Genomic DNA, 50,809 nt, shown 5'->3' on the forward strand with positions numbered 1-50,809 from the left:
GTCACTCCATTGCAGGACTCAGTCCATCTACTCCTTGCAGCTGAGAACCCTGCTGACTGGGATGTTAAAGGAAAGATGTCTTACCCCTTGCTTGGAGACAGGTTTACTTCTTGCTGAACGGTTTGGACATATTTCTTCTTCCTATCTTACAGTGGCAAAGGTTTTTGTGTTTTCCCCTTTAAACCCACTGGCATCCACATTAACAGAGAGGTTTCTTTACCATTCAGGAAGTAGGAACAGCATTATTTTCTCAGCACAACTCCATCCTGGCTGAATTTATGTCTCTGACCTTTTACCCAAAGGCTCTTTACACTTGACTGAAACATAAGGTAAAAGTAAATGTAACTGAAAGAGCTCATTGTGTGTGTAAGTATAAAGGCTTTTGTGTGCAGGATGTGGCTGCTTGTGCAACCAGTAGCCAAAGAGCACCTTGGGTTGTGCTGTTAGTTCTGACACCCATGGAGAAAGTGGAGCAAGAACCTGGATGGATGAAAACCCCGTGTCCAGTTCAAGCGCAGGCTCCAGACAGCTCCAAATCAGCACTTTTTTGCCAGGACCCTCACAGCTGGCAACTTCCAGCCAGGTTTCCTCCAGGAGAGATGCACTGCTGTCTTTGGGGCTTTTTCTCCAGATGCTTGTGACCAAGAAAGCCCCTTCTTGGAGCTGGGGCTCCAGTCTGTTCTCTGGGGAGCCATGAAAGCAGGGACAGATTAATAAAACACCAAGACTTCTTCAACGGGATTATTATAAGTGGTTTTCCTGAGTATTGGTTGGAGTAATGATCAGAGAAGACAGGGAGATCCGTAATCCTATTTATCTTAAACCATATAATCTTCCTGAAGCCCTTAAATGGTGCCCAACTCTTTAATTACAGAGTAGCCACATGTGCTGCTGCAGACAGGCCTACCTGAAAGCCCGCTGCGGGGAGTGGGGGCAAGGAGGCCTCCCTACCGGCTGCCCTTCAGGCTCCCACCCCGCGGAATGCCCATCTTTCCCGGCGCTGCTCCCCGAGGGATGCAGAGGAGCCACCAAAGCCGGGCGGCCGGCTGCTGGAAGGAGGATTTGTTCAGTTCGTCAAACTGACACGGCTCTGCCGGGGACCAGCAGCGCCCTCGGGTCCCTCCGCAGCGCCGGGAAGAGCGAGGGAGCCCCGGGCAGCCCCGAGCAGCCGCCGACCTCGGCCCCCCCCCCCCCCCGCCCTGCGAGGGCTGCCCGGGAGGCGGGGGCGCTGCCTCGAAGGGGTGTCTGCGCGGGAAGTCCCGCCCCGGCGGCTCCCGGAGAGCGGCGGGGGCGTGCCGCGGCCGCCCGCCGGCCCCTCGGCAGCGGGGCACTGACAGCCGCCCCGAGCGGCACCGGCGCGGCGCTCCGCTCCCGTGCCCGCCCGGCGGTCGCTGCCGCCCCGCCGCCCATGGACCGCCGCCGCCGGGGGGCGGGCGGGAGCGTGCGGCCGCAGTGAGCCCGGCCGGCCGAGCGCGGGGGGCGGCCGAGCCCCGGCGCCGCGGGCACCATGGACAGTATCCTGGAGCCCTTCCCCGCCGAGCGGCTCTTCCCCGCCGCCGGCACCGGCTTCCTCGACTTCGGCGACTTCAGCGAGGCGGACTTCCTCAGCAATGTGGTAAGGGACCGCCGGCAGCACCCCAGCTCCGGCGGGCCGGCGCCTGCAGCGGGGACGGGACACGGCGGCGGGCTCTCCTCGGTCCCCGCCCCGCCCCGCCTGCCCCGGGGTGCCCCGGAGATGCTGGTGGCCGGGTGCCCGCCGTCGCACACGGCCAGCGCCCCCCTGAACCGGCCCTCCGCTGTTGCCCCGAGGAGACCCCGCCGGGGAATCTCAGGGCTGTTCTGCACTACGGTTTTATGAGCCTGATGGCTGGGGAGACGTGTGCGGTGCCAGGCGGGGACTGTAGACCTGCCGTGTGTGAGCTCGGGAAGCACCGGAGGCACGGCCGGTTGCCGTCGGGAGAGCCTTGGGCTCACTGCCTCCACTCTCCTTTGCCTGTAACTTTTCCTCTGAGTGGTATTTGGGAGATGAAGCATCTGCCGCTTGGCGCTTAGGCTGGGCTGATTTACTTTGGAGAGAAGGGTGAGGGGGAAGAGTGACTTGGGAGGAAAATGTGTTGCCAGTCTCAAGAAACCAAAGGGGCATTGTTCACCTCTAGGGAAACTGCCCAGCCTCTCCCGGGAGTCAGGCGAGTCCTCAGTCCAGCAGCTCTCCCTGAGAGCAAGCACAGACTCTTTGCTCTACGAGCCCGAGCTTTCTATGGGAGTTTGTGCTGCGGATCCTGCAGCCCCTCTGCCAGGCAGGACCCAGCCCTGAAGCTGAAGTGGGAAGGGCCCTACCCCAGAGGTGGTTTGGAGCGAGGGTATCCGGCGCTGGGCAGCGGGGCACTGCCCGAACGCGAGGCTCTGCCGGCCTCTGAGCGGCTGCAGCCGTGGGACAGTGTGCCTGCCCCGGACAGAGATCTGAACAATGGCTTGTTACTCCCCTTTCACAGTACTGGCACCTCCCGCGTTCCCGGTGTAGCATTGTGAGCGTCTCTGAGGACTACCCTTGCAGTGGGAGCATGGAACAGGGAGAGGGTGAATCCACTTACGCTTTGCTACGCAAAAGATATCTAAAGCCTTTTATGCTGCCTCCTTTGTGAGGAAGACAGTAGAGATGCAAAATTTGCATAAATATTAAGTGCACGGCACCAAGCAGAGGCACACATAGTCTGGAAAAGAGATTATGCAGGCAGCCCCATCTCTCAGAGATCTTGCCAGCTCCTAATTTCTGAGATACCACTGTGCCTCAAGGACTGATTCCACTGGGCTCTACCAGAGGCAACAGAGTCCTGCAGTGTTCAGGCAGACCTTCCAATGGCACATCACCCCAAGACTGAGCGCTCGCCTTGCCTGCCCATATCTGAGAGACCTGTTGCTAGGAGTTTTGTGCTTTCCCTAATTCTGTACACATCCAGTGTGGATGAAGCTATGCTGGTAGGAAGTGCTTTATGCCAAGATCATTTATTCCTTTATCAAAATGAAAATAGTATGTATTGGCACCAGCCCCTTTACCCAGATGCAACATGGGCTGCAGTCAGAAGTCAGGGAACCCCTAACCAATATAGGTGATACCTTTTAATAGTTAAACACAACTTCTGCCTGCAAGCAGACCCTGTGAAAAAGAAGCTTTTGTGTAAGAGTGCCATCTGGTGCCACCTGCCAGGACAGTGTGTTTAAAGTGTGTGGTGGCCATGGGCAGGCTGGCTCTGTCCTGCCTCGTTTAAATGGCTTTTCTGCTTGGAGAGCTGCTTCTGGAGGCAGCTTGCCCTTGTCTTCTCATTAACTACGTTGCAGTGACTCAGGCATCGTTGTGCTTAGCTGAGAGCAGAAAGGCTCTTTTTTAAAGGCTTTTTTTTTTTTCCCTGTGGATTTTTTCCCCAACTGCCAGCACCACAAACTTCTGCTGGAGTGAGAGAGTCAAGCTGAAACCTTCTTTTCCTGCAGATGATACATATAAGAGATTCTGTAGTCACTTCTCACCTACCAAACCTGTTGCTGGTACAAGAGCCAGAACATAATACATCAACCCTCTTTGTTCTCGCTCTGCATGACAATGGGAGGATGGAAGAAATGCACTTGGATTTTCTTATAAAATCCAGCAAGTCTCCTGGGATCTTGAAATGCGTGGAGAAGTTCTTTTTACATAGAACTGTGCAAAGCATCACCGTGCACAATAGCTCACAAAGTTGCCAGTGCCTTTGCTTCAAAGATTGGCAAACTTTTCCAGATATTGTTCAGCAGGCATTTTTCTTAAAACAGGCCAGGAATTTTGGCCATAAAATGTCAGTATGGAACTTTTCCTGAGTATGATTTCCTCTTTTCAGAAAGGAAGCAGAAAGAAGAGATGGATGAACCTTACTGCAGGGTCTGTGCTCCTTTGGGGCAAGAATTGCCTGTGTCTACTCTCTTTTCCTCAACCTTGACAGTCCTAATGAGTCATCTTGGTCTTTAAAAAATGGTTCTCTGTATTGTTCATCTGAAGCTGTGACAAAGAATTAATTAAAGCGCATCTGTAGATGCATCTTTGTAAAGGTCTGTGTGCTTGCAACAGAAAAAAAATTGAAGGGTGGGGGCTGCCATTCAGAGACATTTGCCCAGGTTGTAGGAATAGGTTGACAGAAACCTCATGAAATTCGGCAAAAACAAATCCTGACTCCTGCCCTGGGATGGATGGATGGATGGATGTACTGAGCCACCAGGGGTCATGGGCCACTGGTGCGCCCTTCTAGCAAAGGCAGCTAGGAGCAGGAATGAGGTGGTGGATAGACACAGGGAAGTGATTATCCCCTTTTTCTTGAGAATCATAAAACTGTGTCTGAGATACAGTGTCCAGTTATGGGCTGCCTGATACCAGAAAGACATGATAAATCTGAGTGCATCAAGGGGATTGTCACCAAGGTAACTGGGAGATGGATAATTTCTCCTGTGAGGAGTAGCTGAGGGAGTTGGACTTCCTCAGCTGGAGAAGAGGCAGCTCCAGGAGGACCTAGGAGAAGCCTACCTGCACAGCTGAGGAAGTTACTGAGAAGATGGAGCCAGGGTCTTTCATAAGTGCATGGCAGGAGGGTGAGTGGTCATAAATTGGAACGGGAGAGGTTTAGACTGGGTATAAGGAACTAATGTATCACTGTGAGGATTTGGGGGGTTTTTTGAAAATCTTACAGGAGTGGTATCTGCTTGTTGATTGGAGGGAAAATCTCCAAAGGACACAAAATGCCTCTCTTCACTTAGCTTCTGCTAACCAGGTTTACATAGGATGGCTGCTAACAGCACTGTCAGTCTCCTTTTGCTCAAGAGGCCACATACTGCTCTTGAACTTAGGCAACTTTGCTCATCTTTTTTTCCCAGAAGGACCTACCATACATGAAGCTAATCCTTCATGCAGTGCCTGTTTATCAATTTCACCCATTTGAGTCCTGCCCAGTCCACCATTTCTGATCATTTCTGCAAGCAGCCATCTACTTGCTTACGGTCTCTTACAACTACACTCAGAGAGCTCTTACTTTCTCGTTCAGCTCTTATCAGTGCTGTGAAACTCTTCAAAAGACTTATCTTTTGAGTCAGATTCACCACTGTGCTTCACTGGGTTTGTGACACTGGTGTCAGAATGAAGCCAGAATAAACCAACCAAACAGGAGTCATATGTTTCTTTTTAACCCAGTAGCCCAGTGGGTTTGTTTCTTCCCTCTGTTTCTGTGTTTTATAGTGCAAAAAAGACCTTCAAAGATGACTTTTGATATTTACATAAACACAGCTTTATTTTGACTCTGTGCTTTTCAAAGCATATACTTCACCTCCTTCAAGAGACATCAAGGCAAGAAAATAACCCGCATGCTTGCTCAGGTCTCCACTGTTAGAAGCTGCAGAATGGCTGTTCAGGCTGCCTCAGGAGAGCTAACCCAGCTCCTCTGGGGAATGCACAGTAACACACTCTTTTACTGTGTGATCCTGTATGCCCAGGCAATATGACAGTTGGCATTTTCTGGAGCCTACAAAGGGACAGCAGAAGGGGAGAAGAACTGCTTGTCTCTGAGGTTTGCTCCTTGAGTGCAAACTGGATGTTGGGCTTACTGTGTGCTCTTTCCTTCAATATGTCCTGGCCTGCAGGAGAAAGAGAGTGGCAGAACTGTATGTAGAGAGCTGGCTGAGAGTGGTGCTGATGAAACTCATAGGGGAAGCTTCCCCTGAAGATGAAGAGAGGCTATTTACCATGGATGACTGTCACACTCACAGGAAGCCTGTACACACTTTTATTCCTCTTATGCCTACTACAGGGACATAAATAGCACTTAAGTGGTGCTTAGGTGTTGGACTGACCTTTGGTTTGAGTGAGTTTCATGCTCTGTAAACTCCCTCTCACCATCTCAGTGCACAGTGAGGATGGAGAGCTCAGGCAGATTTGGTCACCCACTTCATATCCCTTGCAGTTGCTAGACAGGGGAGCTCTGCTGTAACGGGAGGCTGGGTCTCCAGGACTGATGGTAAATCTCTCATTGGGACACATGCAGCAAGCATTTTGGCCCTCTATTCCCATGCCTGGTAAAATTTGGTCAGTAACACATTTATGGTTAGTCTGCCAAGTACTGGATATGGAGAAGCTATTTTCTTTAAATTTTAGTTGGAACTTGCCAGCCAGATTCCTGTAGGGTCTGGAGCAGAGACCTGATAGGGCCATCAGACCTGTCCTGATGGAAATGAATCCTAAGATAGTAGTTCCCATGTCTTTCTATCTCATTAGTCTCTTTGGATCCATCTCATGGTTTCTCCACTTCATGTCCCTGCTGCTCCTTACTGTCTCATGGTGGGACTTACACTTGCAGAAGTGCTAGCAGCAGGATGAAACCAGAGCTGAACATGGGTCCATGGGTCTCTGAGTCTGGGTCTCTGAGCATCATTGCCACCAGGAAAAATGTTTCCCTTTTGGTAACGAAGAGGGAAAGAGACTTGAACTTCATTTAGAAGACTCTAGGTCAATACTTTGTCCAGAGACTGTGGATCATTTGTGTGTCTTACCTGCCAGGAAATTTATAAACATTTGGGATACTCTTCCTAAATAAACACATTCATCTGTTGGACAACTGCCTGCATGTGCTGGGAACCCATTGTCCTAAGTTATCATCTCAGCCAAAGTGGTAGAACCCGTTAACTGTGCTCTTGGGCCAGAACTAGGACAGAGGCTGCAACTTAGAGCAGGAGTGCAGGAAGGCATATGTCTAAAACAGGGTTAATCACTGGAGACAGAGCCATCATCTTGGTGGGGAGAAGCAGGAAGGTCTTTAGTGAAGTGCTTGCAGAGTAAACAAAGGGAGGGTTTGGCAGGAGATGGAAGTACATCTGTGCACACAGTCCACTCCCACCGAGGGAGGGTGTCAGCAGCACCAGCTGGGAGTGCTGGGGTTTTGTACTGCTCAGGCCATGTCTGCCAGGTGATCCTCATCCCCTCTGGCATAAGGCAGCCATTCAATGCCACCACCACTTTCAGAGAAGGACAAACCTGGGGTCTCATTTGTATAGATCAGACTGTAGAAAAACCTCTAAGGTCCACTGTACCTCTTCCTGGTACCAGTACAAGTGGCCAAGCTTGTTCTGTATGGTGGCTTCAGAAGTGGTGGCTCCTGAACTTAATGAAATGTGTTGTGTTCATCAATGCAAAATGTCTTCTGCTACCCAGAAGCTCATCTGATACTGCACTGGTCCATCCCATGCTGCTCTGGTCTCATCCATGACTGGTGCTGTGCTGGTCCCATTGGTGCTGTACTGTTCTGCTAAAGCCTGAAATGGAGCTGTCTCTGGTAGAGCAGGGATTAGGAAAGAAGAGCATTTTCTGAAGCAACCCCTTAAAGGGGAATTTAGAACTAGGGATTTCATAGCCACAGTTGTAGCTGAACTATTTAAAATATGGCCAGGCTGACACTTCTGTGACTTACTGCTGTGTTTCCTCTGAGAAACATTATTCCTGTGCTTGCTCCCTTTTTCTCTAAGCATTTCTCCATAGGTTTTAAGGTAGTATTTAATTAGCATTTATTAATTACTTATTTACTATTTAAAGAATTCTCAGTGTTAAAGGAAGCAAATGAAAATCCTTAACTCTCTGGAGCTGTCTCTGGGACAGTCACGTGGGAGATTCTCTGCGCATAACCACAGGCAGGAATGTTCTTGATACAGCAATTTGATTCTCAAGACTCACTTGTACCAGTGCATTTCAAGGAAGGGATGAGTCAACCCACTAAAGCTTATGCATCCTTGTCCAGTTGTGGACAGACTGTAAGAAACCAGATGGTTCACAAAAGCCAGTTGGTGACTGTCCTTGCTGCAGAGTTACAGGAAAACAGGTAAGGCAGCAGCAATGAAGCAAACCATTACAGCTCACCTAAGAAATGCCCAAAACCTGTCTCTTGGCCTAATTTGGCTCAGAGATTTCTCAGGGAAATTCCAGGTCTGTGCAGCAAGGTACAATGCAGTCACCTATGCTTCACAGGCAACCTTGTGGCCAGCATTGTTCTTCTTCAGGAGGAGCCAAGTGTGTTAGGTCCTCAACTTCAAGCCAGTCTTAGTCCTGGGATTACTACATCCTAACAATCCCAGCTTTCTGCCAGGGACTGTATTTACACATCTGAACTGCTGGGACTTCAAGTCTCCGCATGGGAGATGAGAAGTGAGAACAAGGGTGGAACCAAAGCCACGTTTCTCAGCTGATCCCCATGCTGGCACCATCTTTGTCCCGCTGCAGCAGGTGACTTCTGTGCGAGCACCCTCAATGTAGTTTGGTATCCTCTGACTGAAATCATCGATCCAGTTTTCAGCCTGGCACTAGGACAGAGTAGGTGCTTGCATGGAGCTCTTCTCTTACTTTTTCCTCTATCTGGAGCTTAACTTGTGTTGTAAGTTGCTAGGTGTTTCCTTGGGTTGGTGTCTGCATGTTTTGTAACGTTCCTCAGAGCAGAAATAGCTGAAAGGTTGTGAAGAGCCAAGGGCATGGCCAGAGTGGCAGGGGACTGCAGGTAGCATGCTGAAAGGCAGGCTGTGTCTTTCAACCCAGTTGTTCCCTGCAGCTGCCATGCAGTATTTACATCTATCTAACTTATTTCCAGCTGCTCAAGAAAACAAATTTTACTTCTGCTTTCCTGTAGGGTTACATCATTCAAAGTTTTCCTTTCCTGTAGTTTCCTGAGCTGACCTGAACACTCCAGCCTTATCCTCTCACCCACCCCTTTATGACTTCTTTACCTACCTTCTTTTCTCTTTCTTTGTATCTCTCCTTTGACTTTTAGTTTCTTAAACCTGTCCAGGGCTATCTGCCTTTGAAACCATGTGGTGCTGCTCTGGTCTGGTCTGTGTCCAAGTGATAGATGCTTGACACTGATCTTGAGACATTGATTAGCCAGAACAAGATCTCATGAAGGTTAGAAGTGCACATATTGACAAACCCTTTCACTCCTTTCTTTCTTGTCCTATTTTATCTTCTCACTTTCTAAGACTGCTGAAATTCCCCGTACAGCACTATGCAAGGCTATTCTCCCTGAAACTAGTATGTAATCTAAACCAGTACTGGAGTAATTACTACCATCTTTAGAGCTCAAAGGTGATGCCTTATGTGAGGTCATTTATTACGATCACTGTTCAGGCTGTTCCAGAGGAAATTCACCCCTGACTACCTCAGCGAAGTTGCTTTTGGCTTCTTTACACTGTGACTTTGTCTTGATTAGGAAAAATGTTCATTTAGGTCAGTCTGGCTGACCTGATTAGCAAAGCCTGCTCAAAATGCAGTTAGCATTTTTTCTAGAATAGATGCAAAACATACTGCATTCAGCTGAGCAATCTGTGTCAGGAGTTCCCCTGCAACAGGAATGTCAGGGCTCCCTTGGGAGGAACCTGGCAGCTAAGGCTGGAGGAATACTACAACTTGGGCCTGACACCGTGTTACACAGGAGGGAACTGGATGCTACACTGGTTGTGGACATTCCTGTTGGATTGTCAGCATCCCTCCTGCAGGTGAGCTTTCTTAGACCAATGCCCGAACAACATCCCCCATGCTGACTCCCCACCAGAGTGTCATGGGGTCACTGGCTCCTCCTCTCAATGGCATGGCATGTCCAGGGGGAGCATTGTAGCTCAAGAATAACCCATCTCTGCTGTTCGAGGCACAGGGGATCCACCATGAGAACCTGCTCCTGGCTCTGCAATATTTGCAGCCCTCTTTCTACTTGGAGGAGAGCTGTCCCTTCCAGAAGAGAAAGAGGTAGAGGGAGACCAGGATGAAGAAGAGGACCCAGTTCCAGAGCCTCAAGAGTTAATTGTTGCATGCCAGAGCAGCTTGATGTTAAATGAGTCTGATAAATTCATGACAGTTGAAGGAAGGAGCTGGGCAGGTGCTTTTGGCTAAGCTTACTGCTGTCCCGGGGGGAGGGACTGCAAGCCAGGCAGCTCAGGGAGGAGGAAACCAGCTCTGACATTTGTAAAGACTGTTGATGGAAGGTTTCTTTCAAAGACTTTTCAGTCTCTCAATCTGAGAGTTCTTTGCCCAGGGATTGCTGGAAATGTGGCTCGTCTTTCCAAGCAAATGTGGCAGACTCTCTGAGTTGATGAGGTGCTGTTGAGCCACAAATACTGAATTGCCAATTGAATGATGTTGGGTTTGTTTTTGTTATGTTGTTCCTGTCTTTATGGACAGTGGTGCAGTGAGGTTGTTGAGAATGGGAGAACTGTATTTAGTCTCAGCTCTGCCAGTTTCTTAGTGTGTGATCCTCAGGGTGTCACTTGCAGTGATGCAGCTTTTGCTCACTGTAAAAAACTGCACATCCTTATTCTTACTGAAAAGGAGCAGTGTCATCAATGGGTGAAGCAGATTAACAAAAACTAAGACTGGAGTGAAGTTTTGCTAGTAAGTATCTGCCAGGAAAGGTTCATAGGAGCTATTACTTTGCTTCCCTGATTGGACTCTTTTTGAATGACTTTGCAGCTATACATGATATTTGCCACATTTTCAGTTTGGCTGATCTATTCTCCACTGAAATCCCAGCTACCCTTCACCCCTCTCCTGTTCCTTATCCCTGTGGACTGCACGTGTCTCACTCTGACCTCAGATACTTCAAGCTAATCCAGAGTAATCTTTCTGTGTCAGTATGAATGACTGTTGGTCAGCAACAGGATTTAAACTAAAGTACTTTTGGCCCATGCTGTTGCTGGCTTGACCACTGTGGGCCTTACTGAAAACCAAACAATTTGTGCTTTATAAATCCAGTGAATGGGCTGTACTCATACCTCATCCTCCACTGTACAACCAAATCCTGGCTCGGGCACAAAACCCATCTTCTCCCTCAGTTTGGTGCAACTTGCTGAGAGCACCCTGTTAACATTTTTGCCCCAAACTGCTGCATGGTCAGTGCTGGGCTGAGTTCCCAGGCTCCCAAACTATGTCTCTGCTGGTCTGTAAATGAGAAGGAGGTAACAAGCTGAAAATACCAGAATGTCATGGCTTTGTCAGTCACTAGCAGGACATTCAAGACCCATGTCAGTCGCTCCTGCTGCTCAGTGCATGGTTTTGCACTTTCCCTTTCTTTGGAGGTGCCTTTTCTTTGCAGTAACTCTGTCTGGCCTGTTGTAAAGTTAGGATCACCATCATCCATTGGGAAGAGTGATGCAGAGGTTGCTTTTCCATCCTCTGATGCTTACCTCCTGCTCTTCAGGTTTTGTCAAATATAGTTGGCAGCAATCCAGCAGCTGGATTAGCAGTAATTAATGAGCAAATGGCCTGCAGCCCTTTTTCAGACCTGGCAAAGCACATACCTTTCTCTTTTTTCTTACATAGTTTTGAGCCCTTTTTTATCATGCTGGGAGAGAGCTGAGTAGCAGCAGATGCTGCTCTGGTCAATACTAGGGCTGAACAGATGCTGCTGCACTCCTTTCTTTGCTGATAATTAATACCAGGATGGCAGGTAGAGGCCGCTAGCTAGGACAGCAAAACTTCTTTCTCCCTCCCCTTGTAGCTGCAGCCATTGCGAGCAGTCAGTGGCAGCTGTAGGCAGCTGGGGTGAGCTGCAGCAGAGCAGGAGCAATGCTGATTTCTTAATTTTCTTGCATGCTTCAGGCTCCAGGGGAACAGCCCTTGCAGCCTCCTCCTTTGTGACCTGGAGCTGAAGTCCCAGGTGTGGTGAAGGCACACATTACTGTGTCAAGCCCAGCAGCTACACAGTGTGGTGAGGTCACCCAGCAGCCTTGATATCTACAAGTAAGTGCCAGAGACCCATGTCCAGACCAGTTGCCCATCCACTAGTCTCAGATGGTTTTCTGATATTTGATGAAATTGAATTACACAGAGTTGTCAGAGGATTTATTTACTTACTCTGGGAAAGGGAAGAGTGAAGGACGCCAGAAGGGATGGAGAATAGGGAAAGAAAGAGGGAAGAAAAACCAAAGACGAGAGAGGTAGCTATGCAGTTAGCATTCCTGAGCCATCTGGACCTGTTGGCATGGCCCCATCTGGACGGGCTCACATGTTCATCCACTGCATGATGTAATCTTCATTGTCCAGCATTTAATTTTTCTCCTTGTGCTGGATGGCCTCATATCTAGTGCACGTCTGGAGCGGGCATTTTGATTTCCTGTTGCTATTTGTGGACTTTTCCTGGCTGATCTTCAAGAGCAGCTCAGGCGGTTTGCATTCCTCAGGCAGAAGCATCAATGCCACCCTGCCGGTGGGAGTGGAGGCCAGCTGCAGCCAGCCTGCCAGCCTGGGAGAGGCAGCCCCACATGGGGAGCCAGCTGTGGTTTGCACCGTGCTGCAGCTGGAGAGAGAGTGACACCTCTGCCTGGTGCTCGGACCGCGGCAGCTGAGCTCCGGAGCTGGCTCAGCCTTCAACACCAGCACAGAGAGGGCTGGCAGGACCACTGTTCCCGGATGCTGGTGGGCTTCCCTGCCCTGCTGGATCTTGCAGCAGAACAGGAGGAAGGAGAGTTTTACTTGACCCAAGACCTATCCTTCCCTTTGGTAGATGTGAGTAAAAAGCAACTGATGATCTCAGTCCCTCTTCTTTACAAATGCCAGCACCAGAGAACACCAGGCCTCTCAGCTGCCCTGTGAAGCAGGCGGGCTTCCCAGCACATAGGAAGGGAGGCTGGGAAGGACCTGGTCTGACATTGCCAAGTGCCCACTCTTGATAATGGAAGGCCTGTCATCTCCTTCCCTCCGTCACTCAGTGCCATTTGCAGTAGGCAGTGCAGTCTAGTCAGAAGGACTCAGTCAGGTTCCCACCATGTTCTGTGGGAGACAGCCATGCCTCACCAAGATGAGCCATCTCTTTTTTTCTTGTGAAAATGAAGAAATGAAGAAGATTTGTATGTCTGCCTCCATAAGAGCACACTATTTGAAGGTCTTTAAGTCACAGGAGCCGCATAGGAGCCAAACAGCCTTCTTCACTACATAAACTCAATGTGTAGAGAGGCAAACAGTTGAGCCATAGGTCCCCTCCTGCTTTTAGAATCAGAGAAATTCCCATCCTCCTGCATGGTTGGGAAAGTCTGAGATGCTCAGAGGATGAAGATGGGATTTCTCTACCATGTACCACTGCTGCAAGCAAACCTCAAACCCAGCAATGAGGCCTGCTTCAGATTATGCCATTCTCCACTCTGACTCAATATGTGGGTAGCCGTGTGATGATACATTAGGCAACAGTTTGACCTGAGCATCCAGTACTCCCTCCCTCACAATGCCTCATCCTGCCCACATGCCTGCCTCCCTTAGCTTTGTTTCCTCCAGGGGCTTGGGAATGGGGAAATTGAGTGCAGTGACCCCCAGGGAGCAAAATTATTTTCAGTGGAGAATCCTACTGCCTGGTTCAGAAGTCGTCTTGCTTGCATGCAAAGGGAGCGGGGCTTTGCTTTCATAATAACCCAGGGACAGCCTGTCCACCAGGGATGGACTCCCTGGAACCACAGAGCTGAGCTTTTCCACCCAGCTCAGCTCTGTTGAGTGAGAGAGTAGCTCTGGAAAACGATGGCCTCTTTTAAAACCAATTGGCAAAACTCTTGCATCTCTCCTGGGAACTGGCCAGGGATTCTGAGTCACTGCTTGAGTGGGTTGTGGCCAAGGTAGTCGTACCCAAGATATTAAGTGAGAGAGGAGAGATCCACCCAGGAGTGCCAGCAGAAATAGTCATGACCGTAATTAATAATAATATAATGATGAAAAGATTCAGAAATGCACTGCCCACTCCAAAAATAAAGTTTGAGGACAACTCAAATGTTGTAAAGAAAAGAGAGGAAAGAGCCGAGAAAGACCGCCAAAGCCTGCATGTCAGCTGCAATGCAAGGAGTCCCGTCCAGCTGGCCTGGGTTCAAAGAGCTCCTATTGTCCAACTGCATTTCCAAGACACCATTCAAAACTTTCAGAAAATGAACCCAAGATGCAGGGTGAGATTTATCACACAATAAAGGCAAGCCAGATGTGTGCACCCTTTCGGAGAGAGGAGGAAGGCGAAGGAGGAGCGAAGCAGGGGAGTATCAAGCAGCAGAGGCATGAGGGAAGGGTTGGCATGAGAAGGCCTGGTGCTGTGAGGATCCAGGCAGGAGCAGGGGACTGCATCTGTGCTGGGACACATACTGGGCACTTGTGAAGGGTTTCCTGTATATCGAGAACACCATACTTGGGAAAATTCACTTAGCATCAAGGTTAAGGGACAAAAGGGGAAGATCTCACTGACGCTTTTTTTCTTTTGTTGCACATAAAACCATGATGGATACTCAGAGGTTGGTTCTTGTCCTGAATTCTATATCTGCAAAATAAGGCCCGGTCTGAAAGGATGTCCAGAAGCCAAACCACTGTAGATTTTATCTTGATTTTCTAAGGCTCACAGTCTTCATTATCGCTTTGCAGCACTGGCCACCATGGCAGGGCTGTAAGTTCTTTTCCCACAGGAATCACTCACTTCCACCTGTGATTTGATTATGTTAAAATCTATTTAACATAATCAAATAATAATAAAAGCAATTAATTACACAGAAAGATAATTTAATCTTTGAATATGCTGCTAACATGGAGTTACATGACTACAACCTGCCATCATTAGATAGCTCCTCAACTTCTCCCTGCTTGCAGAACAGCCCAGCAGTGGATGTGGTATGGCCATGCCATAACACACTCCATAGATTAAAAGGTGACTTGGATTTGTTCTCAGGAAAATCTCTGGTAGCGAGGACTTGTTCATCCAAGAGCAAAAAGCCTGAGAAAACATTTTGGAGGCTTAAGCTAGAAAGTCCCTCTTTGCAATGACTCATTTGTTTGGTGACTGTATTTCTCGTCTACAACAGTTGGTTGTTTTTTGGTTGTTTTTGGGGTTTTTTTTGAAAGGGCTGGATTTATCTGGAGCCTTTAAACTGAGCTCAGTTGCAGATGACAAATTTGAAGCAGGAGGCTCTCAGCTCTGTAAGGAACCATATTTGATTACCAGAGTAGTTCCTCTAAGCCCTAAAACCCATGAGGCCATCCATCATCTCCCTTGTCCAGGGATGTCCAGAAAATGGATTCCCAAATCCACCAGCTTCTGCAGAGACCACTCCAACGTTGGGGTGCAGATGTCTGCTTGATCTAAGACACAGGAGCTTTCACAGCAGGAGTTCAGGGCATAATAGGTTTCCTGGCTTCAAAGGAGCATGGGATCTTTGCTTCTCAGAAGCTTCTGACATTACTTGGTACATGATACCATGCATCTTCACATTTCAACTTCTTTTTACCGGTTACAGGGTCCTCGACTGCTGGGTCTTGTTGTGGAGAAGTCCAGCCTGAAGAAGGGATAGCTGGAGAGCCAGGTTTTGGGAAAGGGTTTTCATAGGCTTCCTTTTCTCCTTCAGCTGTGATTTTCATCCCATGGTTGAAGTGACTGCCTGATCTCTGACCAGTCAGATATCCATCCTTATCTTTGGAAATGCAGGCCTTTCACCCCTGGTTCACCAGCATCACATCTTCATTCTACCCCGGGATGGTGTTAATCCAGGCTACCCCAGTAGTGATGAACAGTCTGAGAGGTGTTACTGCTCTTTGCAGCCTAGGAAGGATTTCCCCATTCTCAAGAGACTCTGGTTTTTGCAGCTCCACTGCTGAGGTAAAAATGATACCCTCAGCATTGGAGCTCAAGTTTAATTTCCTATCTGCTGCTTAGGGCACAGATTTTCCACTGAGATATTGGCAGAAGGTCAGAAATCTACATTCCAAGTTGAATTGCTTTGAAAACTGTCCTGGTGCAGGACCCTGTTCAGTCTGCTGCTTGCAAAACCCAACTCTCGCCCAGCCTGGCCACTGAAGAGAGTCCCAGCTCTTGCTCTCTCAAGATTTTGCATGAAAATCCCTCACATCCTTGAGTAACAAATCAGCTGGCCCAGACTTAGTTGCTCTGTTAAATGCCCTTTACAAAGGCCCAGGGAATGAAAGCCACCAGTAACATTTGGTATTAGCTACATGCCTCAGCTTTTGGACTTGAACAGAGTACAGCTCTTCCTCTTTCAAGGCCTGCTTTTCTTTATCAGTCTCCAGGGACCTGCCAGGGGACAAAATGTGAATTATCTCTGATTTTGCTCTCTGAGCACTAAAGAGAAACAGTTTCAATGAGACAAATGAAGATGATTGTAAAGATAATTCAGACCTTTCCTCCTTTTCTGGTTATCTCCCAAAGCAGATTTCCTCTATCTCCCAGTGTGCCTTTCTTATTTCCTTCTTGCAAGATGCAGAAAAAAAGGCCCATAATGGCATGGGGCTGACAAGCTGTGTAAGAGCAGAGATCTGCCAACTCTGGCAGCTTCAACTCCATACTTGGCAGGGCCAGAAGCTTCCAAAAAAGATGGAAGAAATGGTGGAGTGGCATTTATTCCAGTTTATTTTGGTTCTTGAATAAATGTTCCCATCCCACTGAGTGGTGACCGGCTTGAGCAGTTGCACCTCTCTAATTTATTTTTAATTGTATTGAATGTTCATGCTGCATTTCATGTCTTTTGGTGATACTGTGACATGGTTTCACATCAGCATGGCAGTATAGTTCACAGAGAGTCACAGAGTATAAACCAGTATTTTCTTTAATTTGCCCTGCCTGCTCTCACTCCGTGCATCCCTTGCCATTAAGCAGAATTTTTCTCCAAACTTCCCAGGCAGACATACCACACACAGTTAAATCCATGTAGGCTTTTCCAGGGTAGATGCACCTCTAGATTTGCAGGGCTGGGCTAGGGATGCATCCCTTGGTTGTACAGACATGGCTATGGACACCCAGTTGTGTTCTGGCTGCTGTGCCTCCGTGGGGATTGAGGAGCGGTGGATGGGCTCTGCAAAGGGCACGCCTGGGTGGAGGCGGATCAGGTTAACATAGCAGACAGGGCCTTCCCAAAAATGATGGATTATATTTTCACACATAAGGACATAAAGTTCACATGAGCTCCCACCCCCAGATGCTACAGCAGCTGAAAGCCCTGTCATGGTGTGGAGTTAGGGTGTCACTGGGAGCCTGCTCAAACGCAGCTGAGGCTGCCATGTTCACACAAACAGGCAAAGCACCAATCCAGCCAAGACAGCAGAGATCTGGGGACAGAGATGACAATACAGCTTCTCTCTCTAAGGGCTACTGCTCATGTGAAGTCTCTGCCTGGAGACTGACCTTGGCTTGGGAAGGAGCAAAGAAGAGGAAGGGACCCCTGCCAGTTTGCCCAGGGATACCTGCATTCCCATGGAGAACAGCTCCTATGCATCTCTGTTTGAACACAGCCCAGCTGCCACCACAATGGCTTAGAAATAAGGGCGGCTTTGTTTTGTAGCAAGCAGGTGTCTTCAGTTCTGCAAGCTCAAAAGAAGCCTAGAAGGACAAGTTTTTTATTTACCTTTCACAGACTCCTAGAAATTTACCCCAAATCTTCTGCCAAATCAGGGTTAAGAGCAGCCGATCCAAATGTTTCATCCCGAGAGGGTTGTGTCCAGTTCTGTGTATGGTTTAAGTCCTGCTCTAATTTTTTTTTTTTATCAGAGTCAGCTGCAAGGCAGTTGTAAGCCAGAGGAAATTTGGGACATTCATTGCATATGTAGCATACACACAGCAAAAGCATGCTGAAAAGCAGAGGCATTCCTTTTTATCCTCCAGAGTGCCACTGCTTGGAGAAGAGGTGCTCCTACCTCTGCAGAGTCAGCTAGTCTCATGCCAGGCAAACCATGTACTGTAGCTGCTTTCCACCCCAGGCCAGTGCAGCCCGTTTTGCCCAAGGGGAGGGTGCTATTTCCCCCTCCTCCCTGGTACATGCGTATCTGCTCTGAACCTGGCACCCACAGGGTGGGAGGGCACACAGTAGCCACACCGCTGTGGACACGCTGCAATGCCACTTGTCTTGTGAATCGCCTCAGCCTGGGTTCTGTGCTGTTTCACAGTCGTTCCCCTTGCAGGGCACTTCCAATTTCTCCTCCATCACCACTGCCGGTGGTGCTGTGTGCCGGCTGCTAATCCCATTCATGCTGAACACGCTAGTGCCAGGTGTGGAGACACCAGTGTCCATGACTTTAGCAGCACTCAAGTCCTCCGTTGGGGCCACTGGGAAACCCAGTCACAGGCTAGCAGATTTCAACTTTCCACATACTTTTTACTCCCTTCTGTTTATTCTTTTAGGGGCAGAAGCATTGAAGTTAGACTTAACTCACGCTCTCTCCCTGCGCCTGGTGCCTCCCAAGATTCTCCTCAGTGAACGGCAGGCTTGTGAACTCTGAGCTGGATATTACATGGCTGCAATCTCGGCCACGGAATTTCCATGCGGTCTGTGTTGTGCACATGCTTTTTAACAACATCACCCGCTCCGTCAGCTGATGGCTTTGTCCCCCCTGCCGGGGTTGTAGGGCAGGACGGGGGGAAACCACGAAGCCTTGCTTGCCTGCCAGGGAGGTTGCGGCAAGCCGCGGGAGCCGTGTGTGCCGAGGGGCTGTGGCGATGTCCCCGGGGCGCTCCCCTTCACGGCATCCCGGCCCGAGCAGGACCGGCCCGCGCCGCTCCGTCCTAACCCTGCACTCCTCCCGCGCGCCGCGCCGCTGGCAGCCGCCTCCTATTGGCCGCCTCCCGGCGGCGCGGGCCAATGGGCGGCCGCGGCTGCCGGCCGTTGGCAGCGCGCCGCGGCGACCGTTAAACCGCCGCCGCCGTCCCCGCGCGGCCCGGGCAGCCCGCGCGCAGCCTGAGGGGCTGCGGCTCCTCGGCCGCTGCTCCCCCGCCGCCCGCGCCGCTGCTGCGCCCGGCCTGGGCCCCGCGCCCGCCATCGCCCTCCCCCGGCTGTGCCTTGAGCCGCCGACGGTCCCTCCTAGGTCCTGTGGCGCCTAGCGCTGGAAATTGTAAATCCAGGCCCTTGGCACGGATGCGCGGTGGAAGGAGGTTTCCACAGCGAGTTGTGCTTGAGCCTTGCGGGGAGAAGAGCAGACTCAGGGGAGAGCTTATCACTCTCTACAAGTACCTGAAAGGAGGTTGTAGCCTGGTGGGGGTCAGCGTCTTTTCCAAGGCAACTGGAGACGGGATGAGAGGATGTAGTCTTAAACTGCAGGTTTAGTTTGAACATTAGCAAGAATTTATTCAGAAAAAGGGTGATTAGACATTGGAATGGACTGCCCAGAGAGGTGGTGGGAGTCAGCATCCCTGGAGGTGTTTGAGGAAAGACTGGCTGTGGAGTTTTAGTGCCACGTTCTGTTCCAGTTGACGTGGTGTTCAGTCATAGCTTAGACTCGATGATCTCAGAGGTCTTTTCCCACCTAAATGATTCTGTGATTATACAATTCTACAGACAGCAGCAAATTCTGGGCCTAGTTCCAGATCAGGTTCAGTCAAACTCTGCCATCCTGGGGTGTCTGGAGTGTTTGGTCCACCATACCCCTAAGGCTGTGATGCTGAAAGAAATCACGGGTGACTTGGGTATTGATGCAGTGCCTGGGAAAGACAGGGGCACTGCTGCTCAGGATGCTGTCCTGCTGCTGGAGGGGAATGACAGTGGCATTCACAGGCAGTTTGGCCTTTGGTGCTTTGGCCATGCCATGCAGAGAAGCAGCAACAGCAAGGGGGTAGCAGGTCAGTGCCAAGCTGTCCAGGCACACCAGGGCCCTGAGCACACCAGACATGGAGCAGCAGAGACCTGTGATTTGTGAGATACAAAGGCAATACGGGTTCAGGATGGAGGAGCACCAGAGGGGTGGCAGCCGAGGGGTGGCTGGATGATCACTTGTGCCCCTTGGGGTGCACATGCACTGGCTGGCTGTGTGGAGAAGTGTGCACAGCATCTGTCCATCCTGCCTGAATCTTGTTAACACTGTTGAGAACTTCACTTTCATAAAGTCTGAAATTCACTGCATTTTAAAGAGAGGAGAAGGACTGTCTGGAGTGTATGGGCTCTTCTTTCCTGGAATGTAAAGAAAACCTCGGCTGTGCAGCTGGAGTGCAGGGGGCTTCATTCCTTAGTGAAAGCAGAGAAGGGAAATGCAGATGTCACAGCTGGGACAGGAGATTTATCTTGGCAAGCAAAGAGGAAAAAATTTTCAAAAAGAAAAGAGAAAACTCAGAAGAATCCCCTCCCCATCTTCACTGCCTGCCAGCACGAGCAGAACCTCCAACCTGCAAAGGCCTTTCGTCTCCTGGGCCTGGGCTGCTGCCCAGCTGGATTAGCCCCTCACTGCTTTCTCTTTGGAGCAAGACCATTGTGGTGGGACAAGAGAGGCTGTGAGAACCAGGCTGATCCCGACGGGAGACTGTGTCCAAACAACTCAGCTGGAGGTGGGAAGGGGAAAGTCACCAAGAATGGAAGCATGAAAGGGGAAAAGGAGGGACAGATGCAGCCAGGATGAGTACAGAGAAGTGGATCCTGAGGGAGGAAGTCATCACCGCCTCAGCCATGCATGGTACCCCTGGGCTACAAGAGTGCTTTCTTAAGGCATCCCACATGCAACCGGGCAGGGGAGAAGGCTTAGTGCTTCAGTCTCTCCTTGGGGCCTCCAGAGTTCTAACACCAGCTCGGGGTGGGGGTATATGTAGAGCTTGCATTTGGATATCTGGATGCCTTACATTAGCTCCCAAGATAACTGTTGTACAACAGGAAAGGGTGTTTGAATGAGAAGTGCACGCACGCACATACAGTGTGCTATTTAGACAACCCTAAGCATGAGGTCAGGATGAAAACATGTGGTGAAAATATGTTTGGAAGAGTCAGTGCCTATGTCGATCACCAGGAGTGGGAGGGAGCAGAAGCCAGGAGCTGACAGATTCTCACTCTCTCCCCATGGCTGAGGTGGCCTCAGCCTGAGCAGATTCTGCTGTGGCACCAGAACAGGTTAAGGCTCTCTGTAGGGCCTAGAGATGCAATGGTTGTTGCCTCCCCATACGTGTGGACACTGGCTCATCCTCTTTGGGCGCTGCCTCCCTGTCCTCCTAGAATTTGAGGGGGATGGGCAGCCAGAAATCAGCCTTGGATCAGGAAATCCAGCATATCCTCGCCATTGCGTTTCTGTCCCTTGGCTGCCCCCACCCTGACCGCTCACTGGTAATACAGCTTTGGAAACACATCTCGTGCTATTTCTTGGCTTTGGAGCATAGTTAGAAGGAGAAGGAAGGAGGGTGTGAAAGAGAGGGGAAGATAACAGGAGCGAATAATGCAAAATGAGACTGTGCTGTGAGCTTTGTATCCCATCTGGAAACTGTTTTCCCTCAGTACACTGCACACCCACTCCCTCTAGGCCAGGATGGTAAGGGTCAAGTTTCCCAGTTGACTGGTCCCCCTTGCTAAAGCCAGGCCCATCTGCGTGAAAGCTACTTGAAATATCTTAAAGGAGAATCTCAACAGAGTTGCAGAGTCCTTCATTGTCACACTTAAAAACTCTTGACCAATCTTCTGAGGAGCAGGAGCTGGCTGATCTCAGCCTGGTTGGAAGGCACTCTCAAGGAGTTTTGGTCTTGAAGAGGCTGTGAGAGGATGAGGCTGTTTGTGCTTGTGTATCTCTGTCCATCCCACCTTCATTCACATCCAAGTTCCATGGACTCTTTCTTGGACCTTCCCTGGTCTGCTGAGACCTTTGTTGCCATTGTGTTGGCAAAAGTCTCCCCAAAGCCCAGCACAGTCATGTCATTTCATGGCAGCACATGAAGACCTTTAGCTGTACTGGCCCCAGCCTGGGTGGGAACAGAGGGCTAGTGACCACCCAGCACTTTTTTGGCATGTTACATTCCAGCAAGGATAAAGCTACTGTCCATTTAGTCAGGTGATAAACCTGCTTCTCTTTATTGCTCAGAAGCTTGGAGCACTGACCCTGCCATGCACTGCTGTTACCTACACAACCCTAAGTCACCATATTCTAGGACATGCAGTTCCCTGAAGCCTCTCTCACACATGCAAAGGAAGAGTATGGCTGAAGCTTTCTCTGAGTTTTGCCAGATAAGTGCAGCTCCCAGAATTAGGCTGGGTGGGACAAAATTTGCATATTCTGGGTGAACAGGCTCAATCTAAACTAATTAGTAGTGGTTTTGATGGCATCTAGCCAAAATAAACGTCTGGTTGCTCCTCACTGTGTCCATCACAGTCGGATCTTGACAAGAGGACTCTCTCTCTTCTTACTATGTGGTTGCATGCACAGCTGTCCTATACTAATTAGAAATCTAAAATTAACAATACCTGTTGGCTTCAGGAAAGAACAGAGCCAACCCAAGAGACCCAGTAGTCTTCCTGAGATGTGGTGACAGCTTCCTGCTGGTCCCATAGTTTCCATTGTGGGTATAGCCAGCTACAAAGCCATGTTATTATTTTTGTTTGCTTTACCCTTCCTTCTGAAGGGCAGAGCTTTCCTCTGCCTCTTGCCTCCTTCTTTGAGTAAAATAACAATCTCCAGCTTTGTGTCAGCTCTAGGCACTCTTCCTCCTTGAGGGTGTTGGATCCTTGGTGCCCCCTTTGATAATAACCATTGTTATTGCCAATCTCATAGGCTAGTTCCCTTCTCTCCACCATCGGTGTTTGAAGATGTTGGACTGGTATATGTGTGAGTGGTGAGAGCTGAAATGGGCTGCTTTGATGAGAAGGCTTTGCCGGTATTTAGTTTTCCTGGAGGATAAGACCCAGAGAGGAAGCCCAGAGAGGGGTAGATGCCCCAGCATTTCTGGATTGCCCAGGGAGGGGTGCAAGTTTCATTCTCCGCTCATCACCCATGTTTTTCCTGTACTGTGCAGTAGGTCTCTGTCTCTTGGGAGAGAATGGTCTCTTGGGGACCTGAACTCCTGCACCTCTGGGGGAACAGTGTTGCCTTCATCCTCATTTCCAAACAGGGAGGTCTTCCAGCAGCAAGTCTGCTGTGCGGTGTCTAAAAGAACCAGAAACCTGAAATTACTCCTGCCAGTGCTGGTGCCTATGTTAAGGCTCTGATACTCAGCCCCTTGCACTCGTTACTCATCTCTCACCCCTCAGCAGCAGCTGGGGTGATTTTTTAGTTTCGGAGTAAAGCCAGAGGCGCATCTCCACCTCTTCCCTCTAGGCAGGTTTGTCCAACAATGGAGAGATTGTTGACTGACCAAGGGATTGTTGTTCTAAATGTGGGTGGGATGCTGCTAAAAGATAATCTGTGTAACTACTGCATGAATGCATTTTCTTGACTCTTCAATCTCACCTCTGCCTTTGTTAATGCACAGTTGTGAAAGAAATTGGAAGCACATGGCAGCATCACAGACAGCTCTCCCTACAGCTGTCCATCCAGCTCTGCTTCTCTTCCATGGCTACACAGTGGTTCTAGTTTTGATGGTTACAATAGTAAATATGATTTGAGCCCAGCTCTGCTGTGTCGTGATGCGTTGGCAGCCAGCACTCTGAATCCCTTCACTTTTCTGTGGTTCTCGCCCTTACCATAAGGCTATCATGTTCACATCCTGTGTTTGCTTGTGTTGTTTAGAGAACACAAGACAAAGAACAGCTGTTACATGAGCAGGCACTCTCTGGGGTTAATGCTCAGGACTCCAAACTCTTTATCCTTCTGTGCTGTAGGATAAGACAAAACCTGGTTTTCCAGTGCTTTTTAGATAGCTATCTAACCCAGTTCCATTTGCTGACTCAGCTCCCTCTGAAGTTACACTCCCCACAGATGGTAGGTGTTTTCTGTTACTTGATTCAAGTGCAAAAATGCTCCTAGGCAACTTGGAAATGGCTGGGTAGATTTTACCAAGCTACCCCACCAACTCTGCTTCTGCTGTGGGAACAAGTGGAGAAAACTTTACCCCAGACATCGCAGGGAGGGCCTCAACACTAGGATTTAGCATGAGTGTGCCTTCTCCACTCTACTTGCACATGCATTGTCTGGTCTCTTGGGAAGCCTTGGATGGTCGTGTGTTGGGCTGTCACTCCAGGCAGTTGGAGGACAAGTGGGGAGGAAGTGAATGGAGAAAAATCTCATGTCAGGCAGAATGCAGGTGGCAGGGACTCCACCCCCATTTCCAGCATGCTCTGTGAGCATCTGAGGTTTTAAGTTGAGCGGCTGAAGGATGATGTTGGAGGGTGAAAGGCACTGACATGTTGAAGATTGCTGCCACTCACCATCTCCCTCCCCTACTTGGTGGGAAGTGTGGGTCTGTTCCTACTTCACTCCCCAGCCTCACCCCAAAGCTCTGACAGCCAGTGGAATGTTGACAGAGTGGTACTGTGCTCAGGTAAAACAAATATACCTTCCAGTAGGAGCAGGAACCTATGGGCTCCAGCATCTGGGGTCCTCTGGCCACCTCCTGCCTCAGTCCTAGCACTGGGGAAAGAAAGGACTGCACACACCCCATGCGTCTCTAGAAGCCAGGCTCTCTCCTGAGCTGAGCTCTCACACTGGAATTCATTGGCATTCATGTCTCCACTCTAGGACCTATGTGCTCTCTCCCACTCTCATTCATACCCTGTTGCTCTTGGTATTTCAGTATACCGCTTTCAATGCCTTTCTGCCCACCGAGATGCTTTTCCAGGCAGGGGGTGGGGTCAGACCCAGTCTGACTCTGCTGAGCTCTCTCCAGTTCATTTAAGTTACACAGTTCTGTCTGTGTAATATAGTCACTTGAATCTATCTGTCTTTTCTTTCCTCTCCCTGAGCCAGAAGCCTCAATCTGCCAACAAATGGGATCATTTTTCAGCTGGTGTTTGGCAGCCATCATTTTTCTCCCTGCCCAACCAATGCTTTGTTGTAGCAAATGGAAAAGTTAGTGATTTGACTTCTGAATAGGAGGATATGCCTCAAAGGAAGCAGGTTCCCTGAAGCATCAGGAGCTCAGCTCTGCAGCAGCACTGGCCAGATTTACTGACTGTTACTGGAATGATTAGTGGAATGATTGATTGTTGTTAACAACCCATCTGTAGTGTTTAAACTTCATCGGGCAGCTGAATTTCACAGGCATTATCTGGCTGAAGTACAACCTCATATGGTCCACAGAGGGGCTGTTAAATCCCAGAGGAAATTAAATACAACAGGGGGCCTTCCTGTTACGTTGATCCAACTGATCTTTTTTCTCTGATAGAAATCAGCAGCTGGGTTGATGTCCTCTGGGGCATCAGTGTGCCCATTGCTGCTGGCAGAGAACATGAAAAAGTGTCTGTCACCAAGGACAGGTGCTGAAGACCATGACTTTCTGCCACACTTATATTTTATCATCATAGGAATTTCTTTCCTTGTACTCTATTCATTTTGTTGTCACAGTGAGATGATGTTTGGAAGACACAGATAGATACTCACAAAGGAAGGGGGAGATAAGATAATGTAGAAAAGTTTCATGAGTGTTTGTGGCATAGATAAACATGCAGTGATGTACAGCACCACATCCCTTTCTATCTTGATTCAAGATGTTTTTGTCAAACTGATGCAGGCAAGGAATAGGAACTGCTTTTTCCAAATGCAAAAAGGGCTGATGCTGAGGTTTGACTCTCAGTGCAGAGGAAGGCTCTCTGATCCCTCTTGGAGTTGACACTAATGCTCTTTCTCCCTTTGTCTTTCCTCAGCATTTCTCAGAGAACCTGGATCACTTCTCTGACAACATGGAGGATTTCTCCAACGACCTCTTCAGCAGTTTCTTCGATGACCCAGTACTGGCTGAGAAGAACCCTCTGCTGGACATGGACCTGGATCCACCCACTCCAGGCATCCAGGCAGAGCACAGCTATTCCCTCAGTGGAGACTCTGCTCCCCAGAGCCCCCTCGTGCCTGTCAAGACTGAAGATAATGCTAATGGTGAGCATGAGATGTGCACGCTGCACAGCTTTGGGCACATCTGTTACAGAGGCTCTGGCTGGCTTTCATATATAAGGACAAACTGGCTATTCCTTGGACTTGCGCATGGCTAATCCAGGGAAGAATTTGATTTGCTGTTGTCAAATACAGCCCACATTTTTCCCTTCCATTTGTGCTCTCATAGTCACATTACTCCTCTGCTGGGCTTACTGTTATTTTTGAGGATGATAATTGGCTGTGGCTCAGTGTGCTGCCAGCTTCTGGCAAGCAGTAGGCAATGTCTTTTTAGGACCCTGCAAACTTGGGTGTGGATGCCCTAGATCCAGCTCCATTTTGGCATCAGGCAGCAGGGTTTTGGCTTGCACATAGGAAGCATGAGTCTCTGGCTGCAGCCAGTGCTGGTACATGTGGAAAGCTAAGTGGCTTCTTTACCAGCAGATCTTTTAGCAGGAGACAGAGAGGAACAGTCATTTTAAAACTTATTTTTAAAACAATTCATTTCAGGATAATTTATGATGGCTGGGTATTTTTAGAGCTGTCCTTACAGAGAGTCCTGTAATTTGTGGGATTGTGTGGGTGTCCCAACGGCTGATGGACACCAGGCTGCCTGAAAAAGCAGTGGCACAGACTCAGTGTACACAGAAGAAAGCTATTCCTTTGAGCAACAGTGAGACCTGGGACAGAGGCTTCCCTCTCATGACTAGGAATGATCCCAGCTTTCTGGTACAAACGCTAAGGCAGAAGGAGAGAAGGCTTGCCTCTGCTGCCTCTTTGGTCCTTGAAAAGGCACAACCATCTGCTACATTCCTTAGGGGCATCTCAGAGAGGTGCTGGGAGAGAGGCTTATGGCAGGCCAAGCAGCTCTGTCTTAGTACCAAAAAAGCTTTTGTTTTGCATTTCTTTTTCCTTAGTTTTAACCCCAGTGCAGTCTTGGAGGGGGCGACTAACAAAAAAACGCCAAACCAGCATGAACAAATAAACACAACTTTGTTTTGCCCCTGAAAATGAATAGGAGGAGAATGACTTGGGAATGAGAGAAGCAAAAAGGATTCATTTGTAGAAAGCAGTGAAATGAAGACTGCCTGCATGAAGCTATCTCAAGAACTCCTCTCTGAGACACTTAGCACCACTTCTCCTTCTCTCCACTGTGTCTGCACATGCCCTTCCTTCAGCTGTCATGTCTCAAAGGCAAGACCATGACTCTCTTGAATGGAGTGTGACACTGATGCTTGGGCAGAGGCCAGCACAGGGTGTACAGTGCGTAACCCAGGAGTTTGAGGTGGGCCTGGCACTTGCTCTCTGAGAGTGCAGATCAGTTTCATAAGGGAGTAAGGCCTAGCATTAAGGTGGCAGGTATAGGAGTATCCATGCATGTAGTCCTGCAGCTAGATAATTCAGCTCATCTTTCCAGGGCTTTCTTGGCTCATAATTGCATGTGAATCATATTCTAGTGAAACCCTGAGTCAGGTCCAGTATTTGCAACACTGTGCAGTCCTTTTGGCACAGCTCCATCCAGTCTCAGTCCTTTTAGACATTCAGTTCAAATTAATTACCCAGAAATGGTTTTTCTTTAACATTAAGCAAGCTCTGCTCAGTCTGCTGAGCTCCTCAGGAATGCCCCTGCTCTGTCTAGGCTTGGAGCTGGCTTGCCTTTTATCAGCTTTCTCCCAGCTTTTCTGCAGATCTCCAAAACTCTTCCAAATCCTGCCCCTTCCCACATGGTTCTCACTAACACAGGTCAGCTAGGGCAAGCCACTGGGTGCATTGTGACCCTGCTTATCAGTGGAGTCTGCTTTCCAGATGGCTTGTGCATACAGGCTGGCTGCTTCATTTCCCAGTACCAGCCCTCAGTTTTGCAGGGTGTGATTTGATGCCAGGAGCAGGGGCAGCCAGGGTTGTGCAGAACAGCAGGCACTGGACTGGCCTCGGGTTAGTGCCTGCCCTCCTGTACAGGTCCTGCTTTCTCACTGCTCTTTTTGTCTCACCTCCTCAGCCCTGGGAAGCAACAGATATCTCTCAGCCATTTTTCTTCCCAATAGGTACAGAGTATCTAGAGCAGAGGATGAGTGTCTTGGCGTGCCTCATCCACCAACGTACAGTGAAATCTGCAGTGTTACAGTGTTACCTCTGAAACATCCTCTTGGGCAGCAGAATGTAGACGTGTCCATACAAGATGCCTACTCCTCAGTCCTCATTGACCCTCTGATGGCTTATTTGTTTCTGATTCTGTAACCCAATCACTCCCCAGATAAATCTCCGAGGGTGGGAAAGAGAGCAGGGTCAGAATGTAGACAGGAAATGGGAGGACTGCACATACTTATTTGGGTGTCTGCTCCTTGGCCTGTCTGGACCAACAGCACTGGGGGCTGCTCTCTCACTGAATCAAGTCTGATCGGAGAGAGCCCTTGGTGGTCTGCTTTCCCTTGTCTGGTAACTTGCTTCAGTAGCAGCCCTCACAGACAGAGGATACCCCACACATCTGAGAAAAAGAGAAATGCAGATCTTTGCAACAGAAAGGATAAGGAGGAAAAGGCTTCAAATCACAGTAAGGAACTTCAGAGTAGTCAGCAGGCAAAATGTTCCCATGGTGGGCATAGCAAAACCATAGAAGAGTTTAAATGGGGGAAGCTGAACTCTTCATCACTTTTCGAAAGGGTAGGTTCAAGTGAATCATCTGTCAGGACTGACAGAGGTTTATTTGAACTTGCCTAGAGCAGTGGGATAGACTGAAAGATCTCTCAAGATCCCTCATTTCTGTGAAAGGCAGAAGTCAGTCCAAATTTTCTGGACACAAGCACTTGTGGCTGTGTGACACCTTGCCTCTTTCCATCAGAAGGGGTTTGCATACCAGGAGTAACTAGGGCTTCACTACCAGCTGCGGGTTCAGTGTCCTTAGCAGGACAGGGAAAACAACCCAGTCTGTGTCTGCTCAGCAGCCTCTGCGTTGTCTCATCTGTGCAGTGCACCCCTGCCTGAGACGCTGCCTGATGACATTGGCCCTGGTGCATTGTGGGAATCTCTAGAAAGCAATCCAGCAGCACTGAGAGCAGCACACACAGCTGAGACACACGCAGCAGCCACAGGAGCTGTGTCTCTGCTTGAAGATGTCCACTCACAGAGGCAGCTGGAAGGAATGAACATCTGCTAGAGAGACCTGTCTAGGCAGAAAATAAGAGGTGCTAGGCCAAAGACAGGAAGACAACATATTCCATTGGCAAGGGCAACACTGTGTTATCATATATAATTCTTGTTTGGGCTTTAACACCACTCTGTCCAAGCAAAGGCCAGAGGCAGGATTCAGAGCAGAGAAAGACCTTTCTCCCTCTCTCCTCTTGCCAGGACATCTTCTGGACTGAGGCCTGCACTGCAGAACTGCTAGGCAACATCCCTGGGCCTGACAGAATGCTGCATGCAGAGAGCAGTGCAGAGGGGTCAGAGTGAGTCAGACTGTGGCCTTGTGGAGGCAACTGGAGCTCTCTCTGGTGACATGCTTAGCAATAATCTGTCCTGTGTCAAGCCAAATGTATTTTTGCTTGTCAGATAAAAAGGGAAAGGGAAGGGATGAGCATTAGGAAGGAGGGCACAGGCTGCAGGCCAGCTAGGAGTAGCCTTTTGGCAGGCTGAAGTGTTTGAAGAGCAAAGACCGAAAATCTAGAGCAGAGCCCAGGCAGCTCTCCTGCCTAGCAGTTTTTTTTCCCATCTGATGTGCAGTTTTTCTGGGATCTCTACTTCCAGTGGCAAGCCAGGCTCACACCACAGATGTGCATGGGACAGAGCAGGCAGGAGGCAAGGGGAGCATGCCCCCACGTCTCCATTCAGTTCTCTTCAGACACTCCCTTTCCCTCACTGCTGCTTCTTGTCCCTGCCAGCAATGGCAGCAGGGCACGGCTGTGGACAGCAGTGCCCTGAGCTGCCCAGAGCGGAGGAGAGGGTTTCAGAGGTGAGACTGAGGGGAGCAGCTGTGGAAGCAGCCTCACAAGCAGGTGCTGCAGTGAGCTTCTTCCACAGAAATGGACCTTCCTCCTCTTCTGTCATGCAGCAAAGCCCTGGTGCTTGGCATAACATCATCGGGAGGCCAAAGCAGCACTGTCAGCCTTTCAGTGTCATCATGCTTGCTTTCTCACCAGCTCTCCAGCAAAGAGATGGTGCTATTCTTGGTAACACACCTGGCAGCTCTGTGATGATGGCCATGCTGCCTAAGGAGCAACAGCCCAGCATCCTTCTCTCACTGAGCCCAAAATATAAATAAGCTCCAGAGGATGAGACCTAGACATTACTGGGGGAAGAAACCCTGCAGCTGTCCTCCAGAGCTTGGGCTGCACAGTCAGAGCACAGCAGAGACACAATTCCTCTAGCTCTGTCCTGTGTGCTCCCCACACACTGGGGATTCATTCCCTTTTGGACTGTGTGTTGTGGGCCTGCACATGCTTGTGTGGTGACAGTGCTAAACTTGGAAAGGCAGCCTCCTCAGTCAGGGGAAGCTGTCTGCATGGCTTTTTTTTTCTTGCCCTGTTCTTGCTAGAGTTTGACTCTCATGTTGTGCATGTTTCAGAGCTGGAGAATGGAGTGTGGTCACTGGGGCCCAAGCTCTGCTCCATCATGGTGAAACAGGAACAGAACCTGGCTCTAGACCTGCCCGAGTCCCAGCTAGCTGCCAGCTCCATACCAGTGCTGAACCTCAACCCTCTGCAGAGACTGCCAGTCCCCGAGGAGGTGAGCCCATCTAAGATCCATCGGGAACCTGGGCTCTCACACAGCAGCACCCCTGGTGATGCAGACCCAGCCACGTGACTGCAGGGTTCTGCAAAGTGATTTAGCTGCTGGACAAACAGGAGAGGGTGATACAAAGCCCAGATACCGCATTATTTGTCATTCTCCTCTTGAAATGGCAGCACGGGAGGCTTTACAATCTCGGTTAAATATAAGCATGTTTCCTTGGCACAAAAGCCAAAAGCTTTATGCTTGCACCTACTGGAGATCTGTCCCCTCCAATATGCCAGTATTTCTGTAGCCACTCTTGGCTTATTTTTGTTTTTCAGAGAAGAGTGTCAATTAATGTGATGCCAGTGACCCCACTATACCTGCATATAGACCCCTGCTCTGGCACTGTCTTTTTCATGGCCTTGGACTTGTCACATGGCCTCTCACTCTTCGTAGCTGCTCACTGGAAATGTTGGTCCCACTCCAGGTCCTGCTTGCTTTTTCCTGTGAAGCAGCAGGATTTACTATTTCTATGTAACAAGGGGCCAACACTTTTGGTCATATCTAGGTTCTTAAGAAGCCTGTTTGTCTGAAGGAGGCTCACTTATGCCACTGGTATGTGGGTGTAAGTTGAGGGCTCAGTTCAGCTGGCCTTGAGTCCAGCTGTGTTGGATGAGAAAGTCTGACCAGTCTCACACAGACGTTGCCTATCTTGTAGCAGCTCAGTAGATAACAGTAGACCATCTCTGGGTTCACTTCCTTTTTTCACTCACGCTCAGCATCTTCCCATTTAAACAACCATCCAAAACAAATGGGTTCTTCCAGCCAAAACTGTGCACAAACTTCCTCTATTATTTACACAGCTTGAACTTGCTGTGCCCTCAGATCTCTGCTGTGTGTGCTCAGCAATCATACCATGGTGCTCTCTCAGCTGTGTTTACAGTCTGGAGGAGTTTGCAATGTGTCTGTTTAGTGTAAAAACTCCACCCAATGGTGGGCTGGGGGCTGGCAAGGCAGGAGGCTGAGGGGCAGCATAACGCAGATGGGAGTAAATCTACTCTTTATTCAGCTCTCAGTCCCCTCCAATTGGAAACAGTTGCCCAGTGGTCCTGGTGAAAATCATGTGAACAGGATGGGGGGGTTGTTCTGTTTCTGTACAACCTCCATACTCCCCTTTATAATGAAGGCAGATCAAAGAGGGACTTCCCATGGTAACGCAGGGGTTGGTTTAAATTACACTGTCTGGGTCTATCAAAGGAAGAATTGCCAAGAATAAAAGTCATCTCCATTTTGGAGGTACTCAGCTCAGTGCATTACTTGGCAGCACATCCATCTGCCACTGCCACTTCCTCTGCAAATGTGTTTGCACTCTGTGTGCCCAGCAACTGAGACTTCAGGGGCTTATGTTTGAACTCTTGGTTTCCTTTATGTGTGGTGAGAGGCTCCTTTGGGGCAGAGCTGTGAGATGGGGCAGGACAGGCAGCAGGGGAGCAGTGGCTATGAACAGAACTGGTGGGATCCTTCTGGGCAGGGGAGGTAGCAGTGGCCAAGAGCTCTTTCTGCTTCTCTTCCACAGATTCCTATAGAAATGACTCCAGCACCTGTGATCAAAGCTGAACCCAAAGAGGTGAACCAGTTTCTAAATGTACCTACAGGTAAGAAGATAGAATTTCCTGGTCAGCTGTATTACTCAGATATAGATTGTTATTATACAGGGAGAAAAGACAACACCTGAGGGCAGAGCCGTTCACATAAGGTAGCACTGGGGCACAGAGCAATAGAGGAGTGGGCACTGCACTGTTCCAACTAAGATCAGCATCTGCATCAGCAGCCACACACAAAATTGTTCAGACAGGGACTCCCAGGCAAAACAGGCTACTTCAGATCTGGAAATATGCAAGAGTGCTTTAAAATCCTCAGAGAGACTGTAGAGCTATCCAAAAATAACCATCTGAATGTCAGGAAATTCAGGATCCAGTTTAATTTGAAAGAAACCCAAGCATCTGAAAATCTGCCGATGCACAAATGAAAGCACTATGGGAACTCCCACTGCCACAGAGAGACATTCCTAAGGCATATTCCCACCTCCATTAAGGCCCCTAGGGCTCTCCAGTACAAAGTGGGGACAGTTTTCAAGTGCTTGGAAACCAACTGAGTGACCAGAGCCCTGTTGGATCAAGTGTGCTGGCAAGTGTGTGAGTCCTGCAGTGCTTTTGGAAGAGCTTTTCTCTCACAGAGCTTTCTGTACTCGTTAACAGGCTATGGAGCAAAATATCATGGGCTTTTTACTTCATTTTGGTTGACACTGGAGTACCTTATTGCTTTGTAAATACCTTCAGTGCCTTGGCAAAGCCCCTGCCAGCTCCTCTGCAGTTCCTAGTTTAGCACATTTGAGGTCAGTCTAACCTCTGTCTTGGGCAGTGCTCAGTTCAGCCTTTTTCTCAGACCCACTCCATCTTGTGAAACTCATCACCCTCTCCTTCCAGCCCTGTGTTATAGGCAGGGCCCTATGCCTGTACCAACAGGCTGACATGAGAGCCATTGACTTGATCTCCTTATTTCTCAGTAGATGACCTGGTGCAGATGCCTCCAACTCCGCCCAGCAGCCATGGCAGTGACAGCGACGGATCTCAGAGCCCTCGGTCCCTGCCTCCCTCCAGCCCAGCCCGGCCGGCTGCTCGGTCTTCTACTGCCATCTCCTCCTCACCTCTCCTCACAGCACCACACGTAAGGAGGCAGCAGGGCATCACTGGGACACAGGGCTCCTTGCTGCTCAGAGGGTTTTGGAGGCTTTCCAAGGCTCACGTGGAGGTTCCTGCCCTTGCTAAGGTCTCCAAGCTGAAATGCTCTATCAAGGCAATGTGATGCCTTAGCACAAGGATGTGGGGACAAAAAGCACTCGCAGGAGTGAGGAGAGGCACAATGAATCTTGCATAAAATCTACCAGCAGCTACCTTGTTTTAGCAGGTACTGTCTTTCACCCATTCTTTGGGAAGTGGCCGATGCACTAGAGGACTTTCTGAGGAGGCTAATGGGAGAGAGGAATTACTGAGAATTCCCCTATCCGAACCATTTTAACCGTCACCCAGAAGTTTGTTGGCAGGGTCCTGCAGTGTAAGTGTGTAGCCAGCCTCACTGTGAAGGAGCAGATGCCCTCCCAAGTAAAAGAGGAAAGGAGTTGCTGAGCTGTGCCCCTAGGATCGGGTTGAGAGTAGGAAAGAGCACTGCCCCGCACCTGTTTGGTGTCAGTGGGCAGTAGTGTATTCTATTCTGATGTGTACAGCCTCTGGCTGCTCTGCAAGGCTTTAAGGAGGATCACTGGAGTAGAACTTCTTGGTGACACTGATGGATGCTCTCTGTGTGTTTCAGAAGTTACAAGGAACCTCTGGCCCACTGCTCTTGACTGAAGAGGAGAAGCGCACCTTGATTGCAGAGGGCTACCCCATTCCTACCAAGCTGCCCCTCACCAAAGCAGAGGAGAAAGCACTGAAGAGGGTCAGGAGGAAAATCAAGAACAAGGTGACTGCAAAACATGTAATCATACAGTTCCCATGATTCCAGAGCATCCTCAGCTGACCAGTGCTATAGTTACCCTCACCTCCTCAGCTGCACTGCAGCTCAGAAAAGGTGGGATCCTGCCTTTGGTACACTAGCACAAGCCTCGCAAGCCACAAAATGGTGCCAAGGGGCATCTCTGCTTGGATGTTCTGCAAACAGCCATATCTGGGAAGTGTGGCTTCCAGCCCAGCTCCTGGGAGTGTGTGGCCTGGGACAGGGTCCACCAGCTAAGGTATCACAGATCAGACAAACTGGTCTGGTCAGGCCTTGTTGCAAGGGCAGGGAAACCAAAGCCATTGCATGGTGCAGGACGGGTGATGCACAGTGTTCACTAGCCAGGCAGAGGCTGTGAGACTTTAGACTGGGATTAGAAAGCATCCTGTGGGAGAAATGGTGAGACTGAACGAATCACCCAATGACTCAGAAGTGGTCTTGGGTAGAATGAACCCACATGGCCACAGCACATACCCATGTGAGTCAGAGGAGTGGAAAGATGCTCTCAGCAGCGAGGGGCATAATGCAAAAAAAGGTTGTGGGCTACAAGCCAGGGAAGGCTGCATACCTACAGCATCCATCCCTCCCAGTTTTGGCCTGGAGACCAGCAGGAATGGCAGACTGGAAGGCAACTCCACATTTGCCTTTAGGATACTGTGTGTGCAGGGAACAGACAAGATGCGTGAGCCACAAAGAAATGTCCAGAGGCTCATGATACTGACTCCCCTCTGATGGCTTGCCCCCCTCACAGATCTCAGCTCAGGAGAGCCGCAGGAAGAAGAAAGAGTATGTGGAATGTCTAGAGAAAAAGTAAGTTTCTTCTCAGTCTTACTTTGAGAAAAGGATTCTGTCCATGCACAGCCCCCCTTTCTAGTGTTTTGTCTCTGAATTGCTCAAAAAATACAGTTCCTTGCAAGGCTGGCTGCACAGGAGTTTGGTTTGGGATCCTGCCCCTACTCTCCTCCCTCCTAGAAATCCTCTTGCGGGATAAAGATTGGTCAAGAAATTCTGTGTTTCCAACTGCTTCGTTTGGCAGGTCCCCTGCAAAACATAGGCCATTTTGGCTGCCAACAAGGTGGGATTTTGGGTAAGAGTCATGTTTCCCCTCTAGAAGTTGCTTCTATTTTGTCTGTCCCATAAGTGGCAGGCTGTGTGAAGGCACTGATAGTGGCTTTCTTGCCCTCTCTTCCCATGAAGGTGGACACACAAGCACTTGACAGCAAGAAAAACCTTGCATTACAGTTATTCCCCACACTCTCCCCCACTTCCACTCTCTGCATTAGCTTTGTTTTTCTCCTTGCAACCTTGAGGTCCTGCACGCCTAGCAGGCATAAGCCTAAAGTGAAGTCACATGACACTGACAGGGCAGAAAATAATTCCTGTACTAGCAACCCTAATGCACATTCCCAGGCAAAGAAGAATGCTGAAATCCAGGCACAAATTCATGTTTCTGTATAATTACCATTTTCTTCCCAGTTACTAACACCATCTGAGATCAACAAATGGAAAAAAACAACCTCCAAACCCAACTTTAATTAACTCTTCTCCCTGATGCTATTTATCTTCTCTAGTTCCACAGAAATGCTCAATTAAAGCAGATGATTCAAGGCACCTTCAGGTTCTCATGCTGCACCTCAGTGTGCACAGGTATGTCCAGGCATCAGAGCACATCACCTCCAGCTAGTGTCCCATATGGGGACCTTCATGCCGGGGCTGGGGAGTTGGCTGACCTCGCTCAAGGGGCAGGTCCAGGGTGTTTGGTGCTGGGGCCTCCTCCCCAGATGTTGCCGTGCTGCCTGTATGTACTCAGCAGTTTGTTACGCTAGAGCATTGCTATGACAGATGGCTTTCAAACAATGCCAGGTTTAAATGTGAACCAAAAGCAGCATTCAGTGATTTTTTTTTTAATAGAACATGCCTTTGGTCAGCTTGGCTTACTAAAAGCTGATTTGTCAAAACCTGTACTTGGGCCTTCACCATTCAGTTTGACACTTTTGCTGCAAGCCCAGTTTTTGCACGGAACGCCTGGTTCAAAGGCTGTGCTGCAAACCTCCAGCAGGATAAGGCTGTGTCTCTGGTCTGCCTTTCTCCCGACCTGGAGGCACTCCCCTTCCCTTGTCCCAGCTGCAGCCTAACCACTTTCCCGTCGGAAGCTGTGGGAAGGAGCCTACAGGTTCTCTGCTGCCCTCAAGTGCCTGCAGTCGGAGCTGGCCCAGCGTTTGAACAGAACCGTCTGGATTTCACAGCCGGGGCGCAGAGCCCAGGGCAGGTTCCCAGAATGAGTGGGAGAGGTTTGAATTTGTCCCCCTCCTCCTTTTTCATGCTTCTTAGGGGGGTTTGGAAGTGATGGAAATGTCTGCATAACTTTGTGTCTGTCCTGACTTGACCTGCCTGTAAGCAGGTGCTACTGTCTCTCCCAACCCTCAGGAGACCCTGAACTGGGAACTGTCACATTGTAACTGTCCACCTGCAGTCTCATCCCTGCTCCACTGGGGCTGGCTGCAATCAGGTGGGCCAAGTAACATTTGATTCCAGGACCATATCTGTAGGTGACAGATGAAGCCACTGAGCCTCCATACCCCATGAAAAGCAAGGACTGCATTGTCTTAATCTGTCTGGCCTTTGTGACTAACTGGCTATGGCTTTTATTCCCATAGGGTCGAGACATACACAACAGAAAACAATGAACTCTGGAAAAAAGTGGAGACCTTAGAAAATGCAAACAGGTAAAAGGAGCTAGACTTGACCCTCTGTGGATAGGGCAGGGTGGGTAGGAAGGGAAGTCGGGAGCACTGGAGCAGGGGGACCGGAAGAGAAAAGCAGGCTCCCCCAGCTCCTGGATGGATGCTGCTTGGTGAGGTGCTGGTTTTCAGCCCATGACAGCAATGAGGCAGCTGGGTTTGGTTAGCAAGCCTGGAATGTTTGTGTTGGGATGCCAGGACACTCCGCAGCGAGGGGAGGGAGGGAAGGCATGTTTCCCATATCTCTTCATCCTTCTCCCTGCAATCCTTTGGGCTCGTGGTGCCTTCTCCATTCCCCTCCAGGGCTCTGTCTGTCTCCAGGGCAGATGCATTAAGGGAGGCCCCTCACAACAGCCTCTCAGACTCACTGTTTCTGCTTTTGGGCTCTTTGGAGGAATACAGGGCCCTGGGCATATTGTGGCTGTTTCAGGTTACTCTTGAGAAAACTGAACAGACTTGGTGAATACAAGGAAAGCCCATTCTTCTAAATAAAAGTAGAGATCCCAACTCCCACCAAATCCTGGGCAATTCCTCGTGCATGTGGTGTCCCAGCCCTTTCCCAGCCTCTTTTGGGCATAGCGAGCCCAGAGAATCTCTATCTCATCTGCTGCTATTGCTCACCTGAAAGGAGCAAGCTGCTCCCACAGCCCCAAAGTTCTCTCACCCAAGGCTCTGGGTTTCCTCACTCAAGGCTCTGGTGAACACTTGTGCTTCTAATATGCAGACCTGGCCAACCAATCACATGGGGAATTTGCTTCCTTGGAAGCAAATAATGAAGACTCCCACCCCTGCAGTGGGGATGGGCAGCTGGAGCTGGAGAAGGGCCCAGCTCTGCCCCATCTTACGGGACACAACAGGTGTGAGCAAGGGCAGGGTAAACTGCAGGGATGCTTGTGTCTATAGCCCCATTTATATCAGCTCGACTTGAAGGGGAGAACCACAGCCAGAGAGCCAGTTCCTCACCCACTCCTCTGCTGCCATGACAGCTCATGGAGTACTCCTAGATGCTCTACTGCACACCTTCCTCCCATTGCATGACATGAGTGCAGTGGCCTTGGCTTCCAGGCCTGCCACTGGTGCTGGGACTGGGGGCTGCCAGGAAGGGTCTGGCTGAGGTGTGCGAGGGCCAGAGGTCTCCTGTCTGCCAGAGGTACAGCTGCACTGCTGCTCTCATGCATGGGGCACAGCTTGCCCCCCTGGTCTCTCTGGGAGTGTGGGCAGCCCTGCTGCTGAAAAAGTGTGAGCCCCACCCTGAAAAATCAGGAGACTGGCCTAAAAGCCAAGAGATTTTTATTTTTTTCCCGAAATACACATTGTGTTCTTTCTAAGTTGGTTTGGTTTTTGAGCACTGCCAGTGGGACACTCTGTGCTTCTCTCCACATGTACAGGGAGCAAAACAGGATTTGGAAAGGGATAAAGCTGGGATTCTCCTGCAATCTCCTGGTTCCAAGACCTGGCATTTTATGAAAGTTCAAACATACTTGTGTAAAACAGTCAGTGCTCCCAGAGGGAAAGTCAGCAATAGGCTCAGTTTCAGTAATATGCAACTCTTGGGAACTGTGTGCTCTGTAGTCTCCCTCATCCCAGATTCCTTCACCAGCTCAGTGAAGGGTTCAGTAGCTCTTGGTAACACCTACCACTGTTTTGTGTTATGTGTGCAGATGCCCATGAACAGTTAAATGGGGCAGAGAGACGTTAGCATGTGTTCCAACCAGGGCAGTCAGAGTATGAATTAACTGCTGAACTCAAGATTTGGCTTTGCCTACATCCCTCTGCAGAATTTGCCAAGACTGAAGAAGCTTGAGGGGATCACAACCATTTCTTATTTCTCTCTCCACCACAGTTTGGGGCACAGGTCAAGCTTCAGAGTGTGTGTCTCTGAGTGAACTGGGAGCAGGCAAGCCTGTTCTAAAGGCCTGACCCGTCTACGAAGTTCAGCCTCCATGCGAAAGCTTGGTTTTCATGGTATCCTGGCTCTCCACTGCTCTGGGAATTGACTGTCTGGGCTTTGAGGCACCCCGGAGTCCTAAATTAATGGGTCATTCATAATAGTGGGTAGGTGCAGTGAAGGTGGTAGTGGGCCCACTGGTAAGATCCTTTTTTGTTTCTTGTTTTCCAAGCCTGTTTGGTCAGAGGACTTAGGAAATACACAGCAAAGGGGAGATACTTGTTTTCACAAGAAGGGAAAATCAGGGTAAAATATGGAGTGGGTAGTGCTATTCTTGGCTCACTTACTGGCTTCTACCTCCTTATTAAGTTTTGATATGCGTTGTTTCCTATCACAGGACTCTGCTACAGCAGTTACAGAAGCTTCAGGCTCTGGTAGCTGGGAAAGTCTCCAGACCTTATAAAATGGCTTCCACGCAGACTGGGACCTGTCTAATGGTATAAGCTTCATTTCCATCTTCCTTATTGGCCATGCTTCTCCAGACAGCTTTGTTGATTGCCTGTCTCTGCCCTCTTCCCTGCGGCCCAGCTCTGTTGTCAGTTACATCTGCTCCTTCCTTTTGTGTTATAGTCACCAGAGCTGTGTCCTGTGTCATACGTACATACATCAGTTGTTTATGCAACAACATTAGAATAATTCCTGCATTTTCACTGCCTTGTTCTTTGGGCAAAACAGCACTTTGTTTGCTTTTCATTAGCTATTATCCATTCAGCAAAAATCTTCAATGAGCTTCCATTGTAATGGGCAGTTTTCTTTTGCTGAGCTGGTAATGCTTAATGTTTAACTCAGCAGGGCAGAGGAACAGTCCAAGTATTCATCCCAGTGGGCATTACCTTGTGTTTATCAGCAAGAAATGGCATCTGTTCTTGCTATGCCTGCACATTAGGCTTTGTTAAATCCAGCTGGAATTCTCTTTGTTTGTCCTTTTGACTAACCATAATAATTTGGGGTTGTCTGTTGTTTTGGTAATCCCTGTTTGCCTCATAGTGGAGGATCATGGTTAATAAATATTTGCTTCATTGATGAGTTTTAGGGCATGCCAGTGTGTAGCCATAAGTAGAGTCAATTGGTTGTTCTTCATCTCATTTTTTTTGCCAGGAGGAAAGTTTCTGATCCATGGTAAAAATAAAATCTTCACCCCTCTGATGTCTTTGCAGGATTGTCATAGTAGCTGCTCGTGACAAATTTGCCAGAGTTAGTTATCTATATCTGATTATCACTTCTGTACTGTTAGCAGTCACAAAATGCAAACAGATGGTGAGGTACTTGCCCCACTTTCTCAGCACCCTCAGTGTCCTGAGGGATTGTTTTCTGGTCCTGGTTCAATGAGTTTCCTTGGTTCCAGAGCCCCAGCTCTGTAATTTCAAGCACTTCCTCCTTTCAAAATCTGCTCAAACTTTTGCTACTCTTTGCTGCCCCCATGTCAGATCAGATTTTAATGACTGACTGTTTTTTTCTCTGCTCTCTGTCTTCATTCCCAAGTTCTTTCCACATTTTTGGGTGTGACCCAGCTGAGCCCAGTGACTCATTGCTCCTTAATGCAGCAGCTCATCAGAGCACCCCTGGCTCCAGCAGTTCTTCAGTGCTACTACCTGGAATAAACAAGTCTAGAAGAGGTGCCTTCCAGACATTCCCTGTGCTATAGGCTGATAAAATATCTAATTCGGCTTCCCAACAATGTCTTATGTCTCCTTGCTGCTCCCTTTGTTGCAGGCATCCCAGCCCACACACCCACTCTCTCAGACTTCCTAGCTTTGAAGCATTTCAAGAATTTGTAATTTGCTTTTCTATCTTTGACCAGTTCCTTTCATAAGCCTCTGAGTTCTCATTTTCCATTTTCAAGTACAGCATTCCTTATCCTGACAGATATGTAGAATCATCGTGTCTTGCAGCATGGGAGTGGAGCAGGCTACCCTTCTTTAGCTGTGTGTCATTGCTGCTGGATTTTTGTACTGCCAGCTCTTGAAGGCCTCCAGTGGTGAGCAGTCCTCAGCCTCCTCAGGCAAACCATTCCAGTGCTATGTTATCTTTCCCAGATAAAGCTTTCTTGCTATCCGATTTCAATCTTCCTTGCAACAGCTTAAGCCTATTAGAACTTCTTCTGCCCATTGTAAGCAAGATCTGTTTATTCTCCCTTTGTGCAGCTGCATTTTACATACTTGAAAACTCTTGTTTTCAAGCAACTTCCTTCAGTCTGCTCTGCTAAATCACCATAATTTCTTCAGTCTTCCCTCGAAGGCTGTTACTGAATCACTGCTTGTTCCCAGAACTCTCTACCAGACTTTCTCCAATGGCCCTGCATCTTCTTGGAAGTATAGGGCCCAAAGCTGGGCATAGTGTTCCACCTGAAGGCCAGTACAAATCCAGCCAGAAAGCCTGTTCATAATGCTTGGGCTGAGATTTGCCCTTTGCAAAGTGACACTGACTTGGACCCATCTTATGCATCAGTTTAACTCCCAGATCCTCTTCTGTAGAACAGCTGAAACATGTAGCCACTGATGTATTTCCCCTGCCCACCTCAGAGGTCTCAGCAGGTCTCCACATTGGTCTGTATAGATCTTCCCACTGTTCTCTTGGACCACTTCTTCCCAAGCTCAAGATCATTCTGAATTTGAATATTGACCAAAATCCAGTCTGCTTGTAGTCTCTCCCATCTGCAGATTTGGTACAGTCCATCATTTAAGTCAAGCTTAAAAATGTTGAATCTTGCCAGATCCATAACAGATCTCTCTGCTACTCCATCTGCTACTGCCTCACAGTTTGACAGTGAACCATTTGATAAATACACTCTCAGTATGTCTTTTTTTTTTAATTTTGCCTCCACCTTTCCAAATGGTTTTGCAGTAGTTTTCTCTAGCTTAATTTCCCTCCATTTTAAGAGGTCAAATAATGAGATGATCCAAAGCTGTGACTTGAATGTTACTCAGAATCAAGGCAAGAGTTATTGTTATGAAGTGTTGTAGAGTTTGAACTGGAAGTGAATCAGAGCATCAGACTTAACCTGAAACAAAACAGAGTAAAAACAGTGCTGTTTTGCAAAGCCTCAGTTGAAAGCCATGTTAAAGCAAGATGTTAAGTATACTGCTCTTTCTCAGCCCAAAAAGCCTGTTTTGTTTTAGAAGGAAAGAACAGACTTTACAGGGCTGGCTCACTTTTCTCCAAGTTGTGTGTTTGGCTGTGATAATTCCAAGCAACATCTATTCAGAATTTATTTTTTCCTGTTTTTGTGGAATAAGGATTCTAAATGCCTCATGTGCCATGCTTAGGCAGCATCTATGCTGTCGTCATTTAATGTCCTTACTTTAAAACCAGCCACGAAGAGTCTGGACAATTAAAATCCCTCTTTACATAATATAGTATCCCCATGTTATTATTCAATCTTCCACATCTCCTGGAATCCACTGGTGGTCAAAATTACCTTGATGTACCAGGTTCTGTGCATTACTTAGGGACAGGTATTCCAAAATAGGTGACTTCTGAAAAGCAGTCAAGCAGTTGCTGGCTGTCTCCACAGGCGTCCATCCAGGTCAGATTAGCTCGTTTATACATAGGTAGTAGAAATCACCAACAGACGCATTGCCTCTTTGGCTGCTCAGTCTGAGCACTGAGCTGGCAGCAGGTGGTTACAGACCATGCATAGTGCATGAGTGTTCAATAAATTGGTTCTGTTCCATTTCCCCTGTGTCCTTTCTTCCTCTGTACTGGCAGTTCCCTAAGCTCTATAGAGTCCCTTACGATCAGCACTGGCATTTCACTCTGAAGCTTTACTGTTACGGCAGAATTTCCAGATAGGCCCAGGCCTACCTGAGGAGGATTTCAGGGGAGATTTCACATACCTCTCTCCTGTTATCACTACCTAGTAGCTCTGACTCGTCTGCCTGATAGCAGGAGGCACTAACACATGGTCCTGCATAGCTACACGTCAAGCATAAATTTAACCCTTTCCTGCAATTTGGCATCTTTACTATCAGGTATTAGGCAACTGCAGTTCTGCTGTCATTTCTGTCCTTGCATGCATAGTAGCTTCACTTTGCTATGTGTGTGGTACCTCCCAGATTTCTCCTGTGGGTTTGTTTTCTTTACAGCCCACAACAGCTCCTGCTAAGCCAATGGTTGGGTTCCCTTTGGTCAAGGCAGAGTTTGTCTCTGTTGAGTCTCCTCTTTTTTCCAGCTTGTTTCTCAGCTATGCCTTCCACTATCTCTCCTCAATAGGATGGGCAAGTTCTCACAAAAGAGCCGGAAATACCCCAAATAAAGCAACAAGAGGAAGTTTCTGACTTCCCTTCTTGAATGTGCAACAGAGATTAGCACAGCAAGCCCCTTCCCTCTCTGGGGGACCACAGGTACCCAGCTGTCAGCCTGACCAGATCTTCTTACACAGCCTCATGTTGGTGTGCTGTGAGGGGAGTGTTTCTTCGTGGCTCGTGGCACTGACTCTGATCTCCTTTCTAGGTGCTGGCACTCTGCTTCGTTCTGATCCTGGGATCCCTGATGCCCTGTCTCCCTGAATTCTCTTCAGCATCACAGACAGTGAAAGCAACACCAGCACCAGACATTTACACAACTAGTAAGAGTGAGTCTAATGTGGTTCTTCCATGTCAACTTGTCAAACCATTTCCAGCTCTTCTCTCAACACTCCCTGATCAGGCATGGCATCCTCGCCTCTGTGCCTACGCCATATGCTGGGACTGTGGCGAGGGAAGATTCCTGATCTGTCGGTGGTACAAACTCTCACAACAGCTCCTTGTTGGGCCTGTTGTCATTCTGTGCTAACCGTTGTCCCAAAACATGACAAGTGTCAAAGGAAGGAACGTGAGGGAAAAGTCCCAGAGCAGACTGGTTGTCTTCTGAAGAGGCTGTGTGTCCAGGGGGGCATTTGCTTCCTGAAGCTGGGGGGAGGAGGGTGTCCTGCACAGTTACACATGGACAAGGCTGGGTGAGCATGTGCTGGAACCACCATCATGACCCACACCCATTGCAAGAGACCTTGTCCTCATTGTTAACCAATGCTCTCCTTTTTTCCAGTTCAGTCACGGAGCCTCCTTTTCTATGATGAGGGTGCTGGCTCCTTAGAAGAGAGCTATAGCTCCTTCCTAACCATGGACCATCCTGAGGGGTGGGAGGCCAAAAAAAGGCAGTCTGAGGAGGGAAGGCCTCATCTGGCCAGGACACATGAGACGACTAAATATCTGAGCAAAACCCAGGGGGGCCCTGACCAGAACCAAACTGACCCACCTCTCAGCCACCTCAAAGAGCAATTCCATGAGAGGTAAGTAGGTGGGGCCACCTTCTGAGCCCAAAGCACAGCATGGTGTCTGGGGGTAAGCAGCAGGCATGTCCGTCCCCTCTGCTGCAAGCTAAGGACAGCGGGGCCGCCCGGGACAGGTAGTCAGCTAAGAGCACTGGCTGGAGGAGGCCAGTGCTGGCAGGGAGCATAAGAACAAGTTCATTTTCTAGAGCAAAAGTTCATCCATAAAGCAGTGTCCCACTTGTATAAAGATGTGGAGGGCTGGATGACTCAAGTGGTCCCAGGTTTGCATTCCATTTAGTGCCCTGTGGAAGGAGTTCATCCTGGTCAGAGCAAGCTAGCTGGGTACACAGAGAGGTGAATTTGCATAGGAGGCTACAATGAACCTTGACTGATGCCTTGTCTTTTCTTTTCCTCAGGGAGACAAGCTCCAGTGAGACAACTGAATTCTTGTAGCAGCTGCTGGACCTCAAGGCCTCATCTGTCTGATTGCAGGATTCCCTCCTCACTAAGCAACTGAGGGGACTTGGCAGGAGAGGGCACTGCATTTAGACACTCCTAAACTGGCCTTGGGTTCAGCTCCTCCCCTTCCCCACCATCCCCATTAGTGCTGATCTCTTTGAGGGGAGTCACAGGACTGCCAGAACCAGCAATAAGTGTCTGGAGAAGCCCTGAGACTCCCTCTTCTCCTGGCCTTACCTCCTGCTTAAATGAGCACTACCCTATGGATGTGGGCTCACCTTGAGGTGGAGGGAGATCAGGGGAAGCCCACAAACTATTCAGCTCACTCCCCAAAGCCTCCAGACCAAGGGGGCTGTCCCCACATGTGTACCCCTTGGCTACATCAGATGCACCTGAAGGAGAGAGAAAGTGCTGGATTTACTGTCCTGCCTGAGGGTTTTAGGAGTGGGTGATGCTGGTGCTGGAGAGATGGCTCTGGAGAGTTTGAGCTCATTCCTTGCCCTCCATATGTTAGTATATTTCTGCTTCCATTGAGAGAAAACCTAGTTCTTTCTTGCTCTAGTTTTCTCTTGATGGACACGCCTACGTAACTTCAACACCAACTATCTGCACAGATCTGCACACAAACGGAGTGGGGGAGAGAGATCCCAGACAGATAAATCACCATAAAAATTAGCCAGCAGCTTCTGGGTGACCAGAGCTCTGAAAGAGAGAACAACTTTCCCTCACAACCCACTTTTCCCCACCCTCAGCACCCCAGTTTTGGCAGGGGTGGTATTTTTCTTTCTGTTCCCAGCTTGGGCCCTACAGTGCAGTGCTAACCAGGTCAGTGGCCTTCTCACTTTCCATTTTGCAGGCCTCCCCCTTTGAGAGTGAGTGAGAGAAACACATTCCCATAACCCAACCCCCATCCCGGCTCTCCATCCCTGATTCTGCTTCATGCCAAATGGGGTGTTCCTAGGAACCAGCAGAGAGAGCTAAGCAACCCTTTAGAGGGCTGTCAGATTAACCATCATTCCCCTCACATCCTCTGTGTGCACAATAGTGTTGTGAAAGCCACTGAGGACTTACTGGCATTTCTGGAGACAGGTACATCTGTCAGGAAAGAGGTGGCATGTTGGAATTGGCCAGGACAACCAAAGACAGTTTTAGACCTCTTCTTTCTAAATGCTGACACCAAAGGTAGCAAACTCTTGCCATACCACCTCTTGGGCCAGACTTGCCAAGCTTGGTGTTGAAGTAACCTCAAGCCTATGCCATCCTCTTTAGCACCCAGACACCCATTTCTGACCCTTCTTCCTCTCCAGCAAAAGCCCTGCGAAAAGGCTGAAGTGTCTCCTCACTCCATTCCCTCAGCTGCCATTTGATGGAAGGACAATGTGGGATAAGAGTGTCGGAGATCTGGGATGTGGCAGGTTGCACTCTGCCAGGTCTCCCAGCAGGCTCCTCTTCTGCTTGTTTCTCATCAAGCACCCTGGACTCACTCTGCACTGCCCCAGCCTCTCCTCTTCCCCCAGGCCGGGAGTGGAGAATGCTCCCTGTAGAGGAAGGATGGGATGGCTCTTGCTCAAGGACTGAGAGAAGTGAAGAAAAGGCCCTCACATCCTTCTGTTCTCCCTTTTGAAAATTGGTTTTGCCCCTCAAAGTCATTTAGGAAAATCTGGACACAGCTAGCTGCAGCCGTGCATGCGTGGCCAGTGGGGTGATGAAGAGGAAGGCTTTCAGCACAGCTCTGCTCTCCCCACAGGACCCGCTGGTCACCAGATACCACTGCACTCCCCATCCTCCACCTCCACCCCAGCACAAAGAACCACTGCCGGGTCCAAGCACGCCCTCCTCCACCCCAACACTTCACTGAGCATGTCCCCATGCCTCCCACTCCCACCGTTGTACAGAGATCAAGAGCAGAACTCGTTTGTACATAATGAAACTTATTTTGTATTATTGCCGATCCCTTAAGATATTGTATTTTGGAGACTCTCAGATCCTATTTTCAGTATTGTATTTTATTAAGAATTAGTGCGGGCTTGGCATCTATGAACTTCTTTCTTGTAGCAGCTCACTTTCCACTTATACTCCAGCAGCTGCTTCTTCCCTCTTAGTTTTTTTTGTGGTTTTTGTTTTGTTTTGTTTTATTTTCAAGCCACCCTTTCTCCTCCTTCTATCAATTGCTCTGCATTTGCTTTATGAAGCAAAATAAAAATAAAATAAAAAGATGCAGCATCAGCCCTGGGTTGACAGGTGCTTTCATTGAGGCATGGTTGTCATGTCAGCCCACGTGCACAGCTCCTCACCTCCTGCTCCCTGTCCCCTTCCCTGGCCACATGGAAAACTGGTTCAGTACTGGGACCTCACACTCCATGTCAGGGGCTAGAAACAAACTTGCATGTTTTATTTCCAGCAGCACTGCCATTGTAATTTCTTCTGCAGTTCTGAACAAGTCAGAACTGTTCTGCCTCAGTTTCTTCTCCCCCTTTGAAACACCACTATCATCCTCTTAGAAGGAGGAAGATCATGGAATAAAGTATATGAGGTGCAATGGGCTATTCTGATGAAGAGGCTGTGCAGGGGTCTGTACAACAAAGACATAGCTCCTAGCACTGTGGTCCTATCCTGTCTGAAAAAATACTTAAATCTTTTCATTAACCGTAAAAGCAGAGCAGCTGCACTCAGATGGGCAGCAACCTGGGTCCTGGCTGTCTGTCAGCCTGTACCTCTGACAGTCTATTTACATCTGCGAAAACTGATAGCTTTTGTCCTGATTTTGTGTGAAACACAAAACAACAGGAGGTCTAGAAAACAAATTTTCATTTTCTAGCAAGCTCCAAGTGGATTCATTAGAATCTGACCGTTGAAACAATTCCTCGCAGTCAGCCCTTCATGTCTGGAAGGCAGCCCAAGCAGGAGCTCCTTTCAGAGATGCTATAAGGTGTCTCTATCTCCCACCTCTGGCTGGGCTGATACAGCAGGACTCTGCCACAGCAGGATGTGAGGCTCAGGGCTTGCAAAGGTCTCTTTCTGCAGATTGTAATTTCTTTGTGGAGAGGAGTAAAGCTGTTGCCTCGCTGTTTTGACTGAGCTGGCCATTGAACAGTGTCTGGGAGAGACAGGAACTCTCTTTTCTGAGCTGGGTCTGTACTTCCAAGAGGGAGTTTGATGTGGGATCCATGGCAGATTAGTCTGATGTGGGTTTTGCAGACCCTTGCAGAGCTCCCTTCCCCTGCCTACCCACCAATGCAAGGAAATGCCTGACCTTGCCCTGCAGTTTCTTCCTGGGCCAGAACTAGTTGTGAGTTGAGAATCTGATGTTTTCCCTGCAGCACCTTGTCCAAAAGCAACCTCCTAACCCTGCGTCAGTATGATGCACCTTCCCTCACTATGGAGTGGGGCTGCTCCCTGCACTCACCAGATTTAATCCAAAGGAAGGGCTCCTGCTTTGCTCAGCCCTGTGAAACTTCACACGGCTCTTTGGGAATTGCCTTCCAGGGAGATTTTGGCCTGCACCCTTCATGCACACTCCAAAACAGGTGCAAGAGGGAAGCTCTTAAAAGGATGAGTTCTCAGGCTTTGGCTCCTTTAACACTGATGCAGCCAGAGCAATCAGAACCCCTTCCATCAGGAGAAAATTTCCCTTCATCTTGACAAATCCTCCTAATTCTGCAGTCTACCAGATAACTCTGAGCTGCTCAAAGCAGGCACATTAGGATCTTTTGATCCCCACTATGCCTCCCAAAATGCACCAGCCAATCATACCTACCAGTTTGGCTACAGCAACTAATTAGAGCAGATTGAGAGAATTAGCAAAGCAAGAGTCACCTTCTTTACAAGTCACCTTCAGCCTCACTCAGTTGCGCTTGTTCTGCTCCAAGTGCCCCAGCTGAGCTCTGCCACAACAAGCTGGGCTTCTGCCCATTCAGGGTCACATTTCTCAGAAGCCTCTGCACTGTCAATTCATACAAGCCCTGAACAAAAAAATGCTGGCAGAACACGGACTTTGTTTTTCAGAGACAAATTATTCCCAATTGTTCTGTTACCAGGCCAATTAGAAAAAAATAAAGAGAGAAAATAATTGGGTTTTGTGGCTTGCTGCTGCCTAGCGGGTCACTGGCAGTGCGTGGTAGCAGCCTGGTGGGTATGTTCTGTTTGTTACAGAAGGACATGTGCTGTTAAGGCTCTCAGGAGAGTATCCCTGCTCTCCAAGCCTGGTGTGGTCCCTCTTGCTGTTCTCACTTGGGAGTGTGCTAGCAGTTGTCTCACACAGCCATTATGGGATGAACAGTCTTTGGTCCTGCTACCTGGCAAGAATCCTGGGCTTTTGGACAACTTCTGGGGAAAATGGGACAGTTGCACCCCCTCACACTCCCCAGGTGCTGGGGGCTTGTTAACAGTGATGGCACCTGGATGGACACTGATCTGTCCTGCCTCAACAAATCTTGTTGATTTTCTAATCTGGTGGTTGAAATGGGGCTTAGAGGTGAGCAGGGTGGAGGTTCTTCTTGTGCCCAGGGAAGGAGACAGTACCTTCACAGAGCTTTACTCACTAGAAATGCCGCTTCCTAGAGAGCTCATGTCCTGCCTGTGCTTGCAAAAACAAGGATGAGGTCTGTATGGTAAATACCAATATGCCTTTGCACTGTCCCACATGCCCATACAGAAGGAAATCCCTACCCAGGGCACAGGAGAGGCACACTCCTGCGTGTCCCCCAGGTAAGCAGGTAAGCACCAAGGAAGCAGATGACCTGGCTCAGCTGAAGGGCGCCGGGAGGACAGAACTGACCCAATCCTACTGTCCAGCCCCATCATCCTCAGGCAGCATCTGGCTGCTCTTCCCAAGTCCTCAGGGAGCTCCAAGTGAAGGGTGACCCTATTCATGACAGAAACACAAAATATCTGGCAGAGAGGTGGGCAGAGAGAGATGCAGAAGCCTGTGCAATCCATTACATCCCTCCATGCAGGCATATCCTGTGATGTCTCATCTTCTCCAGACACACAAAATCTGGCCTGCCCTGCCTGTGTGACAGCTATACAATCTGGCATGTGGTAAGAAAGGTAGAAATCCTCTGCTGGCAGCTGCTCCCCACAAAGGGGGTTTCTGTAGAGCAGGATTAGGCCCCTTGGGAAGACAGGAGGCACCCAGTGTCCAGCCCCTTACTCTGACTTGATTGAAGGTGCTGTTAGTTCAGGGCTCTCCTGTGCCTGCAATAAAGGCCTCTGCTTCCCACCCTGAAGCTCATTTCCTATGGCATTGACACATCCACCACTGAGAAATGCTCTCCCTTCTTTCCTACCTGGAAGTCTGGACCCTCCTCTCACACAGCTTCCTACTTGTATCTATCCCTGACTGGCCATCCACTTCCTCAGCTTGGTGGCCACAAACTTGTTTAACCATAAGGGACAAGACAGATGTTTCCCAAAATTCCCTGGGAGCAAGAGTGGACCTGCATTCTGCACCCCCTGTAGCTCCTCTGGGCAGCCCATCTTTGTCCTGCCCTGGCATCCCAGCTGGCACAGATGAAGGTGGCTCCCATAGTGATTGGCAGCAGAGGCTCCCTAGGCCAGGAAGAGCCCCAGGGCAGAAAGAGAAGCATTGCACTGAGTGGTGAGAAGAACAAGGTGCCACAAGTCCCTCTGCACCAGCTGGGCACCAGCTGTTTCTCCCTTTCCACAGCCTGCTCCCAGCCTCTGTGGGCAGCAGGAGGACATGGAGCAGGGCCATGCACCCATGCAGGGAGTACTGGCAAGCTCCCAAGCAGGTCTCTGCTCCCACAAGTGAGGGTGAAGGTGTTTCCCTAGGGCCAGCTGTGCTTGTCAGGGAGGGCTCACCCAGCAGCACTCCAGGTTTCAGGGAGAACAAAACCCCTGTGGGGGCTGGAAGGGCTGAGTCACACAGCGAGGAGAGTGTGGGCTCCCTGCCAGTCACGATTCTGTGGAGGAGTGGGCGTGGGGGCTGCTGTACCCCTGGGAGGCACAAATCCCCCAGGAGGCGCAGCCAGAGACAGATGTCATTGTGACTTTTAGGGTCAGACAAAGGTTCGGTAACTTGAGCTGGAGGTGCCAGTGGGCTGTGGTTACCGGAAAGAGACACAGCACTTCTTCAGCCCCTGCTGCTTCCCATGTTGGGGTCAGGAGTGGCACGGGAATGTGCTGTGCCACAGCACCCTGCAGCAGAGGTGCCACAGGGCCATATCGAGGTGATGGGGAGTACTGGCGTGAGGGATGAGATGCTCCTGATGACTCCCAAGGCGATACAACAGTCAGAGCAGGTTGAGGACAGGTTCCTGCTCCCATCATGCCAGACTTTCATGGGAAAACACTGGGATTACAGGTGACTGCAATGTGCTCTTGCTGCAATACATGATTGTAGGACCTTGCCATGATGCAGGGAACGGCTCTTATAGACACAAAGT

General features: G+C 49.3%; 1 protein-coding gene across 3 annotated transcripts; it reads left to right on the forward strand.

Moving 5' to 3' along the window:
- Positions 1-1,432: 1,432 nt before the first annotated feature.
- Positions 1,433-46,628, forward strand: CREB3L1 (cAMP responsive element binding protein 3 like 1). 3 transcript variants are annotated; one of them, XM_032113588.1, is made up of 12 exons: positions 1,433-1,615; positions 25,522-25,750; positions 30,303-30,463; positions 32,028-32,106; positions 33,018-33,178; positions 33,821-33,970; positions 34,755-34,813; positions 36,661-36,729; positions 39,030-39,129; positions 43,145-43,259; positions 43,718-43,961; positions 44,360-46,628. In XM_032113588.1, exons 1-12 carry the CDS (start codon positions 1,508-1,510, stop codon positions 44,394-44,396), a joined length of 1,512 nt encoding a protein of 503 aa, XP_031969479.1. In that variant the 5' UTR covers positions 1,433-1,507; the 3' UTR covers positions 44,397-46,628. The 3 variants fall into 3 exon arrangements, with proteins under 3 accessions (XP_031969479.1, XP_031969478.1, XP_031969477.1); XM_032113587.1 differs by having other exon boundaries at positions 33,021-33,178; positions 43,145-43,265; XM_032113586.1 differs by having other exon boundaries at positions 1,434-1,615; positions 43,145-43,265.
- The last annotated feature ends 4,181 nt before the right edge of the window (positions 46,629-50,809 follow it).

The sequence above is a fragment of the Corvus moneduloides genome, chromosome 6, assembly GCF_009650955.1.
Source record: "Corvus moneduloides isolate bCorMon1 chromosome 6, bCorMon1.pri, whole genome shotgun sequence".
Lineage (NCBI taxonomy): Eukaryota > Metazoa > Chordata > Aves > Passeriformes > Corvidae > Corvus > Corvus moneduloides.

Coding starts and splice junctions, on each gene's coding strand:
- CREB3L1 (XM_032113586.1), top strand. CDS start 1,508: ATGGACAGTATCCTGGAGCCCTTCCCCGCCGAGCGGCTCTTCCCCGCC. Junction 33,971..34,754: donor GGAGGAAAATCAAGAACAAG/GTGACTGCAAAA, acceptor CCCCCCTCACAG/ATCTCAGCTCAGGAGAGCCG. Junction 43,266..43,717: donor CATTTACACAACTAGTAAGA/GTGAGTCTAATG, acceptor CCTTTTTTCCAG/TTCAGTCACGGAGCCTCCTT.